At 33.9% G+C, this 72,089-nt stretch overlaps 3 protein-coding genes across 5 annotated transcripts; 2 read left to right on the top strand and 1 right to left on the bottom strand.

The window, feature by feature from the left end:
• The first annotated feature begins 27,755 nt into the window (after nucleotides 1–27,755).
• LOC145001223 (uncharacterized) lies at nucleotides 27,756–29,172 on the top strand. Its single transcript, XM_078960583.1, has 2 exons — nucleotides 27,756–28,192; nucleotides 28,992–29,172. Exon 1 carries the CDS (start codon nucleotides 27,825–27,827, stop codon nucleotides 28,176–28,178), a length of 354 nt encoding a protein of 117 aa, XP_078816709.1. The 5' UTR covers nucleotides 27,756–27,824; the 3' UTR covers nucleotides 28,179–28,192; nucleotides 28,992–29,172.
• A 6,277-nt stretch (nucleotides 29,173–35,449) lies between these two features.
• On the top strand, nucleotides 35,450–41,687 carry LOC145045818 (SGNH hydrolase-type esterase superfamily protein). Of its 3 annotated transcripts, none has more exons than XM_078994130.1 (5): nucleotides 35,450–35,610; nucleotides 35,711–35,941; nucleotides 36,324–36,391; nucleotides 40,184–40,357; nucleotides 41,355–41,687. In XM_078994130.1, exons 1-5 carry the CDS (start codon nucleotides 35,512–35,514, stop codon nucleotides 41,512–41,514), a joined length of 732 nt encoding a protein of 243 aa, XP_078850256.1. In that variant the 5' UTR covers nucleotides 35,450–35,511; the 3' UTR covers nucleotides 41,515–41,687. The 3 variants fall into 3 exon arrangements, with proteins under 3 accessions (XP_078850256.1, XP_078850258.1, XP_078850264.1); XM_078994132.1 differs by having other exon boundaries at nucleotides 35,453–35,610; nucleotides 40,193–40,357; XM_078994138.1 differs by having other exon boundaries at nucleotides 35,489–35,610; nucleotides 35,694–35,941.
• A 1,425-nt stretch (nucleotides 41,688–43,112) lies between these two features.
• LOC145001214 (ABC transporter G family member 29-like) lies at nucleotides 43,113–59,149 on the bottom strand. Its single transcript, XM_078960574.1, has 21 exons — nucleotides 58,733–59,149; nucleotides 56,615–56,824; nucleotides 55,847–55,931; nucleotides 55,582–55,741; nucleotides 54,297–54,373; nucleotides 54,151–54,204; nucleotides 53,585–53,675; nucleotides 51,996–52,297; nucleotides 50,639–51,237; nucleotides 49,700–49,860; nucleotides 49,420–49,529; nucleotides 48,533–48,686; nucleotides 48,368–48,442; nucleotides 47,703–47,854; nucleotides 47,154–47,486; nucleotides 45,970–46,344; nucleotides 44,950–45,083; nucleotides 44,642–44,869; nucleotides 44,308–44,479; nucleotides 43,486–43,740; nucleotides 43,113–43,385 (listed from the first exon to the last, which is right to left on the bottom strand). Exons 1-21 carry the CDS (start codon nucleotides 59,041–59,043, stop codon nucleotides 43,113–43,115), a joined length of 4,311 nt encoding a protein of 1,436 aa, XP_078816700.1. The 5' UTR covers nucleotides 59,044–59,149.
• Between the last annotated feature and the right edge of the window lie 12,940 nt (nucleotides 59,150–72,089).

Here is a 72,089-nt window from a genome sequence, read left to right as displayed (position 1 = left end):
TCTTCTTTTTATGATATTTTAGTAAATACTTTAGCCAAAACCAATGATAAACCAACAAACAGATTTAATTTGATCATTTTCTAGGTTATTGGGCCTTAGTGGCCCATTTTTATGTGTGAGAGGTCTTGTATATGTTTATTGGGCCTCATTGACCCATTAACATGTGCGACGGACCTTGGATACTATTTGTGTGCTATTTGGACCTGTAAATACTTTACATGTGAAATGGGCCTTAGTTGTCCTTTCATATATATTTCGGGCCCATGTTATATAATCTCATTCCAATTGGGTCTTGAGATGATTTACATGTTTAACGATGCCTTAGTGGTTCACTTACATGGATCATTGGGCCTGAAAGGAGTTTATACCTTTTTCTTCGTGTAAATTCGATTAAGGATCTAGTGAGTTTTGTCGGTTGGCACCTATTAAGTGTACGATCGTAGCGTGTAGTTATAACCAGAGTCTCTTGGAGGGAGAACGGGGATTTGTGTATAGATCTATACGGGGATGACACCCCACACCTGATCTGTTCGCTACAGTTAGACTAACTCGGTCTAGGGTAACGAAAACCTTATAATCAAAGTCAAAACCGGCATCCAACGACGCCAAGACAGGTGAAATTGTCATTATTTAATATGGTTATGACGGCTCGCTTAGAGTAATTAACGCTATGAAGTTTACGGAAGACCGTTTTTTTTACAGGCAACATCGGGTTGTCTGGGAACATTCTCTTTACATGCTCTTACATTCTCTTTACCTTTTTAGTCAAATAAACAATAACATACATGTATTAATACAAGATCTAACACAAACACACTAAACAGTTTTCAGAAAATATCGGATTTTCTGGTGGTTTTCAAAGTTATACAAATCATATTCACAAACATGCTTATGAACTCACCAACATTTTTATGTTGACCGTTTTCAAAATAATTTGTATTCTCATGAACAAACTAACCAGGATGAACAAAACAAACTAATGGATATTGTGTGATATTTTGTTTCATCATACTCTTACTATTTTGGCATGTAATATTCAAACACAATAGTCGATGTAAACAATGAATGTTGTTATATTACATGTGTGATGATGTTGATGTTATGTTTCAATTATATTCACTGTAATGATATTTCAAGATGAAGTCACGCACAAGCCCCCAGACGTTTCCACCGTCTGGTTCGAGGGTGTGACAGGTATCCACTCTCACCCACCGCTTCCTTGACCGGTGGAGGGTCGTTAACCGAACTGGTAGGACAAGGACTATAATTCTACCTTCATCATAACTATAATGATAAATACTAAGTAACTAAACACTTATAAATTCCCAATCTTATTTATTTAGGAAAATGTGAATAAGGTGATAATCCATGAAATTACACTTTGCACTTTGTTTAAATTGGTTAGTGGAGCGTGTGTGGTTAACCGGCACACTAACTCGTATTTAACAAGGTAGGCAAAGGGTAACTTAATGTTTATCATAGTATCGATGGAGCGTGTGTGGTTAACTGGCACATCGATTGAGGGGTAAACACTTAAGGGTACCAAGTAATTTTCATGGTTACTTCACACCTTGTTTTGTGATCCTCGGCATCCTACTCACAAAACCTGAAAGGTACACTCGAGATTGAAACATGTCATTGAAAAGTTCAATGAATCTCAAAAGAATCTAGGAGTTTCAAAACCAATTAAAACCTAATAATACATTTCGTTTATCTTGGTGGAAATTGATGAATCCTCATTCACCTACCTTCAAATATTTTATAGTTTTGATTACGACATCCATCTTTTAAGTTATAAAACAGTTTGTTAGGTCCTAGCCTTAATATTTCATATTAGGTGTTATATTAAGGACTTTAAATCAAATATCTTGAATATCTCCCAAAAGTTGTCTAATCCAGACATCTATGATCTTCATAAATCTCTTGGAACTTCACTTCCTCCATCTCCTCCAATTATTCTCCCTAACCCACAAGTTCAAGGTCACTCAAGCCCTATTGGCAAGCAAAGTCTATGTGTGCTCACATCTTGGAGATAAAGTCACATATTGACAACCCGGGAGAGTTGGGTGTCAAGTCTTGAGAAAGTTGGATGTTCAATCACTTTCTATGTCACATAGTGAGTTCCTTTGGGACTAATATGGAATAGACTATGACATGAACCTTAATGATCTTATCTATTTGCTTGGTGCTTCTAAATCAGCAATGATTAGGAGGACTAGTAAAGAAAATTTGAATTGAAGATCAACTTTCCAAACTTCCATGGACATTGACAATGGTACATGGTAAGGGGCATTGGTTACGAAGCTGCCAAATTTACCTGAAAGATCTTCAGGTAAAGTCCACTATCAAACTCTATTAAGTTTCTATTATGAGATTCTTATTACATGATGTGACTGGGTCACATATTGATGTTTTAAGAATCAAAGAAAAAGTGAAGAAGGAAGTATATGTTGATTCTGATCGCGAAGATGGATTTCGATCGCATGGTTGGGTGATCAGAATTTTGAGTTGTTACTTAGGAGTTATGAAATATTGCTTAGGAATAGATTACAACAATTTTTTCATACGCTTTTGCATTATAAGGATAAGTTTTCCGCAAAGTTTTAAAATAAAATTTTTGGTTTTATTTATTCTAGTTATCCTTACAATGGGATTTGTGAAAAATTGTTGTTTATATAATTCCATTGATAGCAATATTGGAAAGTGGATTTGATTCTTTCATTTGTGTTAGTGTCTAAATTTACCAAACAAGGAAAGATTCTCATCACCCAAGTTTTAGTTGGATAGAAACTTGGAATCATGCAAGTTGTATGATGAATGAGAATTTTCATCTTTGGAAAATTAAGACTAATTCCTTGTTCACATGTTTAAGTGAATCAAGTGAAGGACTAAGGGATCGAGTACACATTCTTGCGCACTGGTCAGGTCCACCACCAAAAGATTGATAAGACTATTCGTGATGATTTACTAAAGCTTAGTAAATATGGTTATACTTACAAGTTTAATGTATAATTCTGAAACATTGGAAAAGTTTCGATGTATGCCAGAACGAATGAGAAGAATCAACTTAGGCAGAAAGATAAAAGTTTCACAAATCTGAAAAGATGGGAGAGTACTTTAGCATCATGTTTTGTGATCATCTTAATGATTTAGAAATCATGTCACAAATAATCCTCTAAAGTCATCTTAGTGTATTCTTATGGCTAAGAAAAGGAATCCTGAATTGTTAAAATGATGAAATCAAGAAGATGAATCATGCTTCATTCCAAAAACAATTTGTAGAGTCATACTCCATGATTGTAACTTGAGTGACATAGCTTAAAGGAAGGTTTCTTAACACTAGTCAAATGTAAGAGTAGAAGTACCCTACTCTTGTACATTTTAAATTGGTAAATTGTGATGTTTTGGATAAAACAAAGACCAAATAAGACCAATTGTGTGAAATGTTTGTCTTGATAAAGAATCCAAACTATCTCTTGAATATTTAGCAAGTGAGTCTAATGTGTCAAGAGGATGGTGGGAGTCTTAAAGGTCATGGAAGAATTTTAAGATCTAATCAAGAATAAAAAAAATCTAGTTTAACATTAGCACATAACGTGAGGTTTATAACCTATCGTGCTGACATATTTCTATTTTTGTGACCATTCCAGTTAATGTTGGCTTTGCATATGAGTTCTTAGAGTTCTCAATTGGTTGCATAACAACTTGGAAGCAATGGCAGGCCTGAGCTGCCAGGTGGCAAGAAAATAAGATTGAGTTCATTCCATGTGAGTTTGGATTTAGCATTATCCTTGGCTTGTGACTATGGTTTTGACAATTTACATGGATAAGAACACTTACAGAATAAAATCTAAGGGTCATAAGGTTTGTCTCCGATTCATGAAAATGATGGTTAGGAAACACTTCCACCAAGTAGATTTTAAGTAGATAGCAATTTTGATATTTGCAATTCTCAATGTTGTTAGTCGAGCGTGCGTAGTTAACTGGCACACTAACATGGACTTATGAGAAATGGAAAAGGTCTAAACAATTGAGACTATGATTATGGCATCCCTTTTCATAGTTCTGAATTTGTTTAGACACACTTGTGAGCTATCTACGAGATGTGTATGATTTTGATAATATCTTATCAAAGCAATATAGTATCAGAAATATGAACTTTGGTAAGAAAGTCAATAAAGTATTGATTTCTAGAAGTCCAGCTAATATTTGGATATATGTCAAAGCTAGTGGGAGCATAAGTGTTATGCTAATAATCATCATGTTATTGGGAGCATGATAATTATGATAAGTATTGCAGGTTAGCAATGTTAATTATAGAAAACAAAAGTTTCAATTCGTGAGATTGCAGGGGTTGCAAAAGTTGTTTTGCTATAATTAAGGGAGAGAAATTATACTTCATTTCAATTCTAAAAGGCTTAGATTGAGATTTTAGTTATAGAAAACAAAAGTTTCAATTCGTGAGTTTGGATTTGTCACTAACCTTGTCTTGTGATTATGGTTTTGACAAATTGATATTGATAGGAACACATACACCATAAAATCTAAATGTCATAAGGTTTCTCTCTGATTCATGAAAATGATGGTGAGGAAACACTTTCACTAAGTAGGTTTTAAGTAGATAGCAATTGTGATATGTGGATTCTTAAAGTCGTTAGTTGAGCGTGTGTGGTTAACTGGCACACTAACATGGACTTGTGAGGAATGCTAAAGGTCTAAACAATTGAGACTACGATTACGGCATCCGTTTTCATAGTTCTAAAATTGCTTAGACACACATGTGTGCTATCTAAGGAAAGGTGTATGATTTTAATAAAGTTTTATCAAAGTATCTCGTATCAGAAATCTGAACTTTGGTAAGAAAGTCAATAAAGTATTGATTTCTAGAAGTCCAGCTAATATTTGGATACATGTCAAAGATAGTGGGAGCATAAGTGTTATGCTAATAATCATCATGTTAGTGGGAGCATGATAATTATGATAAGTATTGCAGGTTAGCAATGTTAATTATAGAAAACAAAAGTTTCAATTCGTGAGATTGCAGGGGTTGCAAAAGTTGTTTTGATTATAATTAAGGGAGAGGAAATTATATTTCATTTCAATTCTAAAAGCTTAGATTGAGGGTAACATCATCTTTAGTCAATGATATATATATATATATATATATATATATATATATATATATATATGTGTGTGTGTGTGTGTGTGTGTCTGTGTGTGAATTTTTTTTTTTTGGAATGGCTCAACATAAAGAAATTCTATATATGGGTCTATTATTTGCGTTCTAAAATTCAATTATGATTACGGCATCCCTTTTCATAATCTGAATTATAAGAACTTGGCAAATAGAAATATTGTAGTGAAAGGACTAGTCTAATATCATGTCTTTATGTGAGACATCATGAATTATATCCCATATGCTTCAAATATAGGATCGATTGCATGTGCTATAATATTCTTCCTTTCTAAAACTTTCCAAATATCTGGGGCATTAAGAAGGGAAAAGATCAAGAATTGGATATGACTAAAATGATTAAGCGATTGTTGAGGAAAATCTAAGGTTTACCAAAGATTAGTTGCTCAGGGACAGTTGGAAGTATAATGTTAATTTTGGAAGGACCATATTGACATATTCTGAAAAGAGACAACTCTTGTTTAGAATTGATAGTCAAAATGGGAATATGGAAATGTTTCCATAGGTGGAAGTTATTCAATTTGTGTAAGATTAGAAAAACTTAATGCAAGAAGGATGTTTCCATGGAGTTGATCTCTATTGGAATACTCTGTAATGTTTGTTGACAAGTCTTTGTGACTTTGTGTATAATCATTACAAGAGGATCAATGCATATAAGTTTAAAATCTAACAATATTTCGGTAAATGGCATGAATTTGGAATTCTTGCATTTGTAGTAAGGATTTAGGACTGTGAAATGAGAATCATTGGAATTATGTCCAATCGATCTATTTCACAAAGTAAAGATCATAGACAAACTTAGTATGCATACTTGGTGTATGAAATAACTAATGTTTATACAAACATAGTGTGCATACTTGTTGTATGGCATGACTAGTGTTTAGAAAATATAGTGTACATGCTTGGAGCATGGGATAACTATTGTTTTGATGAAAGTATAAAGTTGATAGTTTGAAACAGTATGCAATCAATAATGTGTAATCAATATGGTGATAAAAAAAAAAGATGTTTTATTTATATTCATAAGTTCTGAGACCAAATTGGATTTGATTATTCTTGTGTTTCTCTTTGCATGTTTTGACTTCCAGAATAACTAGGTCATTCTTCCTGAATGACTAAGTTATTCAAACTGTCCACAGTTGGTCATATGTTGGAATTAGATATGTATCAAGATTGTCATGAAGCTGGATTGTAGATGTCCAAGGTGTGGGACATAGCAAGTGGTGCTACAAACTTCATGAGTACTCATAAGTTCTGAGTATTGGATTCAACCCACGCTCATTGAAATCACTTCATGGATTTTATCATGAGTGATCATGAGACGATAATATCTTATATTCTTCAAATCTAGAGATATGACTTGTTGCCTATAAGTTGTTTATACATTGATTGCACGGAAACGTATTTGGTAACTCGGTGTTATAAAATGTGCCTTTGTGTATGATTCAACAAGTAGTAGAACAAGCATATGAGTCGAAGTTTATCCATTCCTTTTACCCTTAAAGGGATAAAAGCGATATATGTGGGCCCCTCGATGATTTAGTGATGACACTCCGAAGTGCTTGGCCAAGCCAGGACTGATTTGATTTGTTCAATTAATCGGTCGTCATAAAACGGAAATCGGGAAACAAAAAATGGACAGAGAGAATATTTTAATCCATGTCTTAGTCCATATGATATCTACAATGGAGGAATATATGATCCCTTATCTGATGGATGCATCATTGATTTGTTCAGAGTTCGACGGCAACAGCTTTTAAGAGCTACGATTGCTAGTCGGGTTTTGAGTCAAACGTAATAATAGTTTTAGACTTGTATACTATTGGATTAGTGTCTAAGTCCATAACTATATTTGGTATGTACTTGACTCGATTGGCATGGTCCATTTGGGTTGAATGGAGTCACGCATTTGGATAGACTAAAATGAGAGAAATAACACTTAAGGTTTATTAATATATTATAAGTTATAATATATTAGTAAGATTATTTAATTAGTATTTATCAATAATTAATTTGGAATTAATTAAGTGGTCAAAAGGAGACTAATTAAATATATGAGTTAATTGTGTAAATCATCCATACTTGTATAGTGGGCTAATGCTCCATGGATTATCAAGTTGGGTTAAAACCCATAGGATGCTCCATGGTGTTTTTATACCCATGGATCATGGAAATGAAAGGCCATGACAATTACAGTTTACGTGGTGTAACCCTAATTGTGACACACTATATAAACATCTTATTCTTCCCAAAAATCGGCCACTATGTATGAATGGTGAGGGCTAGCTGATTTCATGAAGTGTCTCATTTCTCTTTAAGTTATTCCAAGTGTATTTGATGTTGTGTGAACCATTTGAAGTGTCATACTTGAGGCACTTGGATCTTAAGCTCCATGGAATCAATCTACAAGAAAAGGTATGTCTTCTAACTTGTATTATTCCTCATGAATCGATGCTTTGTATGCTAGTTAGGATAATACCTTGGAATATTCATATTTGCATGTATAATAGAGAAAAAATAGATCCAAGGTATTTAGGGTTGCATGTACACTTAGGAGTGTTAGAATGCTAAAAACCCTTCATGGATTACTGATCGTCGACAGGGCAAGATAGAGGCTCTAGTGGTAATGAGCCGAGCCTTCCAGCTGACTACCGAGGAGGCACGCGTCGCACCCATTGTGGTGACGGGTATGATTTCTTCTCCCTAGTTCTTCTTATATGTCACTTATTGTATTTATGTGCCCTGTTATGTGTTTTGTTTAGGATCGTTCCATGTGAACGGTATTTCAGTTCAGGTGTTATTCGATTCGGAGGTTACCCGATCATCTGTCTCTCTTGCCCTTAGCAAGAGGTTTCCTGAGTCCTCGGGCATGTTGGAATGCCCTCTAGAGGTCAAGATTTTTGACGACCAATTAGTGCGAGCATCAGAGGTTTTTAGAGATTGTGTTATGAGGTTGTATGAAGAGTGCTAGCTAGTAGACTTGGTTCCCATAATGTTGCGCGGGAACAAGGTTCTTATTGGTACGGATTGGTTGAGCCCCAATAGGGCAGTGATCGACTGCACGCAACAGTTGGTCTGGATCAGGACCCCTAGTGGAGGAGAGTTGGTGATTCTGGGTGAGAGGGTGCAGTGTGGACCATCTTTATGTTCAGCAACGAGAGTTAGGTGCTATCTCCAACAAGGATGCGCAAGGTATGTCGCCTATGTCATGGATACCCAGGAGGCGGGTAAGGTGACTGTGAGTGATGTGACAGTGGTGCGAGGGTACCTGAACGTATTTCTAGAGGATTTTCCTGGGATACCTCCGAAGAGGCAGGTGGAGTTTAGGATCGACCTAGTCCCTGGTGCAGCTCTGATAGCCAAAGCACCATATCGGTTGGCTCCTCCTGAGATGCAGGAGTTGTTTACACAGCTGCATGAGCTGTTAGACAAAGGATTCATTAGATCGAGAAATTCCCTAATCATGTTTGTGAAGAAGAAGGACAGATCGCATCAGATGCGTATAGATTACCAGGAGTTGAACAAGGTAACGGTGAAGAACCATTACCCACTCCCGAGGATTGATGATCTCTTCGACCAGCTTCAGGGGCATCTTGGTTTTCCAAGATAGATTTAAGTTTAGGCTACCATCAGATGAGGGTCAGAGACGAGGATGTATAGATGACAGCATTATGAACTCACTATGGCCACTACGAGTTCGTGGTGACGCCCTTTGGGCTAACCAATGCTCCTGCCGCGTTCATGGACCTCATGAACCATGTATGCATACCGATGTTGGATGGGTCTGTGATAGTTTTAATTAATGATATCTTGGTTTACTCCAAGACGCAGGAGCAGCGTGAGGAGTACCTACGAGAGGTTTTGGATACCCTAAGGAGGGAAAGCTTGTACATCAAGTTCTCCATGTGTGAGTTCTGGTAGCGCGAGGTGCAGTTTCTTGGGCACCTTGTCAACCAGAACGGTATTTTTTTCGACCCGACCAAAGTGGAGGTCATGATGAGATGGGAGGTTCCGAAGTCTCCATCTGAGATTCAGAGTTTCCTGGAATTAGAAGGCTACTATCGGAGATTAGTTCAGGACATCCCCAAGATAGTCGTACCTTTGACCCGGTTGATAAAGAAAGTTGTGGTCTTCCGTTGGGGGCCTGAGCAGCAAGCAACATTCGAGAAATTGAGGAAGAGGCTATGTGAGACGTTGATCGTCGCCCTACCAGAGGGCGTGGAGGATTTTGGGGTATATTGTGATGTGTCCATCTCAGGCTTGGGCATGGTACTGATGCAGAGAGGGCATCTTATCGCCTATGACTCGAGACAATTAAAGCCTCATGAGGCGAACTACTCGACGCATGATCTGGAGTTGGGGGCGGTTGTCTTCGCCCTCAAGATTTGGCGACACCACCTATATGGGGTCTAATGTACCATTTACGCAAACCACAAGAGTTTGAGGTACCTTATGGAATAGCCAAATCTATACATGAGGTAGCGTCGGTGGCTAGATGTGGTGAAGGATTACTATTGCGAGATTCTTTATCACCTGGGGAAGGCCAACATTGTGGCTGATGCACTTAGTTGCAAGGCAGCCCCGATCAGAGATATTTGTTTGAGGATGACAGTAGTGACTACGCTATTAGAGCAGATTCGAGAGGCATATGTGAAGGGTTTGAAGGAAGAGTGTCGGAAGTGCGAGCGGATTATAGGCCAGGTGGCCTAATTTGACTATGGAAGCCGCTGGTTGCTGACCCTGCACGAAAGGATCTGGGTGCTGTATTGGGGCGGAGTGTGGCAGATCTTGATGGATGAGGCCCACAAATCTAGGTTTTCTATCCATCCCGGGGCGACAAGGATGTACAGAGATCTGCATCTAATTACCGGTGGCCTTGTATGCAGCAGGATGTAGCCTGGTACGTCAAGAGGTGCTTGACCTGCAGGAAGGTCAAGGTAGAGAACCAGCAGCCTCACGGAAAGACCCATCCATTGGATATCCCTATGTGGAAATGGGAAGATATTGCTATGGATTTCATCATGAAGCTTCCCAGGAACGCACAAGGAGTGGAGTTGATATGGGTGATCGTGGTTTGGTTGACCAAGAGTTCCCATTTCATACCAATCCAGTAGAGCATTTCGGCTGAGAAGCTCACCGACATCTACATTTGGGAGGTAGTAGTCCGACATAGAGTGCCAATCTCAGTGATTTTAGATAGAGACGTACGATTTACTTCCAGATTCTAGAAGAAGTTTCACGATGAGTTGGGTACTCTAGTGTACTTTAGCACTACTTTTCACCTGCATACGAATGGTCAGAGCAAGCGGACCATCCAAAATTTGGAGGATATGCTACGAGCATGTGTTCTAGACTTTGTTGGTAGCTGGGATACCTACCTTCCCATGGCAAAGGTTTCCTACAACTATAGCTACCATGCGAGTATTGACCGTCCTCCCTTCGAGATGTTATGCAGGAGGAAGTGAAGGACCCCGATATGATGGGGTGAGGTTGGATAGGGTGTCATGGGGAGCACCGAAGTGGTGCTCAAGATGACGGAGAGGATTCAACAGGTTCGGAGCAGGCTTCAGACTGCTCAGATTCGGTAGAAAATTTATGCCGACAAGCACTGTTCGGACCTGGAGTTCTAGGTCGGGGATATGTCCTCTTGAAGGTGTCACCTTGGAAAGGTGTCTGTGACATCCCCTAATTTCTTGGCCAGAAAAGACCAATTTAATTTATGCTTTTTAAAATCAAATTAGAGAAATATTTATAAAAGATGTTGCGGAATTTGGTCCCCAAAATAAAATATGATAAAAGTTTGTCAAAACCTTTCTTTAAGAAATATATCATTTCCTTTTTATATCAAAACCTCGGGATGTCATGTTCCGATACAGATCAAAAGCATAAACAAGACATTATAATCCTTATGACAATTATTTGTAACTACTGGCCTATAATCCAAAATTCACTCATCACCATCATCCGACTATGCTCGGGGTCCTCTACCTGTAATATAAATAGCTGATTGGGTCAGGCTTGGAAGCCTGGTGAGCATATAGGGTTTTCAACCCACAATACATATATTTATTATGTTTAAACATCAATCAATCAACCAAATTACCCCAAACCCCCTTATTTTATTTATTTGTTATGAGTTTAACCTAAGGATTCATCCTAAGGAATAGACACAAAGTCATCTTGTGACCGGGGTTTATACAACTAGTACTAATTCCATAGCTGCCAAAGTTTATTCAACATGTGCTAAGTCCATAGCTCTCATTTATCGACAGTATTATTTTCAGGTGTTCTCTCCTGCAATACATGTCAATGGGTTTTTAGAGTACAGCTAATGAACATATAGTTCATTACACCTACAGGTTGTGGGCCTACTAGTGTTCCACTGGACTATCTAGAAAGTCCATGGTTGTCATCCCTACTCTGCTGAATGACGGGACCCAATAATTTGGGTAAGTGATTCTCTCAAATTTCACCACTCACCCTTAACTCATGATTAATATTATTAATCATGTCCTTTATCCAACTCACCTTTCATCATACCCACTATTTCATCTACCCATGTTTTACCCAACATTTTTCGTAGATAAAAATACATATATAGTTTAAATTATTTAAAAACATGTATAAATCATTCCTTCAGCACCCATCTCAAATAAACAAACAATATATATTCACACAACGCGTATTTTATGTAAAATACTTCATATCTATGTGTAAGGTGAAAGTAACCACACACTCACTTAATTTGATGATAATCGGGCAGCAATTCGTTTCCTAAAACGATCGTTTCTAATAAAACCGGGAGTTTTATTGAGAAACCGGACTCTGCAAAAGTCGAGCTTCGAAACCGAATAGATAAATTTTCCGGGCTTCTCGGGCCCTTCGTGGAGTATTCCGGGCTTTACAATCGATATCGGGGCTTTGCGGGATGTTAAAATGAAGAAAATATGGGTTTAGGGGTTAAAAGTGACAAAATTCCAAAGTTACCCGGGAGGCCTCGCACCCTTCTATTTATAGGGGCAAGGCTTCTGATCCAAGGGTTGAGAAGAGGCCACACGTCGCAGATCCATCGGTTCGTAGGGAAGGCTCGCACGAGAGTAGAATGTGCGAAGGGCTCGGTGTCGACCTCTAATTGGACAGCAGTCTACTGGTCCACATGCGAGGTTCGGAGGCTAGGGGGTGCGAGGTTCGGTCCGGATGCGAGCTTCGGATTGGGCCTCCCTTTGGTCGAATCAGAAGAGGACACGAGGCAGGCATTGCAAGGCTCGGATACGAGGAGCAGAACACGCGTCGGACCTCTACTGGACCGGACTTCGGATGCGAGGGCAGGCGACACGTCTCGCCTGGTGGCTTCGTGACTCAGCAGCTCGGATACGTGGCAATGCGGAGCGAGGACATGTGGCAGTATGCAGCGAGGGTGACGTGGCCGAAGCCACATATGCGAATTTTCTCGGTTTTTGTGCAAAACATCTAAAATCCATAACTTTCGCATACGAGCTCCGTTTTTGACGTTCTTTATATGCACGCGTAGCTAAAATTACGCTCTACAACTTCCGTTTTGACTTCGTCGGCTAATTTTGAATTTAAATTTTATATTATTATTTTTAACAGACGGGGATAGGAAATCTGTTAAAAATTCATAACTTCTTCATCCGACGTTCGTTTTCGTCAGACTTTTTACCGTTGTGCTCCTAATGACGAGACCTTCAATTCTCGTTTAGGTTGTGTCGGCTAAAAATTGCTCGATCTAAAATTCAAGTTTTTAGCTGTCTACTGCTAAGCTGAAACTTCGAAAAATCATAACTTCCTCATACGAAGTCAGATTTGGGCGTTCTTTTTATCGAACTTCTCGGTTTAATGAATACTACGAGTTTCGTTTAGATCACTAAGGCTAAAAAGTAGTTTATCAAAATCTCACTTTTTACGACACTCGGCACCATGCCGGTTTATCGTGAAACTTCGACAGGTCATAACTTCTTCGTTATAACTCGGATTTTGGCAATCTTTATATCGTTAAAATCCTTGTTTCGAGCACTAAAACTTTATGTAAAGATATTGGGCTTATCTCAAACTTTAATTTTGACGCTTATTTTTATTCTTAATTAAATAAACCCTAAGAATTAAGCATAAAACACATAATTCACATAAAATTCACATAATCCCTTTTTATTTCTTCTAAATGAGTTACAAAGGTTAAACTAGACCATTATATCAATATTAATGCCTAGATTAGAAACACGAGCGTTACAGTGTCATCCGATTCAAGAAGTGGGGAAAGTTGGGCCCCAGGTACATTGGACCCTTCAGGGTTGCAGCCCAGGTGGGAAAGGTGGCGTATAGGCTGGATATGTTATCCGAGCTTAGCCATATTCACAGTACCTTTCACTTCTCCCAGCTACAAAAGTGTTTGGTCGATGACTCCGCGGTGGTGTCGTTACAGGACATTCAGGTGAACGACAGCCTGAACTACATTGAGCGACCAATAGCTATCCTCGACAAGAAGTCGAAGGACTTGAGGAACAAGTGGGTGGAGTTGGTAAAGGTGCAATGGCAACGTTGCAAGGGTTCGGAATGGGCTTGGGAGCCCGAGGACTAGATGAGAGAGCACTACCATGAGCTTTTTACGGATGTAGCACCCGAATTCGAGGATGAAGTCTGAAATAAGTGGGGGAGAGTTGTAACACCCGGTTCCCAGTACGTATGTAAATTTAACTAGTTGTATGTTTTTACACTGGGACTCGGCGAGTTGGAGGCCCAACTCGTCGAGTAGACTAGACTCTTGGACGTAGATTTTAATTAACCTACTCGACGAGTCGGAGAGCTCGATCCAGCGAGTAGGACTGTCTATATGAAACCCAAATATTTAGGGTTTTGCACCCTATTTAAACACATTATCTTGTCCCATTTCAGCCTCCATCATCTTTCATAGTCCAGAAAAGCCCTAACTCAAAACCATAAAGCGTTTGGAGTGTTCGTGAGCCATTTTTGTGTGGTTAAAGTTGTTTGAAACTTAAAGAAAGAAGTGGAAGCTTGGGGTTCTTGAAGAAGCAAGTAGATCCAGAGTCTTGGTTGCATTTCCAGCTTCATTGAGGTAAAAAGATTCAACCTTGACTTCTCATTTGTTAGATCTTCTTTAAGGCTCGAATCTTGCCATTTTTGGGGCATTTCTAAGCCACCTTCGAGTTGAGAGCATAATGTAGAGTGTTAACCTCAGATATGGAACCATTGGGTGTTCCCATGGCATAAAGGTGCCAACTTTATGGACATGGGAGTCCCATGCATCATATAACCCTCATATTTTATCCTTTTGAGCCAAAACCCCCATGCATGAACGTCAAGTTCGTAGCTTTACGTGTAATATGGACCCTAGGAGGTCAAATCTATGTTTTGGGTGATTTTAGACCATCTGAAATCGACTGTACAGTTTTGGACAGAGAGGGACTTCGCGGGTCGCTTATGGGACTCGGCGATCTGAGTCGTATTTTTCCCCAAACCCTTTTGATATCGAGTTGTGTGTTGAGTCAGAAGAAGACTCAACCATCTGGGTTCGTAATGAACCTAAAGATCAACATTCTTGATGAGTTCTAGGATGAACTTGGTGAGTTCAAGGCAATATCCCAACCATATGAAGATGAACTCGGCGAGTCAGATCGTAGAAGGTCCCGAATTTGTTTAAAGGACAACTCGACGAGTTCTCGTAAGGCTCGGTGAGTAGGGTCGAAGTCTTGGCGTTTTCATGATTTTGGATCTCGACGAGTTGTGGGGCCAACTCGGCGAGTTGAGTCAACTGGATGTTGACTTTGACCTAGAGTTGACTTTGACCAAGTTATTGACCTTGACTTTGAGTTTGACCTAAGTGACCAGGAAATGGTAATTAAGGAAGATTGTTATGTGTAGGACCTAAAAGGGGTTGATTTCGGCAGCAAGGACAGTTCAAACACTTTATGACATCGAGGCGCATTACCTCCCAGTAGAAGTGGTTCTAAGGCACCAAGGTTGGCCCATTAGTAAGAGATTGTAGTAAAGATGATTGTCTTTGTGATAATTGTCTGGTATGTTGATATCTGTTATGTTTATGTGCTAGGATGCTATAACATATGAGTTAGTAGTGGTAGGGGTGAAATAGTCTCTGGTTATCGGTTGAAAGATACCGAATGGGTAGATAGTACCCATGCATGCCTAGCAGTATGATCATGATATATTATTATGTAGTAGTGGTAGGGTGTGAAATAGTCCCCGATTACCGGTTGAAAGATACTGAACGGAGGTTAGCTCTCTGTTACTAGTTGAAAGATACTGAAGGAGAGGTTAGTTCGCGGTTACTGGTTGAAAGATATCGATGAATATGCATTATGTTGTATGTGGTATGGTGGGGAAACTCACTAAGCTTTATGTTTACGGTTTTCAGTTTTGATTTCGGGTACCTCTTCGTCGAAGGGGAAGGGGCCGGCACGGTAGCAGCGCATCGCACACACATGATTCCACATTTTGAGATCCATGGGATTGTACTTTAACATTATTACTATTTTGATGATATGATTTTTGGGACAAGTGATTATGGTTTTACGAATTGGAATGATGATGATGATGATGATCTTTTTCATTAACTATTTTATAAGTAATATGATTAAAAACAAAAATTTTGGTCTTGAAAATTAGGATGTTATAAAATCAAAGAGTTTGTAACATTTATTTGGATTTATTCTCAAATTAATAAAATGATAACCTTATATGAATAGAAAGACAACTTTCTATACATAACCGTAAATTTTGAAATTATAATGTAAAAATGAAAAATGGAAAATAAAAAAATGTGACAAAATTAAAGTGAAATTTATTAAAGAAATTTAACAAACTAAAGAATAGAAATTGGATATAAACTAACATTTTTTATAAAGAACTAATTTTTTTAAATGCTTAGATATCAACAAACTAAAAAGTAGAAAAACCGAACATTTTTTTTATCAATTTGGATAACAGCAAAACTAAAATAAAATATAAGTTGTAAGACAATTCGGAGTGGGAAACGACACATGTAACGACCCAAAATACGACCAAAAAATTTTTGTTTTAATATTACTAAAAATCACATCATCGAATGTCATATATAATAAAAAACATGGAATGAATAATTCAAAAGTCATAGTAACTGTGTCAAAACAAAACTGTATCAATCATATCCAAATATCTGAATAAAACTTCTAGGATAAAACTGAAGTTGTGGTGTGTGCGATGTCATGAACCTGAGCTCTTCCCCTTGATAGCGGAAGTACCTGAAACCAAAACTGAAATTGTAAGCACAAAGCTTAGTGAGATCCACCAAACTACCACATATCATACAATAACAAATAAACAACTATTGGGCCATGCCCACTGCATCGGACCAAAGTCCGGAAACTGCATCGGACTGAAGTTTGTAACTAACCAGAGCCTTGTACTCTGCGTCGGACCGAAGTCCGGAAATTGCATCGGGCCAAAGTCCGGAAACTGACTAGGACCTTGTCCCCTGCATCGGACTAAAGTCCGGAACTAGCCGCATCGGACCGAAGTCTGGAACTGACTGAACATGGCATAACATAATCATAACTACTAGCATAAACACATATACTGCATACTGTGTCGGACCGAAGTCCAGAACACATAACACAAAGACATGCTTGAATCACAAATACATCAAGTACACTGAACTACTGCATTGGACCGAAGTCCGGAACTACTGCTAATTAAACGGGTCGGTATTGTGGCCGTAGACCCGTTCCTACTGGAAGGAAAACTCACCTCATAACGTTGGATGCTGAGATGATAACCCTAAAACTGGCTGGCAGCTGCTCCGGAACTGTCCGGCTACAAATCCCAAAAACACTAAATCAGGTACTGATAAATGCCCTTAGGGTAAAATAACTATTTCCCTGGTCAAAGTCAACTTTCAATTGACCGGACTCGCCGAGTCCCTCCATCACTAGATCTGACTCTAACTCACCGAGTCCCTTCCCTATTCACTGATTCACCCTAAACTCTCAAAAATTAGGGAAAAATGGGGACTCGCGACTTGACTCGTCAAGTCTGAAGAACAACTCGTCGAGTCCCAAGCATGTCACTACTACACAGTCGATTTTGCTTGATTCCAGTGCATCAAATACATAGATTTGGGTTCCTAGGACTGATTTCACACGTAATGTTTCTAACTTTACGTTCATGCAAGCACATAAGAAGCTAAAATGCCAGATAAGAAGCTAAAAGAGGAGATCTAGGTTTGTGTCACAACCAGGAACTTTGATGTTTTGTAACAACAACAATTATACCAACCTTTGTGAACCAAAAATGTGAAAGCATGTATGATGCTTATTCAATAACAACAAAACTTCAATCAAACACCTTATGCAAGCATTGCAAATCGTCAACAAAGAATTGGAAACCCTAGAAATCTCAGTATACGTCCATTTTGGACTAGGATTTCCTTACTGGGCCCAATGGGCCAATAAGCTTCCAATTTGACTATCTAGGGCTTAGAACTCTTAAATGGGCTCTAATTGGACCCACTTTCATTCATTTTAACATTTTGGGCCATATTGGGCCTAGAATGAAATAAAATACCCTAATGGACCTTAATGGGCCATAACAAAACAAATTAGCCCTAATGGATCATAAAAATCATTTCTTGATTTATTTTGGACCGTGAACCCTCTCCTAAGACCAATTGGGCCAAAAACCATTTAATTAGGCCATAAAATGGACTTAAGCACAAAAAGCCCAAATTTCTTTCTTCATTCTCCTTCTCTCGGCCCAACCACACAAATGAAGGAGCGAGAGTTGACTTTTCACTTGCCACCTCACCATTATACATGGGACATCCATGCAAATATCCCATACTTCCAAGCACTTATCCCTTCATCCCTCTCTCTTCTCATCTCTCTTTTCTACTTCGGCCGAGAACCCCAAGGGGGAAAACACACACACACAATTCACTCAAACACTCTCAAAGAAACACTCTTGCATGTTCATCCAAAAATTTCGAGATTTAAGGGCTCTTCAAGGAAGTTATTCTACAAACATCATCATCTTAGGTAAGTTCATGCTTGGATCCATGGTCTAGATTCTTTGTTTTATCAAAAATCTCTTCTTAACTCATTTAAACTCATGATTCCCATCTTAGAAAATCTCTAAGTTCGAGATCTTCCAAGAAGGCTTGCTAGGACCAAGTTTTCTTCATTTCTTCCTTCTAAATCAAAAACAACAAGAAAATATGAGTTCATACCCCTCTATTTTCGGTTTTTACAAGTTTTATAGGGGAGAATACAAGCAAAATGTGTAGATCTCTGTGTATATGTGTGCTATGTATGATTTTATGCATGTATGTGTGATTTTATGTGTTTTTGTGATGAATATGTAATCAAAAGGGAAGAAATTTAGAGATCTATGCCATAAGAAGGAAAACAAACATGATCTAAGTTATATTATACTAAACAAGTAAAGAATATTAACTTATAAGATTGTGATAAACATACTTCAACATAAAACCCATTTTTGGGCTTAAATTGTCAAATAACAAAAGTTGGCTCAAAAATTGTCATTTACGGTTTTCTTAAGGGTCAAAGGATTCAATACAATTACAATAAATGTTTTTTATGAATATTATGCACTTCAAAGGACTTAAAATGTAAATATTAGCTTAATGGGCTAATTTTTGGGCTTTTCGGCCCAACAAGCCAAAAGTTGAGAAAAATCCAAATTTGAAGGGGACAAAATGAAAGTTTTCTCTAAACAGGGGATAAAAAGGGTAAACAAAATCATTTCATGGGTTAAAATGCTTTTCTTTACCAAAAAGGATCAAAAATGTAAAGTTTTTGGATTTTGGGTCAAAACTGTAAAAGTTGCATAAAGTTTGGACTTTAGCCGTAAAATACTTTTCTGGAAGGGCTGAAACAGCCAAATAATAAGTTTTGGAGCTAAAAATATCATTTGAACAAGTTCATGACTCAAAAGTGTCAAGAAAAGAGTTTAAGGACAAAAATGACTTTTTTTTGTATAAGGGACTAAAGTTGTTTTTATTAAAGAATGATGGAAAAGGTCAAATCAATATTCTTAAGTCAATTATTTTATTTCTAGAATATTTATGTCAAAAATTCTAAACTACGACGTACAAAAACTGAGAGATGAATACACGCATAACTCCAAGTATCGTTATAAACAAATCGATCGGTCTCAAGTCGATACAAAAATAACAATCGTTCAATCAAACCCACTAACAATCGTACAATATCTAAGGCAAGTAAACATTCCAAAACCTTGGGCTTAAAGGCTTCAATCATGCTTGTTGGACCTTTGAAATCCATTAGCATGATCTTTGGGCCCAAGGGATAACGATAATATGTTATTGGGCCTTCTATGACCCAGTTCCATATTGGAAGGACCCTCAATGGCTTTTGAGTGCTATCGGGCCTTAGTGGCCCATTGGTATAGCTAGTAAGGTCAAAGTAATCAAATGCGAGATGGGCTAATGTGTCCTTCGCACACCTAATAGCCTAAAGTAAACTCACGGAAGTAGCAGGACTTTGTACTCCTCTTCTCCTCGTTTGCTAGGCTTATGAGTAATCAAAGTAAACATATTCAGCTTGTTAATCAAAAGTAATCAAGGTTGTTTGGATTTAAGTGAGTGATTACGGGCGACACCTCTAAGGATCGTTCGTAGTCTGGAGTTATAACTAGTCATTGTCATGCGTGATTATAACGACTCATAACCATTAATTAATCCAAAACCATTCGAGTAATCAAGGAAGAGTAATCAAAATCATTCATTGTGGTGGTATATCAATTTGAGAAATCACTGTATTTTATGTATTTGGAAAACATCGGGTTTTCTGGAGAAGTTCAACATTTTCACTTGTACGTTTAATACTAAGTTCTTCAATTATACATGTTTTGAAATCATCATGCATATATGTACAAATCTTCACACCTTTTTACAAACAATGGTCTTTTCAGAAAATATCGGATTTTCTGGGTTGTTCTCGTTCAAACTACACAAAACATTTTTCATATCAAACATACTTATGAACTCACCAACATTCCATATATAAACCATTTTTCAAAATAACTTGTATTCTCAGGTAGCAGGTAAGCTGAGGAAATACGTACCAAGTATGTTAGTGTGTTTTGCTTTTTTTTTTTGAAAACTATCAAACAATTTATGTATGGATTTGTAATGTTAAAACAATGTACTTGATGTGAACAATGTCGGTTGTAATATATTGATGCATAATGATGTTTATGTTATGATTCATGTATATTCATTGTGATGATAATCAATTAAGCCATCGGATGTTTTCGTCGTCTGGTTCGGGGTGTGACAGTTTGGAATGGGTGTTTAGCTCAATAAAGGTGGCAACCTTGAGCTTAAGGAGTCCAGAAATTCTTAGATCTGAAACCCATTCATCTTAACTTCCCATAAAACAACCTCAATGTCTAGAAAATGGCAAAAGAAGCAACACTAGCAAGCTTTTAAGAAGATCTATATGATGACAAGCAAAAATTCGAGCTTTATACCTTAATGGAGGCTGGAATGACACAAGAAACTCAAATCTCCTTTGCTCCTCTTGATAACCTCTCTTCTCTCTTCTTCTTCTAACTTCAAGATGCACCAAAAATCCTTCACAATATGAGAAATACTTCAAAAAGCTTAAAGAGAGGCTAGGGTTTGGTAAAGGATGCTCTAAGGGTGATGGAGGCTGGTTTGGGGTGCATAAATGTGTTTAAATAGGGTGCAAACCCTTGAAATTAGGGTTTCATCCAGACAAGCAGACTTGCCGAGTCCCAGCATATGGACTCTTCGAGTAGCCAACTTAAATTGCGTGATCATCCCGTCTCTACTCAATGAGTCGGGCTACAGACTTGTCGAGTACCCCTTAAGAAATAAAAATACTTTATTTAAATTACATACCAGAAATGGGGCGTTACAGCACAACGCGTTATTCCGACGTGGCGTACCAAAAACGACGTTATAACGCCTAAAACACCACGCCCCCTTGCGTTTTTACGTGTTATGTTACAACGCGTTACTGTGGTAACGCTTGACAATGGCCATTTTTCGACGCAAATCCACTTCCAACGTATACATTTTGATTTTTGAACCGTTGTAAAATGGTCAAAAATGTAAAAAAAGAAATTAATTTTTTCAATCTTTTTACCTCTTACACCTATATATATATATATATATATATATATATATATATATATATATATATATATATATATATATATATATATATATATATACACACACACACACACACACATCAACCTTTATTTTTTATTTACAATCCTATTTCAAACCTTTTTAATTTCAAATCTTCAAAAAAAATCTCTTTTCCTTACAATGGATCAAAACCCCAACACTCTCCCTCCAAACAAAAATACACATCCGCCTCTTTGGTTTTGCACAATACGAAATGTACGCGAACATTCTCAACACTCAAGACAATTTTTTCAATTCCGCCTCACCCCTACCACAATTCACTACAACTCATCCACAAAACCTTGTCAACCCATTTGCTACAATGCAACAAAATACCACACCACCACAACCCTCCGAACAAACTGTACCCGAGACGCAAACACGAGGGATGGGGGAGCTGAAAAAAAAACGACCCAAAAGGGGAGAGCATGAAGGAAAGGGAAAGCGGTTGCCGTGGAGCAATCGGAAGACGAACCTCCAACATGTTGGACCGTGGAGGAGGAATACACGTTGTGGTGGCTTGGTACGGGACATCAAAAAATCCAACGCAACGAAACGATATGCGAAGAGTTGATTTTTGGGAAGCCGTGCTCGGGAAATTTTGTACCATTTTGAATAAAGATGAAAAGTACCGCAATCACGACATGTTAAGTAGCAAATGGAATCAAATAAGCAAGAAGTGCACCAAGTTCGATTCTATCTACAACAAACTTTCCTCGCACAAGCAAAGTAATGCGACCGATTTTGACAATTATAGAGCGGCGATAGGGCAATATCATGTCGAGCATGGTCACATTTTTTAGCACGAAAAAATTTGGGAGGTTGTCAAGGAAGACCCAAAGTAGAATAAAACGGGCACATTTACGGAACAACAATCGAAGAGGTCGCGCGGCTCGGGTTCGGTCGATGTTTCAGACGCACGCATAAACATCGACCTCAATGCGATACCGGACGACTTGAACGACTTTGAAGAGATCTCCCACCTTGATGACTAATAGGTCAGACAAAGCGAGACGTGCTCAACGACACGCAGATGAAACCGAAAGTAGACATCGAGAGCAAACCGAAATGAAACAAAATTTTGACGAGTCTTACGAAATTGCGCGTAAAGGATATGAGTTGCAACTGTTAGGGTGCAAAGTCATGCTTGGATATATTGTTTTAGGCTTTCCTCTTTGTATGTGTAAATGGGTTGAGTCTTTTCCTATAAATAGGAAGTGAGTGACTCCCATTATGTAAGAGTCCATTTTGGAGTGTTAGACTAGAGAGAGAAATTGTATACAAACCCATTTGTATAATCTTTCTAGATCTAATAAGAGATTACAAAGATTTATTTACTCCTTGTGTTCTTAAATTTGTATGATGATTCACTAGATCTTTCTAATTCCGCATATGCCATCAGAATCAACTCAACTACAATTGGTATCAGAGCGGGTGTTCTTGATTTCATCAAGAATTTATCCTTGATGGCGATTTTTGATTTGGTGATTCTTCATGTTCTTATGGATCTTCGTGATTAGAGTATTTTTGTGTTCTTGAAGTCGAATTTTTCCTTGATTTGATCCATAATTCGACTTTCTCTCTCTAGAATACTTGTTTGTACCACTTTTTCTCACTAGAATTTGGTTCATATTCACTTTCTCTCTCTAGAGATCTACATGATTTATACTTTCTCTCTCTAGAAAACTCAAGTTCATATCGATTGATCAAAGATGGAAGAAACAATTTATGAAGTTTTTATGGAGGATTTTCCATGGCCATTTAGTTTTGAAGGAGTTCTCAATTGTTTTGTAACTGGATATTTCAAACAAAATACACTCATTTCTAGTATGAAATGTGAATGTGGAAAATTCATTGGTTATCCTATTGATCATGATCATCATAAGATGTTGCTTAATCGTTTGGTAACAACTTATCATGAAAGAAGAAAGAAGAAGAAAGATGATGAAGTAATTGAAGGAATTCGTCTTGATGAATGCATACATGGTGATAATGTTCTTGCTTCTTACCCGGATGTTCTTGATGTTCAAGAAAAAGGAGTTCAAGTTGATTTTCAAGATGAAAAAGTTTTTTGCTCAATTGGAGTTCAAACCGATGATATTTTGTGTTCTTGTGATTCGTTTGAAGGAATGATTCCTTATCGGAAGCCGGTGATCCAAGAAATTCACAAGTATCAAACTCCAAAAGATTTGATTCAAATTCATGAAGTTGATGTTGTAAAAAGTGGGTTTGTTCATGAAGTTAAATCTTCAAGATGCAAAAAGATGAGAAAGAAAAAGAAGAAGAAGATGAATCGGAAGAATAAGCGGGTTTACTCACAAAAATCGTCATATGTTGTGAAGCCGAAGTCCGTGAAGCAAATTTGGGTTCCAAAGCAACAATCTTCAAAGGTTGCATTGAATTTGAAGTCAAAACCCAAAAGTGTTGGTGGTTCTTTTGAAGATGTTCTTGGATCGTTGAAGAACATGAAGAACGAGTTGTACATCTCGCATGGTGGGTGGTACAATGTTCGATTTGGAGATTTTCTCATTCCGACAAAAGAACCAAGATGTTCAAAATTCGATTCGTTCGTTGCAAACGGAACTCGATTCGTCAAAAAGGTATCTCAAATTCTCAAATGGATTCCAAAACATCCTTGATTTCGATTCGTATTATGCGTTTTTCATTTTTGATCGATTTGCCTCATTGGATCTAATCCGTTTCAATCCCATTGTTGATCCAATTATTTTTGATTAGATTAAAACATAAATCAAACTCATTTTGTTTCTATTCCGAAATTACTGTTTATTTGTTTTCCAAGCCCAACTTATATGATCAATTACTGTTCATTCAATTAGAAGCCCAGTTAATTGAACGGTTACTGTTCATATCGGATCATTGAGTCAAAATTCAAATTGCTTGTACACATTAAGCTAGATCCGATGAAATGCTACTTCATAATATCTTGATTCCTGAGTCGTTTGATCAAAATCGTTGTTGGTTCTTGAAGTCGTCGTACGTTCCATTGAGGTCAAAATTACATTGACTGGAGTCGATTTCATGACGATTTCGTTGCATATGAAAGAGGATAATGCTGAGATTTCAAATCGATGAAGCATCAATTGTATACAAATCGAGTTTGTTGATTGAATCTATTCTTGAATCCATTATTCACATCTCTCAATTGTTTTTTCTTTAAATCGCATCTGCTCAAAGGCGTATCTTATCAAATCGATATTGAGAATTGGATTTTGATTGAAGCCTGTGATTTTGATTCTAATTTCGAAGGCATGATTGTTGAGTAACAAAAGTTTGATTTTGAGAAATTGATTGGGGAGTTGATTTTCAAAGCCTGAGTTGATTGAAGTTCTAAGGTTCGATGGTCAGCAGTTTGATTGGAAACGAAATTGAATCGATGGTTGAAGGCTTTGAAATCGAACATATGTTCATTAACAGGGAAGATGGTTTTGAAATCAAATGTTTGATATTGATACTTTGGAATGAAACTCAAAAAGAATGAAGATTTTGAATGTCAATGATTGAGTTTGGTTCGCAATTGTTGATTGTGGTTGTTGGTTTGATTTCGCATCTTTACAGATTTTGAAATCGATGGAACGAAAGAATCGAATTGGGTCAATATGCGAAGACTGTGAATTGATTTGAAGTTCATATTTGAAGAATCGAAATGGGGGTGGTGATCAAAGTCTTTGAGTTAATTGTGATTCAATTTGGATTTAACGCTAAAAGCGAAGACAGTGAAGATTTCGTTTTATGATGATTTCGATTGTATGATGCGAATTTGTGTTCGATCAATTACAATTCGCATAAGGAGTTGATGTGTGCTGTTGATTTTAAGTTTGCATATGAGATCAAAGTCAAGTTCGCATTTGGATATAGAAATCTCAATTGAGTTGGCATATAACGTTAAAATTAATTTCGCATTTACGTTTTGGGGTTTTGGGGATAGAGATGTGAATTCTTCACCCCTATGGAGTTCGCATCTGTGAATGTTTGTTATCATTCGCAATTTGGTAACAAATGTAGAAGAAAGTAAAAGTGTCGATTCGCATCCCTGAACTTTTTCACGAAGTGACAATATTCACCCAACTTCACATGATTGGAGAACAAAAGGGAAGAAGATTCGAAAACAGTCCCTGGAGTTTCGCATTTTTGGAAATAAATACCCAACTTCGCAAATAGCAATAAAAGCTGAGAAATTTCAACATTTTCAATTTTGGTCCTTGCAGTTTGTGCGAATTTACGCTTTATGCCCGGTTTCGCAAATGGGCTAGAGTTTTGCATATTTGACTGTTTTTTGGCGCAACGGGTCCCTGCAAGTTTCAGAAAGTGACAATTTCTACCCGGATTTTGAAAAATCTTGCAACTTTCACCCAAAAAGTCAAAATTTTTCATTAATTGAAAATTTTTGTGGCTTTTTCGTGATTGTTTTTCCGTGCAAGATTTTTGGTGATTCATTTTTGGTACACATCAAGGGGGAGTATTGTGAAGATTATTCATCGGGCGCTTCTCATCCTTAGTGGGTTTTATAATCATTTTTTGATTATAAAAAGGGGGAGAATATGATGGGTATTCGAAGCTTCTCGGGTTTTTCAAATATTCATTTGCGGATTTGAAGACTGGTGTTAGTTCGAGGGGGAGTTTGGTCTTGATCGTGCTAGCTCGTTGGAGATTAAAGCCGGACATCCAATCTTAACTTTGAGAGGGAGAATGTTAGGGTGCAAAGTCATGCTTGGATGTATTGTTTTAGGTTTTCCTCTTTGTATGTGTAAATGGGTTGAGTCTTTTCCTATAAATAGGAAGTGAGTGACTCCCATTATGTAAGAGTCCATTTTGGAGTGTTAGACTAGAGAGAGAAATTGTATACAAACCCATTTGTATAATCTTTCTAGATCTAATAAGAGCTTACAAAGATTTATTTACTCCTTGTGTTCTTAAATTTGTATGATGATTCACTAGATTTTTCTAATTTCGCATATGCCATCAGAATCAACTCAACTACAGCAACAAGATCATTTTGAGTTCCTGCGTCGTGAAGCCGAGGACGATCGTATTGCGAAAGATTTGGCAATTCTTCAAACTAGCAAGAAGAATTTGCCACCGAGACAGTTGGAGACACTCCGAAAAATGAAGGCGAAGATTAAGCAAAAATATATAGACGAATATTAGCGTTTTTTTTTTTTTCGTTGTAATGGTTTTTTTTTGTCAATGTTTTTTTTTCGGTCTATGTTTTGTTTTCATTGTAATGCCGTTTTATGTTTTTTTCGTTGTAATGTATTTTTTAATTAGTATTTATTTAATTATGTGTTATTTAATTTATATGTTTTTAAAAGTTATTATGACATAAATTAAAAAAATAAAACAAAATAGAAAAATGAAAATTAAAACATAAAAAAAAAAAAAAATAGAAAATGATAAATGTTATTATATGTTATTTGGTGTTGTTCATTTTTATATTTTATAAAAACATATGTTAATCCTTGTTGTCTACACACAACACCCTAACATTGGATAGAATTTAGTATACGTTGTAATGTATTGGATAGAAATAGGGATGTCAAAAGCCCCCGTGGAACCCCGCTCCCGTGGGATCCCGATCCCGTATGGGACTAAATTTTTAAAAAAACCGGGAGCGGGGGCAAAATTAAACCCCGCTTATTTTCGGGACCGGGAGCAGGAGTTGGTATTCCCGTCCCGTACTCTCGCGGGGCCCCGGTTGTACATTTATGTAAAAAATATATATTTAATATAAAATACATATACAAAATAGATTTTCTAATTTAAATGTAGGTTAGGTTTCACTTTCCCGTTTTCAATTAATAGATATTGAAGAGGTAGTGAATTGATCATATATTTTTGGATATGTAAGTATTTTATATTTGTAATATTGGATTTGTTATATTTTATATTTTTAAAATTGATGGAATTGTCGTTTTGTAATATTGAATTCGTAATGTTGAATTTTTAATTGTTTAGTTTCTAAAAGATTATGTTTTAAACTTTTAAAGTTATTAAAAACAAGCTTTTTAGCCTAACACAAAGTAGTCGTTTAGCAAAAAAAAACGAATTTTAAGCGGGGAACCGGGGGAACGGGGGCGGGACCGAGGGTGATGGAGGTAACCGGGAGCGGGACCGGGGGCTATGTAAACGGGGGAGCCGGGGACGGGACCGGGAGCGGGGGCAACAATTGATTTCGGGGGCTACCCCCGCTCCCGTTTGGTCCCGTCGACATCCCTAGATAGAATTTAACGGTTGTTGTATGTTTTTATGTTTTATGCTATAAAATATAAATTATAAGCTTAACAGAATATATAGTATTAAAGGTTGGAGATCAAGATATATTTTCATTTGATACCATCAATTTCCAATAAATCACTCGAGGCTGTTCTCTTCTCTCCAACGATGGCCGACGATCACCATCATCAAAAATCACCGTCAAACCCTCAAAACCCTAAAGTTTCTGGTGAAATTGGACGTAGTAGCAGTCACATTAAACCAAATTACCCGAACCCGCCCGATATAAAAAACCCGGACGCAGCAGCGCTAAGGGAACAATGGAAGTACGCCATCAGACAGTACAGCAAATGGTACTCGCACGCTTGGGGCACCGCTATACTCGCCGGAGTTTCTTTCTTCGCCCTCGGTTGGGTAATTAAAGGAGGTAATCCACTTCCTTCCTTCCATCAAAACGACGACACTTCCCGAGATCCACCCAATTCTCCGACCGATTCTCCTGATGTCAACCGAACTCATTGAATTCCATTTCTAAAGTGAGTCTTAACTCTCAATTCCTTCTTACCTTAGTTGATTGAATTTAATTGCTTTTAAGATTTTGTATAATCATTTAATCAACACCACTTGTATTAAAAAAAAATCTCTTAAAAGCCCTAGCTTGATTATCATCAAGGCATCTCTTAGTTGATTTTAACAGAAATCAGATTTTGGGTACTTTTGAGTACTCCTTTATTTGCTTATAGCAAATTCATGTTCGTATGAACTATCAATTCATATACATTTTGGGGAAACTCTTGTGAAAGATTCAAATAGATTTCATTAGCTGCAACTTGTGTTTGATCAACAATACTTTCTTTGAATCTTAAACCTTTATCTTCTTCCCTGTTTTGGGTTATCTGAATCTTAAACCAGTTTGTACTCTACTTCTAGAATTGATTTTATTCTCAATAAGGTATAATCTTTTAGCTGTAGATACCTTACTAAAAATTTAGGGCAAATTTTATTCAGTTATATTAGTGAAAATTGCTACAATTGGATACGTTTTTCAAGCTACAAATTTTCCCTAATTTAATTTTTGAAGGTGAATTTACCTATCTACCCATTGCCGTTATCAGAATTAATTTGTTATTGTTATTGCTAGCTTCATTGTTGGGTTTTACAAATTGCTTTGTGGAGTTCTTTTTATATATTTGCTCTTTTCCTTGAGGAAATAGTAAATCAGGAATATGTAAAAAAAATAAAGTATATTACTATTATTTGTAAAGAAGCATAAGTTGCTATTAGTGTTAAAAAAATATAAAAGGATTAATACTTATTACAATTTTATCATTGCAGATGTGAGTCATGCTACAACAACGAAAGATAACATAAAAAATTTGAAGAAGTTTACCACCTTGTATAATGTATAGTTATAGTGTAACAAGAACAATGGTAAAGAAGGTTTTGTATGGCTTCTTTAAGTTAACTTGTAAACTCACTTTTTCCTAAAGTATTACCCTTTGTAGATTTTTTTTCATATGGTTTTATGAGACAACTACCCCTACTAGTGCATATGTTTTTGATGAGGAGGATGAAAAGGTCATTTAGGTCTTTTTGTGTAGATGAAAAATCAAGAGTGAGTAATGTCCATCTTATATTTTTGCGTGAGACAAAAATATTATAATTTTTGTAATACAAATGTCGTCTTTTTTTTCTTTCTCTTACGTGACAAACGCTTTCTAGTGTTATATTTGTCCTTTTTTTCCAAGAGCAAGAGAGCAAGTGGTATTATGTCTTGTTTCACCTTTTTAGGGTTTAAATAGAAAGTTACAAAACTAGTATAATAAAAGGTTAATGTCATAAACATGTGACATTATTTTTTCTTTTTATTTATAAAAACCGTTTTTTTAAATAAAAGAATTATATTGAAAGATAAGTTATACTTTTTATTCACAGAATACCATTGTTTTAGTAAAGAATCGCTATTAGAAGATAAGTAAGGGGCTTTTAGCCTGACCATGTAAGATCTAATTGAGTCGATATAAGATCTAATTGAGTTCTCTTTGGGCCTGAATGAATTTAAGTTTGACTAAACCATATTGTTTGATTATGTTTCTAAATGAATGTGATGACTCTTGTTGAAAATAACAATTTTACCCCTTCTGTTTTATTTTTTATTTCGATAAAAGATATCTATTTTTTTAAGTAAAATATTGTGATATTCAAATTGCGATAATTATGACCAAACAATATGCTAAACCATAACATTAATAGTGAAGTCAATATATGTTTGATGGAATATAGGTGAAGAAAGTATAATCCTTTCCAAGATCTTAAAACATGCTATGGAGTTGTGATTTTATTTCTCATGAAATATAAAATAATGGAGATAATATACCCTATGAACACATAAACAACATTATAGATTTGTTTAAAAAAAAAAAACTAAAGTACGTTGCTATGTAGTGCATGTATGAAAAAAGAAAAAAGAAAATGCATTACATCTTTAATAGCAATTTTCACCAATTTCTTTACAATAACCTACATAATCCATCAAACCATTTGCTCCATCTTTAATAGCCTTTTCAACCCTTCTCTTGCACCATCTGGACCTATTGGCATTAAAAAATTCTCAAAATAAGTACATATATGCAAGTATAAACAACACTGATCAACCAAAAACAAATTCATGTATACATTATATTTTCAAAAGTTTAACAAATCATACAAATGTCATCCAAAAACAAAGAAATTTTTGCTGCTATGTATATAGGGTTCATTACATGTAATCAAACGACAAAAGACTGAAATACAAATTTGAACATGTCAAAAGCTTCTACACAATCAAAAGTCACATCATTCTGTTTGGTCCAATATATGAGACATCTCGTTTAGACATTTCATCGAACAGTTTCACTGCATTGCTTTGAAACCCACATCTACCATACATACAAGTTATTTGCCAAGACACCAATCACCCACACAAGCATCCTCTCTTAAGACAATATCAATGAATCTGGTCATCTTCATTGATATCACAAATTACCAATTCGATGGTTGATTAAAATCGAAGGTCTGACTTTTATAAATAAAAAAAACAAACGGAGTTGTATTCATACCTGGAACCGAGGGTCGAAGAAGAAAACCCTCATCTACAAAAATTAAAATAAACAATAATTAACATCAAAGGGAGGTTAGGTGTTCATGGCTCTGTGATTGAAATCAAGGGTTGAAGAAGAAATCCCTCATATGAGGAAGACGACGGCATTAAGGAGGAACACGTTGGCGGAGGCGGAGGAAGGAGACGACAAAGGAAGGAGGCTGCAGGGCCCTTTATCAAACAAGCTGACTGATTGGACAAAGTCAACCAAAAGTGCTGATCGGATCTAATCAGGCAGCCAGCTATATATCAAACACGCCCTAATTAAAACTTTGTTCATAAAATACTAAAAAGTTTGTAATCTGACGGTATCAAATATTCTTCTTTTTTCTTCTTAAAATCGAGAGTTAAAGTCTTGATTTTGCACAAACTACCATAACTAAGTTTTTTACTCATTTATGATATTCTTATTATACTCCTTTACACCAGATAAATTCATATAAACCCTAAATAAATGGTTAAATATTATATTTGTCATGTCTAAAATTTAAATATCCTGTACTAAATAAATATCCAAATTATCATATTTGTGTAAAGAAAAAAAAATAGACATTTTTTAATCATTTGTAATCATTATTTTTATCAAGTTAACTATTATACTTTTATTGTAAATTTAATAAATCTAAGTTTAAAATATTATATATATATATATATATATATATATATATATATATATATATATATATATATATATATATATATATATATATATATATATATATCTTTTAATTAAAGCCAGTAGTTTTTATCTAAACTAAACCTTAATACAACCTTTTTAACTAAATTCCATCCTAAACTATGTTCTCCATATATAAAAAAAATCCTTTACCAACTTATAAAAACATAAAAACATTTTTCTTTAGATCGTGAACTATGAGTAAAAGAAACAAAGGTGTTTCTTATGTTTGCAACCACATATTTTGACGAACTTATATTATATTTTGCATGTTGGAGAGTGGACCCTGTTTTTTTAATAAAGAGTTCAAAATATAGTGGGATAAACAAGATGTGTACATGAGCTAAACAAGATGTGTACATAAGCTTTGCACCTGTGTTGTGTGTTGTATACTTGGTCAAACAACTATTATCTTTTGCTTTAGTAGTTATCTTTTGCTTTGGTAGTTTCATATTTTCTTGTTGATTTGTTATTTCCCTTTCATCGCATCTGTATTTATAGTCGTTTTGGCATCTAGAATGAAGCATCGTTTTTGTGTGAGAAATACATCAGTGATAATATTTATCATTTGGTATCAGAGCAAATTTTGATCACTAAAGAGAGAGTAGCGATGATGAATGACGATAAGATGAAGGTACCGATATTTGATAGCCATTATGAGCATTGGAGTGAAATGATGGAGAACTTGATGCGTGCAAAACAGGTGTTGAACCTAATTGATCTACAAATTAGAAAACCGATAATTAGGATTGCTTAAAGTGAAGCAGAAAAGAAAAAGTTGGAAGATCTGCAAGTGAAAGATTTGCAAGTCAAACATTACTTGTATCAAGCAATCAATCTGGTTACGTTCGCGCAAAAACTAGATAGAAAAATCTCAAAAGCTGTGTGGGACTCCATGAAGCAGAGATTTGCAGGAAATGAACGAGTGAAAAGACCCATGTCGCAGAAGCTTCGAAGTCCATGACAGGGGCGGAGCCAAAATTTTAACATAAAGGGGGCTTATATCTATGTTTACTTTCGTAAAGCTCTATTGATTTTTAGCCAAATTAGACAATAATATTAGCAAGTTAATAATTAAATCATACATAAGAATAAATACGTATAATCAACAACTTAAAAAAAACTAACAAAATTAATCATCAGAGTAATTGATAACAGTTTTAAATGCCTAATGTGTCCTGCCTCTTTAATTTACTAAAAATAAATCACTTACATTTTAATATTATACAAATCCAAAACGTGACTTTTTTGTTCTTTAAATTTACAAATATAAAATATGACTTCTTTTCATATTGCTTGACAATATATATGGTAAATAAAAAGGAAATTATATTGATTATGATTTTAGAAATAGAATTTCAAATTTAGATTATCATTAGTGAGATTTTTTTGAATCAAAGACATTTATAAACGGTATTATAGATCTTTATTTGTTACGTTATAATCTATTTTCTAACAAAATAGTTTTTCATTTTGAAAAGAGAGAATCCACACAAATGGAACCATACAAGTATTATTAGAGAATCTGTAACTATTTAATATTTAAAGAAAATAAACTAATACTTCTGGGTCGGTGGTGGGTTATATAGACCATCAATTAACAAATTAAATATATTGTGTTATTAATCTTTACATTATATGAATTAAAACAGTTGGGGCATTTTTCTTATGAATGTCCTTACTCTAAGGAGGCTAATTATGCGGGTTTTTATGAGAATGAGGAAGTCACGCTTATGGATGATATACATATGGAGGACAGTGTGTTTATGGCTAACACAACTGTCAAGAACAACGGTATGCTATGGTTTTTGGACTTTGACTGCTCAAACCACAAGTGTGGTAACAAAGACAGATTCATTGATCTTGATTCAAGGTTTTTGAATTATGTTAAGCTGGGAAACAACACACATATGATGGTTGGTGGAAAAGGATGTGTTAGGGTACAAAGTCACGCTTGGATGTGGCTTACCCTCTTGTATGTGTAAATGAGTTGAGTCTTTCCTATAATAAGGAAGTGAGTGACTCTCATTATGTAATGATCATTTTGTGAGAGCATTAGTTTTAGAGAGAGAAATAGCAAACGTATTTGTACTCTTTCTATCAAAAACTAATGAGAGCTTGAATCAGATTTATTTACTCTATGTATTCATGATTTGTATGATGATTCACTAGATCTTTCATATTCCACATTTTTCATCATATATCAACATCACTACAATTGGTATCAGAGTGGGTGTTCTTGATTTGATCAAGAATTGATTAATGATGATATTTTAGATTTGGTGATTCTTTATGTTCTTATTGATATTCGTGTTTAGAGAGTGTTTTGTGTTCTAGAAATCAAAATTTTCCTTGATTTGATCCATAATTTGATTTTCTCTCTCTAGAATACTTGTTTGTACCACTTTCTCTCTCTGGAATTTGGTTCATATTTACTTTCTCTCTCTAGAAAATTTTCAAGTTTTTGTGATCACGGTGTATTTGGCTTATGATTCTTTAGTTGTGATCATTGATTTTCTTGGAGCTCCAATTTCTTGGAAAACCAAGAAACAAACTGTGGTTTCACGTTCGTTAGCTGAAGCATAATATCAAGCCATGTCCATTATCATGAGTGAAGTGCTTTGGGTGCATTGGTTGTTAGAAAATTTACAAGTTTCTCATCCGAGTCCGACTCCTCTCTTGTACGACAACCAATTTGCAATACATATTGCTAAGAATCCGATTTTCCATGAACGAACTAAACATGTGGAAATGAATTGTTATTTTGTCAAGGAATGTGTTGAAACCAAAGAAGTTAAGCATGCTCACAAGTGGCTGACATCTTCACCAAAGCTTTAGGAGTTGAGTGATTGTGTATTTTGCTTAGCAAGCTAGGCATTTGAGACTTACATTCTCCAGCTTGAGGGGGAATGAAGGAATTCACATTGTTATCTTTTATCTTCACCTTATTAATCTATTAAGTTATTATCCTTATTTTGAATTGTGCGTTTATCTCTTTAGAACTCTTTGTATTTAAGCTCCTGAGAGATAATAATAAATAAAGTTTTTTTTATTTACAAATTCTATCTAATAGAAATTGTAAATCGAAGAAAAAAAAAAAAAAAACTTTATTCATTATCATATCTCAGGAGCTTAAATACACAAAGTTCTAAAGACATAAGCATACAATTCAAAATAAGGATAATATATGAATAGACTAATAAGATGATATACAACCCCACCACACACATATTAAGCTAGAAAATAACTTTAATGATTAAATAGACCAATTTTAAATATATTTTGAGATGATTTGTGTCATTATATATATATATATATATATATATATATATATATATATATATATATATATATATATATATTAAAGCGCATGGAAAGTGTAGCAAGTTTGACTGAAACTTTCCATCTTTATAATTTTAGTATCATATTTTTATTTTTATTTTTTAATTTTGCCACTAAAGTTTCAATAAACTTTTCCTTTTTATAATTTTACCAATTTGTTTTTACCTTCTCATAAATTACAACTAAACTTTCACTTTTACTTCTTTAAACCCTTTTTCTTTATTCTTTTATAATTTTAGCACTTTTTTTTACTTTTTTTTTTAATTTTGCCACTAAAATTTCAATAAACTTTTCTTCTTTATAGTTTTGATACTTTATTTTTACTAATTTTACCACTAAAGTTTCAATAAACTTTCTTCTTTATAATTTTGACACTTTATTTTTACTTCTTTATATTTTTACCATTGAACTTTCATCCGTACGAAGCTCATCCGTACGAGGCACAAGCCTTTTCCTAGTTTCCCTTTAAAAAAAAATACATTGGGCTTACATTGGGCTAGAAATAAATGGTACACAACTATGTACAACACAATACCAATACACAAGCATGTATTAATTAATTATCATTTCATCAATAACTTGATATAAAAAACCCAAGATATTTTAAGGAATAACTCATTTGTTTTTTCAGTCATATTAGTTTAAAATTTTGACGTTTGTATTCATATACAGAGGTTTTAGCTTTTGAGCACACAGACATGAGACCAAAGATTTATCTATTCGGTGACTCCATCACAGAGGAATCGTTTTCCGCCGGTGGGTGGGGCGCCGCCCTCGCCCACCACTTCTCTCGAACGGTATACATACTCCACCGAATAATATCCAAATTTTATCTATCGATTCAACGAATTTGATTCGGGTTTCTATAATCTGATTCGAGGTATGAAAATTTGGTAGGCTGATGTGGTTTTAAGGGGGTTTAGTGGGTACAACACGAGATGGGCGATGAAGGTGTTGGACAAGGTGTTTCCGGCGGAGATGAACGTCGGTAACGGCCGCGCACCGCTGGCTGTGACGGTGTTCTTTGGAGCTAACGATGCTTGCCTTCCCGATAGATGCTCTGCTTTTCAACACGTGCCTATTGATGAATACAAACAAAATCTTCACGCCATTGTCGCCTATCTCAAGGTCCTCTGTATACTAAATCTTTCAGATTTTATTTTGTTGATGTTTAAATACAAATCAGAAATGATTAGTGTGGTATATCTAATATCTATATATTGTTATTAAGGATCGAAGATTAAATTTGAAAAGAATTAACTTTTTATTATAGATTTATGTGTTTATGATTGCAATATATAGCTTCTTTATTGATAAAGTAACATAGAAAGTTTATGTTTTATGTGAATTTTCATTCTGATATTTGTTGAATAATCAATTAAATTGTTAATATTGATCGATTACTTAAGCATCTAAGAATATAATTTCACTTTTGATGTCTAAATCTTTTTTTTTTTTTTTTTTTTTTTTTTTTTTTTTTTAATCTTATTATCTTTTGGTTTGATTGTAGAATCGATGGCCTTCAACTCACGTGATCCTCATCACTCCTCCTCCAATTGATGAAGTTGGACGTCTTCTGTAAAGCTCTATTTTTAATAATCTTGTTATAGAGGGGTTTTAGGTAGAAAAGTCTTATTATTTTGGGAAAACTTTTGATAAAGTCATAAAAGTTTTTTTTGAACAAAAAACTCCCGATTATTTAACATTTTGCCAAAATTAACGAAAAAATCTTTTTTTTTTCTTAAATTTTAACAAGAAATAATAGATTATGTGATTTTTTCAAAAATAATGGGAATTTTCTTTAAAAAAAACATTTAGGACTTTATCAATTTTTTCCCAAAATAATGAGACTTTTCTCATCAAACCCTTTATTCCAGAGTGTACTTTCACTAATTTAGTGATTTAGCCACTTAAATATTTTATGTAGTGATAAAACTATTATACATTGTTTGACCATTAAAAACGTTTTTAGAAAAACAAAACTTACGTTTACCATTTTATTAATTTAGCCACGAAACTATAATTTTTTTTATCGATTTATCCAGGAAACTATTTTTTTTAATACAATAATCATAAAAAAGAATAGTACAATGGCTAAATCAATAAAATGGTGAAAGTACGTTTTGCTTTTTTTGTATGGGATAATGACTTGAAGGGGTAACGAACTTTCGATATTTGTCACATTTAGTCACTAAACTTTTTTTCGTTATCTATTTGCCATTGAACTATTGAAACTGTTCACATTTTACCCTTATGACCGGCTGTTTCAATAGTTCAATGACAAATAGATAACGAAAAAAAGTTTAGTGACTAAATATGAACAAAATCGAAAGTTCGTTTCCCTGTAAAAAGGTAAAAAGTTCAATGACTAAATGTGAACAAACCTCCTCTTGTATTATGTTTTAGCAATTTATTTATTTTTGTTAAATTGTAGCAACATTTGTTGATGAAGAAATCTATGAAATATAAAAACAAAAAAACAAAAAACAAAAAAAAAACAAAAAAAACAAAACCCTGAAAATATATTTAAAAAAAAAAAAAAAAAAAAAAAAAAAACCGAAACCGAAATAAAAAACCAATGGTTTGACATTTTCCAAAATAAAAAATCAAAATTTCCAATCTGATTTTGGTTTTACAAAAAAAATGAACCATTCTCACTGATGTGAATTATGACCATTGGTTTGGCATGCGAAATTTGTGACATCCCATGAATATGTAGTTACAACATCGTCTGAACTCGTAATTCATAGTAAGGGGTTAGAGTATCATCACATGAATACATAGTTATAACATCGCCTGAACTCGTAATTCATCACCTACAGATTATGGACCTGCTGGTGTTTCCACTCGGTTGTCTAGAATAGTCCGTGGTCGCCATCTATACTCTGGTAGATGACTACATCGCCACATTGCTGGTTAAGGTTATGGTATCTCCTTTCATCCTACATCACATATTCATCATCATCTATTTACCTAATTATCACCACCTTTCTATCATCACCTATCTCTCATCATTTTATTTCATCACACACCAACTATTTCATCTACACATGTTTCATCCGCAACATATTTGTAGATATAAAATAAATATACCGTTTAAATCTTTTAAAACATGTATAAAATGTTCATCCAGTATAGACAACAAGTATTCAAATAATATGCACACATAGTACGTAATCTATATAAAATACTTCATATCTATGTGTAAGATGAAATTAACTATATATACCATAAATGCTTCCTAACTTTGAACCCCAAGGTTTACTCTACTAAAGCTTCATATTCTCGGCTCTCTGAACCTAGAAGGGTCCAGATCTATCACACCAAAAAGCTCAAGATAACTCTTCCTCTCACTCTACACACTCAAGCTCGCTAGGGTTCTCACTTATGGGAAAGGTAGTCGCAATTGAAGGCCATAATTGCCTTTAAATATGGCTCGAGCCCAAAGATTTAGGGTTTCTGCCAACAGTGCAGACTCGTCGAGTCGCCTCACCGACTCGTCGAGTCCATTCATTAATCCAAGTCATCAGTCGCGACCTTACTCGACGAGTTGAGGCGTCAACTCGTCGAGTCTCTCTTCTTAATTCAAAAGAAAAATACTTAAATGATGATACCTGGAAATCCGGATGTTACATTTTGTTTTTTTATTTCATAGATTTCTTCATCAACAAATGTTGCTACAATTAAACAAAAATAAATAATTTTGCTAAAACATAATACAATAGGAAGTTTGTTCACATTTAGTCATTGAACTTTTTAGAGGGAAACGAACTTTCGATTTTGTTCACATTTAGTCACTAAACTTTTTTTCATTATCTATTTGCCACTAAACTATTGAAACTGTTCACGTTTTACCCTTATGACCGGTAACAGCCGGTCATAAGGGTAAAATGTGAACAGTTTCAATAGTTCAATGACAAATAGATAACGAAAAAAAGTTTAGTGACTAAATGTGACAAAAGTCGAAAGTTCATTACCCTTTCAAGTCATTATCCCTTTTGTATTTTGCACTTTCTTTTAAAAATAGGTAATTTTTGAAATTGTTTTATTAGAAAAAAAAAGTATAACACTTTAATCATTACAGAATAACCTAAGTGCTAAATCGATAAAATGGTTAAGGTACAAGACTGCAAGTGTTTTTTTTTTAATATAAAATTTCCTTTTGGTCAAACCTAATATATTTCAAATTTGAAATCAGTATTGTTTTTTCTACATTTCTAAAACCAACATTTCTTGTTTATTATGTTTGTTCTTAAGTTTAGGGGTGTAAACGAGCCGAGCCGAGCCCGAGCCTAACCAAGCTCGAGCTCAGCTCGTTTAATTTTGAAGAAGCTCGAGCTCGATTCGAGCCTTAAAATGAAGCTCGAGCTCGGCTCGTGAACAATTTAGTGAGCTCGCGAGCCTAAACGAGCTTATATGAGCCTATATATATATATATATATATATATATATATATATACACACACACACACTCTCACACACACACACACACACACACACACACACATATATATATATATATATATATATATATATATATATATATATAGGCTCGTTTAGGCTCGCGAGCCCACTAGCTGAAGCTCGGTTCGAGCTCGTTTAATAAATGAGCCTCATATTTGGGCTCGAGCTTGGCTCGGGATCGTTTAATTCGATCTCGAGTCGAGCTTTTAGCGAGTCGATCCCGAGTAGCTCGCGAGTAGCTCGGCTCACTAACACCCCTACTTAAGTTCATATTCACTTGAAAACTTTGTCCCTAATCATAAAACACATTAACCCTTTTAATACCATAAAAATTGCATATTTCGAACATGCTTAAATGATCAAAATATTAATTACAACAAAGTAAGAGAATCTTTTGTGAACTTCAATTATTGTTATCAACTTTTTCAACGACCAAATATGTAAAATATTAATTTAAAAAGTCATTGCAATTTTATTGCTTATATATTAATGGGGACAACACTTAATAAAGTACCATAACTGTTTTTTATTGTTTTTTTGACTTAGGCTATATTTGACATACTAGCTGAAAAGCTAGTTGGTAGCTGAAAAACTAGCTGTTAGCTTATAAAGTAGCTGACAAAAGATGACATTTGGTAAAAACTAGTTGATAGCTGGAATATATAAAATAACATAAAAGGATATTTAGAAGAATATGTTTTTTTATAATTAATTAAGTGTATATTAACAAAAAATTTAAAAAGTTAGCTTATCAGCTACTTTTTGACTTGTCAAACATGACTATCAAAAAGCTCGAAAAAAAAAGCCAATGAAATGAAGGTTTTCCTTTTATTTATTTTGTGAGATATTATTATAAATATGTATGGATTGATTTATGCTTATGATGAATAAAAGTAATTTGGAAAGAATATGCAGACACAGATATGGTGAGATTCACTCAGATCTACCAGAACGGACAAATGAAGCTGCCCGAAATTATGCGAAAGCTTGTGTGACCGTTGCCCAAGAATGTGGGGCCCCGGTTGTGGATCTTTGGTCCCGAATGCACCAATTTCCTGATTGGGGCAAAGCTTATTTGAGGTACTAAAAACACACACACAAACACACACTTGTGTGTTTATAAAGACTAAAGGGAAATTGGAAGGGGTACATATGAAAGAAATAGCAATTGATTTCCATTTATTTGTTTATTATAGTATCTTACTTCCATTTTTTTTTCTTGAGGAATTTATGTTTTTGGTCCCTGACTATAGCTGTTTTTTGCAATTTCAGTCCAAAAGTAGTTTTCTCATGCAATTTTGGTCCTTATTTGAGGTTCTTGTAACATTTTTTTGTCATTGTTTCAAGTAAAATAACTAATTTTGGTCCTTAAGAATAGCTGATTTTTCAATTCTAGTCCAAAAAAAGGGTTTTTTCTCACAATTTTGGTCCTTATTTGAGGTTCGTGTTGAGTTTTCAATCCCATTTCAAGTAAAATAACTGTTTTTGGTCCTTGAGAGTAGCTTATTTTTCAATTCTAGCCCCAAAAAAAAATTCTCACAATTTTGGTCCTTATTTGAGGTTCTTGTTAAGTTTTCGGTCTCATTTCAAGTAAAAAAGAACTATTTTTGGTATTTAACTATAGCTGATTTTTAAAAAATTAGTACCAAAAGTAGTGATTTTGCTTGGAACGATGACCAAAAATGTAACAAAAATCTCAAATATGGATCAAAATTGTAAGAAAAAAACTTTTAGGAACCAAAATTGAAAAAATCAGCTATACTCAGGGACTAATTACAACATTCTACTTTCTGTTTTTTCTTATTAAGACACTCTAATTTGAAAAATATCATTGCTATAATTTGGTAGATCTTTTAAATTACATTGGAAGTAGAATACTATAATTGAGTAGATTTGTCTTAATATGATATATTTGTAAGAACAAAATCGAATGTACAATGTTGCTAATACCTAATAGAAAGAAATGAAAGTAAAAATGCTAGAAATGTAAGTAAGTGTCTTTTTTATTATTTTTGGTCCTGTTTTTAAAATAAAATAAAACTTTAATGAAAGAATGTTTGTTATTTGTTATATGTAGGGATGGTTTGCATCTTACTTTGGGTGGAAACAAGATTGTTTTTGAGGAAGTGATTGGAAAGCTGAAGGAGGTTGGGTTGAGTCTTGAAACTCTTCCAGGTGATCTACCTTTCACTGATGCCATGGATCCTAATGATCCATTGAAGGTTTTTGAAGATTAATTTATCAATTTCTTCTTTCGTTTGTAACTCATATGTGATTCACTCATGTTGTATTTACATTCTAATGTTCACATTATTGGTGTTGTTGTTCTTGGATATGTTTGCTCATATGTGATTCACTCATGTTGTATTTACATTCTAATGTTCACATTATTGGTGTTGTTGTTCTTGGATATGTTTGCATACCAGGTATTCGATGAAATGCCTAGAAGAGATTTTAAAATGTTAGGTTCATTTTCAGATAACTAAAAAATAAGATTAGGTTCATTTTCATTTTAAAGTGATTAACAAAAACCCGGATTCACAACCTACCTCATATCATTTTTGTTATTTATAACTTTTGTCCGAATTTTAATTTCTGTTACGATTTAGTACATTTTTTTTCTATTACTCAATTTTTTATTTTGTAATTTTGTATCCATATGTTTTTAAAGTTTAGTTTTTTTTTTTCTTTACAACTATGTTTTATATGTAGTCAAAATTTTAAACCTTTTTAATATCTATGTTTTTTATAAAATCGTTTTACAACTTTGTGTTGATATGTTTTTTTTATTTATTTATTTTATATCTTCTTTTACAACCTTTTTTTTGTGAATATTTTTTACAAAGTTTTGGCATATTTGTTTTTCTGCTGACTTTCTATAAGATTTTTTTTTTCAATTTTTATTTTTATAAAATTGTTTTTTAACTTCTATTAAATATTCGTTTTATCCATTTTTTTAAAGTTTGTATTATTTTTTGTAACTTTGTATTCATTCATTTTGTTTTCTAATTTCACCCAAATTTTGTTATAACTTTGTATTCATGTGGTTTCAAATTTTTTTCTTTACAACTCTTTCTCTATATGATTGTTTTGATAGTTTTGCAACTTTTATATCTTTTTCACAACCTTTGTTTTTAATGAAATTGTTTTCGTAACTTTTTATTCATATGCTTTTTATTACAACTTTGTTTTTATATATTTTGATATTTTAATAACTTTTATATCAATTTTTACAACCTTTGTTTTTACGAAATGGTTCTTATAAATTTTTTGGCAAAGTTTTTACATATTTGTTTTCATGTCGGTTTCTATAATTTTTTTAGATTCTTTTTATAAATCCATTAACTAATTTCTTTTAGATACTGATTTCCATTCTTATATAATTATAAAAAGAACCAAATTTTGTTTTTTTACATATTTATTTCCATAAACCAAAAATACATTTTTACTATCATGTATAGCTAAACCAAATGGACCTTAAATTATGTTTTTATCTATTATTAAAAAATAAACATAAATTATGTTTTAGTAACACATTTCTCAATAACTATTTCAAATATTTCCTAATACATATAATTAAAAGTCCATCATAAACATGATCACTTAATTAGTTAATCTATCTTTTAACCTTCCAAACGATGATGCACCTAATTTATGTTTTATAAATCTTGCTATCCAATTACTCTAGCATCAGAATAGTTATGCATTCGCAATTAACACTGCTATTTTGCTAGATTTTATGACGAATTTGACATATATTTGCTTTTGCGACAATGAATGACGATTAATAGTGATAAACTGATAATTCGAAATTCAGTTTAGTTTAGTTTACTCCCTATCTTGTTTGGAAGTTCAATTTGTTCAAGCAGTATGCATACATGAATGCAAAGAACACTGCATAACTAACTAAAACCAAAGCCATGGGTCCTAGATATTCATCTTCATATCCAAAATGGCTTTGCACATACTCTTTGATTGTGGGATCTTGTGACATTCCCGCCACTTTAATGGTGTCCTCCACATCACCATATTGTGAAGCAATCAATCCTTGAAAAGTCCATGCTAGTGGGCAAATCCAATAACACCATACCCACCACTTGGGAATTTTCTGAAAATTTCAACAAGTGCAAATTAAATCATATTGAAGCTCTCATATATAGTTAAGGGAGAAAATTATAAATTGGCGAAATAAAATTAAATAAAATTACCGGTCTAGGGATGAAGAAGCCCGAGAAGAGATTAAAGAGCGAATAGAAAGCAGATGTGAGGATGGATGCGAGTTGATCATTAGGGGTGAGTGAAACAGTCATCAGCCCGAGGTATGTGAAGTAGAGAAAAGTAAAAAAGTGTATGAAGAAGAACCATAAGTATTTAGTTGTTGTCCATTCGAAGCTCACCATAGCATACACAATAACAGTATAATATGACGTTTGAAAGAACACGTAAGGTATTTCCACAATTACCTATATACAAAACAAACAATACTTTCTCATTAGGCTTTTGGAACTAAACTACATATACAAAAGGGTTGTTCTTCCAGCAACCCATGAGTTGGCCCACACTGTCCGACCCCAAGAACATCACGTGAGATGTAAATTAGGTACACAGTAGCCTGTTACGTGGCTGGCATAGAAGTGACCTTGTGGGAATTGGGTCGTTGTGTACTTGGTTTACATCTTACATGATGTTTTTGGGGTAGGACGGTGTAGACCAACTCAGGGCATTAAAGAGTTATTCTTCCAACAACCCCTGAGTTGGGGTGGGACAGTGTAGACCAACTCAGGGGTTGTTGGAAAAATACCTATTCTGCAAAAGAGTTATTCTTCCAACAACCCTTAAGTTGGGGCGAGAGAGTGTAGATCAACTTAGGGGTTGTTAGAAGAATAACTATTCTACAAAAGAGTTATTCTTGCAATAACCCTTGAGTTAGGGCGGGACGGTGTAGACCAATGGTTGTTGGAAGAATAACTCTTTTACAAACACAAAAACATGTGTTTGTTCTGTTTTGCATGAATCTGTTTTGTACTAACTTGTGCCATGGCATACGGTAAGGATGAATACATCCCAGCAGCTCTTTCTCGATAAAATATTGTTCGTTCAAAGGCTACTATCGGGAGTACCGTGTTTCCATTGTTAATTCCAGCAAACAAAACAGCACCATACAGACCCCCAAAAATCATCGTCAGGTCAATGCTGCTATCCCTGAAATGAAAAATGACATTGATTTTATTGTTAGTTCTATTTCCTAAGCTAGAGTCTGAATCAAGATTTTAGGGCTATTTTCGATAATAAAGATGAGAAGGACATTTACGTCTTTCAACATCGGTCTTGAGATGTGGTATAGATCAAGTACTAGATACTAACCTTTTGGTACCAACTTTCCAAAAAATGGACCCGATCAAGAGTGCGGTGATAAGGGTGAAGCAAAATCTAACAAGATTATAATCAGGGGTTCTCCAATAGCTCCGCCATTGTTTTTCTATACAAGTCTTGAATTGTCCCCACATGGACTCGGAATATTTTGTGGAGAAAAAAAGTTCTTTTGCTCCTGAAGGAGGCATGCTTAGTTCTTCCACGAGAGCATTATTTCTTCTGCTTGAGGTGATTTAAATTAGATTCAAATTTGAATAAATATAATATTACGATTATATAAATGTTATAATTTAACTTACTGATAAAGGCTTGATGACTTGTAGTGTTGAACGAAATCAATCCCGAGTCGTGATTCTGTTGCAGATGAGGTGACTTCCAACATCCATGTTGCTGGATTTTGATCGTCTACTATTTTTGGTATCCCGGGAATTCCCTAGAAAGTATATTAATGAAAGTACTCGAGTTAGTTTTAGTATAGTATATTTTCACATGGATGTACATAACTACATATACGTGTATGCATATGTTTATACACACGTTTACATCATGTAAATGTGGAATAGGTTAAAAGACGCAGAGAGTGACTTGTGAGTGTAGAATCACTAATAAATAGAAGAGTAAAATAGTCATTTACATTCATTCAGAAGGTTCCTTCGGTCAACAAAAGAAACAAACAATCTTGTTCATTTAGACACAAATCATTTATCCATTCAACACTTTATCCAAACGACAATAAATGGGGAAAAAAGAAACATACCCTATAGAATAATACTCTCCCTAGTTCTTTAATAGTACGTTCAAAATATATTCGAGTATAACGACTTTTTTTTATATTATTATGACATCCTAGTTCCATTTCTTTCTATTACAATATTGTAGTTGTAAGTTTTATTAGAGCATTGTGTTTTGAAAAATCTACCCATTTATAGTATTATGCATACAATTTTTATTTTATTTTATTTTTTATTTTTAGGACATTAATCTCTCAAAAATCTACCTAGTTACATCGGTGAAAATTGTTTCACATTTGATGACATTGCTATAATTAGGTATATATTTTTCAAAGTAAATGGTGTAATAGAAAACAAAAATACGATGACGTATGAAACACATAAATAGAAAGGATGTTCTTAATTCTTCCATCTAATCCAAAACTAAGTGAGGGTAATTTGTAAAAAGTTAGGAATAACACGAAAAGCTTGACTAACTTTCTTCACCAAGTCATTCTTTCTGTATTCGGTAAAAAGAAACATTCATATATAGCTTAACAGATTAAGTCATGTCCCCATTAAATCCATTAAGTAAAAGAGAAACTATACCTCAAGATACTCAACAAGTTTCTCAGATTTTAGACCCAACTCTCCCGCATAAATTACTTCTCCTCCAGTTTTCATCAGTAATAACTCATCAAAAGCTTCAAAAATATCAACACCAGGCTGATGAATAGTGCAAACAACGGTTCTTCCCGTGTTCACTGTATTTCTCACTGTTCTCATAACAATTGCTGCTGCTCTTGCATCAAGTCCAGTTGTTGGTTCATCCATAAATATGATTGAAGGATTAGCAACAAGCTCTACTGCAATTGTCAATCGTTTTCTTTGTTGGGTTGATAATCCTGTAACTCCAGGAATCCCTACAATCATGTTCTTAAGATTGTCTAATTCAACGAGTTCCATCACTTCATCCACAAAAAGCTGATCATAAAATTATATATAAAAAAAGAGTATTAGTACTTTAAAGCTACATCTTTCCATATATGGGTAATATCACTAAATAGCAACCACGTTTTTTAATGTTTCACCTATCTACCTCAAATTTTTTCTTCAAAATGTGTAACTACTCAACTTTTAGTTTTGTTATATTATGAGATTTTCAATTTTTTTCGTGCATTCATTACAATATTTACCATTTGTTAATGTAGATATATGACATGACTAGTTTATTCACACATTTTATGTTAAATTAATGATAACCAAGTTTCAATTTGTTCCAATGTTTTCATATTTTGAAATTTTAGTTGAATTATATTATTTTCCAAAAGGAAATATATATATATATATTGGGGGGGGGGGGGGGGGGGGGGGGGGATGATATACTATTTATTTACATAGGATGATCACATTAATTCAAATTCATAATATTTACTTTGATTCTGTCTTGAAAAATATTGTGATTTTTTAAATCGATTCTTTTGTTAAAAAACATTAGTGTAGACAACTCTCATATGTCTATGCCAGTGTCACATCAACAGAAAGTACAAAATTTTATAACAATGGAGCAAAAAAAAATATAATTTCAACGTCATGCAACCTATACGGTCTACTGCATAATAAAAAGGACATTGTATTATTTTGTGTTATAAAAAGAATAAAGAAAATAAAAAACGTTCTTGTAGTTGATCTCCTGAAAAAAAAAACGTTAGTGTATACTTTGGTCAAACACCCTTTCAAGTTGCAACCTCTATTAATATTATTAGACATAATAAAAAGTGCTTGTTCTTTACCATTTTTTCTTCTTTATTGATATCTTTGGGAAGTCGAAGGAAAGCCGAAAAAATCAAAGATTCATAGACAGTGACTTGTGGTGAATGGATGTCATTTTGTTCACAGTATCCCGAAATCCTAGTGAAAGTTTCTTGAACTTTAGGGAATCCCGAGATTCTAATATCACCTTCTACATATCCACCTGTCTTTCTTCCTGCTAAGACATCCATTAATGTTGTCTTTCCTGCTCCACTAACTCCCATCAATGCTGTTAGGATTCCAGGTCGAAAGGCCCCACATACTTCCTTAAGTAATTGGAGCTTGTTGTCTGTAACACCTTGTTCTTTCATTGCCTAATAAAAAAATTAATTGTATATATTACAATATATAAAATTATATATTAAAAATATGTAATGAAATAAAGAAACATACAAAAATTAATATGTACGTAATTTTATTCGTAGAGTAACAAAGCAAATGAATGAAACTAAATTTCACTACATTTTTAGTCAATGAAATTACATGTGAATTTCATTAAATGACTCAACATATGAAAAATATGTACTTACGAGGGGCATATCCACATAATAACTTATGTTATCAAAAGACATGGAGAGTGGAGCGAATGGAAGAACCATTCCTCTTTTGGGAGCCATAACATCCGTAGCTTCATGACTTGAATCTTCATTTATATTTTGGTTTTTATGAATGACCGATTCTCCTGAGAAAATAACCAATTTAAAGGAAATCTATTGTGAACAAAACTTTTTGTTTCATATAGAGCAAAAAGTGGGAACTAGCAACATTCTTTATTCTTGCTATCAATATGGGAATATACTTAATTTGTACTTTTAGTCTTATATTCTTTACAAATATTAGCAACATACTTACATTTTTAACAATAAAAGCAATGTACTATATGTTTACCCTTATTATTAATGTATTTACAAAATTTAACCATAATTGCAACGTATCTACATTTTAAACCATAACAACTATGTAATTTATTATTTCCTATTATCAACTTACTTATATTTCACGACCAATATGGACAATGTACTTTATTAATTTGTTACATATTGCTAATATCGGAAGAAAATATGTAAGTATGTTGTTATAAAGGAAAATGCAATGTAAGTATGTTACTATTATGTAGTAATGAATGTAAGTATATTGTTATCAAGGGTAAAAATAAATATCTAATTTTCCCATTTGTATATGAATTATTCCTTACTTGAGGTCTTTGCAACCGAAACAGATATAGATATCTTCTCTTCTTGAACTATATTTGCTTGTGGCTTTCCGGGAGCTGATATTGCAAAATAAAAACGATAAAAATATGTTAAATGCAACATGTGGCTCGATGTTATCTTGGTCTAAAAGATCATGTAGAACTTACGAGGTAAATATGCGAGAGCTAAAGTGTAGAGAATGTTGAAAAGGATAGCTAAACCAAGAAGGGCAGCTGATCCTATCCAAAACCAGTTTTGATTAGGGTTTACTCCAAAGTTTTGTAAAACCACTACCCCCAATTTTGTAGAATTGTCAGATCCCTGAATTCAAGTAAATAGTTACTTTAATTTTGATTGATAAAACTAAGGTTGCGTTTGTTACATGGGATATGACTGGATTGGACTGGATAAGCTTTCTAGGGATAATTTTAGTAACAATGATGAGAATGACATTTATGTCTTTTACATAGACCAGAGATGGAGAACGAGTTCGTTTCCCATGCTTTTAGAGGGACAAAAAGTAGCAATTTGTCCATGGGAGGGAATATACGTCTTTTGCACAGAAGAGATTCTTGCTCTACCTTTTTAGTGGAAGCAAAAAATTTGTAATTATTGTTCATGAGGAGGGCATTCATGTCTTTTGCATTGATAAGAACGCTTTCCGACCTTCTTTAGTGGGACAAATATCTATATCCATTAGGAATGCATTCACGTCTTTTGCACGCAAGAGATATTAAGGGAAGTGTCTGTCCCATCTTGTGAAACATTTTTAATGGAAGCATAGAAATTGTAATTATTTTTCCATCAGAAGGAAATTCACATCGTTTGCACAGACGAGAGATCAAAAGTGAGTGTCCCACCTTTTTTATTTGAAACAAAAGTTATTATTATTTTCTATGAGGAGGGCTTTCACTTCTTTCTGTGTGATAAAAAAAATTATACTTTGTGTTATTGACATGAGTCTAAACCTAGTGCAATGCAGATCAAACACAATACAACTAGTATTTGGTACGTAACAAATGGGCCCACAGAATGAAATGTAAAAGTGACATACCAATTTATTCATCCACCTTGGAGAAAACATTTCATTTGTAGTTAAAGCATTAAAACCATAGCTTAATGGTGAAACCCAATACGCCCATTGCCACCAGTCAGGAATTCGACCTATTTACAAAAGGAATCATGTTGTGCAAACTCCATTATTTTTAAGTTGTACTAGATACTCATATATCAAAAAATAATTTTATTGAAGTACCAAAACTATTGTTTATATTTCTGTAAAAAGGGTTATTAAAGTATCATATCATGTGAGATGTTAATAAGGTACTACTAACCTTTAGGAAGGACAATACCACCCAAAAGGAAAGTTGCTTCTAGAATGAGAGTTCCAGCAGTGTTCGCTATAGTCATTGTTCTAGAAACTGCAGCAATAAGTCTGAATATTCCTGAAGCCATTTGCTGAATCAAAAAGGTCAACAAGAAGTGCTTGAAAAACCTGAAAATGAGACAAGTTTTCTGTTAAGTCTTCCTTTTTTGTTTCTTTAAAAACATATTTATTGATAACTAATAACGAAAATATAACCCTATTCTTTTTTCTTTTTATGTTTATCCCATTAAGTGAGTTTTGGATAGATAATGTTTAACAAAATATATGAGTAAATGTTACACTTAGAAAACGGAAAGAAAAAAATAAACGAGGGAATTGTTTTTATAAAACTTAGTCCTCCTCTCTATGACTCTATTTACTATTTAGTCGATCTTTTTTTTTTGGCTTAAGTCAAAAGAAACACTCACATACAACTTAATACAATAAGTCACTTATGTAAAAAAAAAAAAAAAAAAAAGAGTAAATTACACGAAAGGTCCCTATGGTTTGGGGTAATTTGGACGTTTGGTCCCTAATTTATTTTTTTAACTCGGAAGGTTCCTACTGTTTGTTTTTGCTACGCACTTGGTCCCTACTGTTTGTTTTTGTTACGTGTTTGGTCCCTATCTTACCTAAAAATACTATTATTAAAATATAAAAAAATTATGGGGTAGGTAAGATAAGGTGAGGGGGATAAGGTTGAGGGTGTGTTTATTTAAATAAATTAAAAAAATAATGCGAAAAATAGTATTTTTAGGTAAGATAGGGACCAAACGCGTAACAAAAACCAATAGTAGGGACTTTCCGAGTTAAAAAAATAAGTTAGGAACCAAGCGCGCAAATTATGCTAAACCATAGGGACCATTCGTGTAATTTACTAAAAAAAAAAAAAACAACACCCACATACCTACTAGCTTCAGGGGCAAATCCAATGGTATAATACGTCAATATTGTCCAAACTGTAGACTCCACCAATGAGATTGGCACACGTAGTAAAATAGTAGGAACAGTAAACGCCCAAGTTGGATGAAAAAAGAGCTCTCTATGCTTATACAACACTGGAAGCCTCTCTATAGTGAGTGGAAGCTCAGGAAAACCATTAAACATATTCGTGATCAATGCAAACAAAAGAGCTCCTACATAAATTGCTCCATCTTCTTCATTTCTAGAATGCATTCGCGTCCTTAAGAACATTGTTGCTCCAATAATTGCCACGAAGCTAATTTGGAGAGTTTTGGCTATATACACGACTGCAGTCCTTTTAATCAATAACTTTTCTTTGTCGAAAGAGGCCTTAAAGAGGTCTTTTTTAGGGACTAAGTACTTTTTGAAGACTAGAGCTCCTTTTTGATTCCGGGATTTTTCATATGGCATGAGTAGATCGTTTTGTAGCGTTTTCCCAACATGAAATTGCTTGAAATGCTCGGAGAATTGAGAGACTGAAATGTAGGTGTATGGTTTTCCTTTATTGGCCCAATATTGTTCTTGATCCTTCTTAGATATTACCTGTTAAAATCACAAGTTTTATATCTATATTGCATATTTTACACCTCTTGATTTTACATAAAAAAAAGTTCTATGTAGAGCCCTTGCTTTTTTTATTTAACTTTTATTTTATACCCTAATCACTTTAATATGTTACGTAATTGTTGTGAATATATAAGAAATGTGATATTATTTTTAAGACACCATTCAGAAGACCTTGTTTATACGTTTATGAGGAAACCAATATTGATTATTAATGATATTAATTATAGTTTACTTTTATATATAAAAAAAAGTTTAAGTTAGTTTTGATTTAATATAAGAAGTAATTAGTATTGACAGGCTCACCGCATATTATCATTTTATTCTCAGTTTACTTCAATCTGTATTGAAATGTTTTGGGTTTGGAAGCATAGTAATTAATAAAAATAACCAAAAAATATCCTTTTTAGTTATATTTAATATTAAAAATAAATATCAGTACTTTCAAAACTATACCACTGAGTATTATTAATATTTGTTTTTTTAACTTGTTCAAGATGCTAAACAATAATTCTTTTTGTTTTTGTTCTATGTTCAACAAAAAAAACATATGATAAATAAATAAAAGTGGTCGTATTTATAAACTTTTCAAAGTTTATCATAGTGGAGCTAGGTTTACAAAGGGTAGAGCTTTATGTATTGTTTAAGTGGTACATTTTGATGGTGTCTAGACTTGCAATTCCAATGTCGATCCTAGAAATTGTAATGTACTTTCATTTAATAGAATAGATGGTTACCTCTTGTAAGAAATCGGCAATTCCCTTTCTTTCTGGACATGTGAATCCTAAGCTTTGAAAAAACTCGACAATATGCTCTCTTGGGCCTTGATATACAATTTGGCCTTGTGATAAGAGAATTATATCATCAAATAGATTAAAAGTCTCAGGAGAAGGCTGTAGGAGAGACATCAAAATGGTGGTTTCTGTAAAGTGTGTTATCTGTTGCAAGCACTTGACTATCTGAAATGTCGTTGATGTGTCTAGGCCCGATGAAATTTCATCCATAAATAGTACTTTTGTTGGCCCAACAATCATCTCTCCTGTTTTTAATCAAATGTTAGGCCAATCGACTGTTGTTTCTGTATTTGTTTTGTGTGCTTAAATTCATAGTACAATTCAATAGCATAACTTAAACATACTAAAATTAGTTTATATGTATTTTAAATTTGTTTATTAGATGAAGCTAAGTTAGTTCTACACCAACATGAATGACTTGCTATCAACAACCTTGCCTTGGGTGTTTATGATAACTTGTTGGAGTTTAGAATCATAGTCTACTTCAATACCACAAGATATTAAAATTAGTTTTGCACCATTTTAAGTATATTTCTTTTTGTGTGTAAAAACAATGTTTTTTGTGTGTTATAGTGCTACGATGACATTGTTATACTGCTACATTGACATAAATGGCTTATTGTCAACAACAATGTGCTTATTAGTCCTTTTTAGCTCTTAAAGTTAATAATATACTTCAAAAAAAAATTTAATGATACTAAAAGTTGGTTTTCACTACTTTAAGTCTCTTTATTGTGTGAAAACAATATTGAATTGTGTGATAACAATGCTACAACATGAATTACTTGTTGTTAGCACTCTATGTAACTATCGTTTTAATGTATATTTTTATTTTTTTCTACCTAAATTCATAGTACACTTCCAACTAGTATAACTGTAAGGATATTAAAACTAGTGTTGCATTATTTTAAGTTTGTTTGAAGTTTGTTTGGTGTGTAAAAACGTTGTTTAATTACATGAGAACAGTCTTATAATAACATGAAAAATACATTCTTATACAATCTTATGTTCAAATCAATGAAACATATTCTTTTTATACATTTGTAATTGGTTATTTTTGTTTAATTATTTATAGGTCCAACAAGTTATTCATGTGTTATATTTATGTTAGTGGGTTAAAGGAGATTATTCGGCTATAGACTTTCATGGGTTTTCATTGAATTAAGAATTGGCGACTAAAGTTGACGGGTGAAAAGTGTCAAGATGGTTACATTTGTTTAAATGTTCTGCATCTGTTTCTTTTAGTGATGTGTTAGTTGTTGATTTATCTATAAACGTTTTATTAACCTTAAATCTATTTGGTTTTACTCTAAAACCTTTTCTTATTTATATTTTGAAATAAAAGTATTTTCAATTCGTTAACCATCGTTTTAATATCTGTTCAGAATCAATTCTTTCTGCTCCTTCAATTCATGGTAAAGATCACTAATTTAATGTTAAAATACATTAAAATTAATTTTTCACTTTAAAAAAAAAAAAAAGATTTCTTGGCTCTCAAATTAAAGAGTGCAACCATTTGCTTATGATATTACCGGTTGTTAGTCGTTTTTTCTGTCCTCCAGATATTCCTCGTATCATTTGGTTTCCAACAACAGTGTCCCGACATATCTCAAGTCCGAGTATCTATTTTTTTAAAACCAAAATAAAACACATAAGCTAGGTTCAATAAAAAGATATATCTTGTGGCATAATGTTTTTAGAAGCAAATAATATATTAGGTCCTTTTTTTTTTTTTTTTTTTTTTTTTTACCTTCTAGGTAAATGATGCTCCCTTGATATATATATATATATATATATATATATATATATATATATATATATATATATATATATATATATATTCAATAAAATGATGGTCCAGGTTGTGCAAATCTAATGAAGAAATAAATGAGAAATTTTGTAAAAATGTAGGTTTTTATTATGAAATTCTTACTTCCTTGATTTTCTCTATTAATTTCTACATTTAGTGAAAAATAAATATTAATTTATAATTACTTGATTAAGTTTTGTTATAATCAATCCGATTAAGTATAAACAAAACAACACCTAAGTTTTTTTTGTTATCTAATTTTTATGCTAAAAGTTCTCCCGAACATACCTTGATAATGTATTCAGTAATTAGATTATGCTCAACGCCTTCCATTGCGGTAGCCTGAATTACGAACGATCATTAGGTCATATATTATAAAATATCATTATACTATGAAATTTATAAATGTTGATTTTATGATCTCTAGCTACTACCTTCATGAAGAGGTCAACCTCTGGTTTTGGAGACACGTTAGCATGTTTTTCTCCCTTGTCAAGCTCGTTCAGTAATTCTGCAATAAATATCTTATTATCAATGAGTTCTCCCTACGTTCTAGGATTAAATGCTAGAAATAACAATACATTTTCTTTATTTATGCATTATAGCATCTTATTTTTGTTTCTTTCTATTTCACCATTGTACTTTAGATTAATTTTTAACATTGTTTTATTTATTTATATTAATATAAATTATAATTTACAAGTAACCATTTCCTACTATTTATTTAGTGCTCTATATTGAAAAATCATAAGTTTACTTTAGATTCAAACTTTAAAATATAACTTGTTAATATTATAATATACATTATTTTGTAAATGTCATTGAAAAACAAATTGTGAAAAAGGTATCCAACCGAATTATAATTTGGTTGGTTTGGATCATATTTTATTTAATTCAAACTATTTCAGATCATTATTTAGAAAATTGAAATGAATTTGAATTGATTTAATCCTATCAGATTGAACTGATCCATCCAAACAAGAACCCTAAACAAATCAATATATGAACAATGCTATATATTGTACAAAAGCCAAAGTTGGGTAAATGAAATAAATAACAACATACTTTTATTTATTTGTGGTATATAGCGTCCTACTTTCATTTCTTTCTATATCTTATTAAGGCGATGTACTTAGAACATTTTGTCTAATTTTAACATTTTACACATCCAAAAATTTTCTTATTAAGACGTTATCTTTTTATAAATTCACCCAACTATAGCGGTGAAAATTGCTTTGTGTATACATGTTATTGCAATAATTAGGTAGAATTTTCAATGCACTAGGAAATGAAACTAGATGCAATAATTTACAAATTGATAGAAGTAGGATTCTATTATTCTCACATTTACCCAAAAGTTAGCATAAATACAAAAAATAAAAACCTAATTCCAAGTTTTGTATATTATAGCATTCTACTTTCATTTTTTTAGAACATTGTAGTATTGTTTTTTTTATTAAAACATTTACTATGAAAATTTTATCCAATTTTAGCATTTTAATTTAATTTAATTTTTTATTATTAGAAATTTATATTTTGAAAATTCTATCCGTTTATGATAGTGAACATTACCTTCTTTAGATGATATTACTATAATTTGGTAGAATTTTTAAAATACAATGCTTTAATATAAGAAATGAAAGTTGAGTGCTATAATAAACAAATCAATAAAAGTACATTATTATTTCTTGTATTAACTCTTTTGAAACCGTTAAATACCATATCGAGATCCAACTCCTTGGCACCGAGCTGAAAAATCTAGTGTTTCTTTTACTGTCATTTCTCCTACATGAACATCAGTTTGACTGATATATGAAGACGTCCTTTGTGGGACGAATTCCTTAAGGGTATGCCCATTGTATGTCACGTTTCCTTCAACCTGCTCAACATGTATATTTACCAAAATATATCATTGAAGTAAAAGATCGTATTTGTTCCAAATAATCTATGAAGATTTCCATGAAGTTATTTCTCAAAAGCTAACCGTTAAACCTGGGTTGGCCCGACCTGCCAAAGCCAACAATAGAGTCGTTTTTCCAGAGGAGGGCGGACCTAGTAGAAGAGTCATCCTTTTATAAAACAAAATTAAGTTTTTGTTAACTTCTATTATATTTTAATGTGGAACAACAAAATAGATAAAGCATAAAAGTATTAGAGATCTTTGTAGGTATGTCACCGTATGTGTTCGATGAAGAGTAAATGTATGTGTTCGATGAAGAGTATATAGGTAAGGAAGGCATTTATGTCTTTTCACAAAAAAAAAAAGCAATTGATGCAAGTATCACTCCTACCTTTTTTACATGGGATAGAAATATAATTTTTATTCCATTAACAACAACCTAGTTTAGTGCAAGTGCACAACTTGTTACGTATTGTCTTGTGCCCAAATGGGCTTTGTGTAATTATGTCAAAAATGAAAAACCACATAATAAAAGATCCAACAATGTCGGATGCATAGGAAAAAGGGTTTTGCCATTTTCGCATGTCCATTGGGCTAAATTCCATCATTTGGGGGTCGTTGACTTTCTATATTTCTACAAAATTTGTAAATTCAATGATTTATGTTTATCCTTTTAAAAGTACATAACGTAATATTGACTATACTTGTATCAAGCTTTATCTTAGGTACGAAATTTGAGTGTCTTGGGAATAATTTAAAATGTTTGCTCGAATCTTCCAAAAGAGTGTTTGTATGCATACAAGTTTTGAGCAAGATTAAAGGTGGCTTTTATAGCATGAATGAAGAACATACCTTGAAGGCTTGATCATCCCAGAAACATCATCAAGAATTGTAATCTTTCCCCTCTTTGATAATCCAATACCAAGAAAACCAAAAACCGTGTCTGTAAGGTTCCGTAGAGTGTTTGTCAAAGTCGGTATAGATCGGTTACCAACAAAGCAATTAGCTTTCATTGTTAAATTCTTGAAACGGACTTCTACTGTTGGAAGAGTAATGCCAACCCTGTATCAACATAATATAGAATAAAAAGATTAATATATTCAAAAACATTGCAACGACTATCAAAGCCACATTTGTTATGTATGTGATAACTATACTAATGCAAAATAACATCACAAAACCAATGCAAGGTTTGGTGTGTATTGGATCAAGGCTAACTAGGGATGAATCATGTAACTTTAATGACATGAGGGATGGTCCGAGATAATGTTTGAAAATAAAGGCCGAACTTATAAATCCGATTCTTGTTTCGAGTTTTTCAGGTAAGGTCAGATTCATGAGTGGTGTGCGACAGCATGGATTGGAATTAGATGGTGGAGTGTTTCATGATCTCGCCAGATCCACCTATGACCTACTAAAGCAACAACAACGGTGATCGAAGAGGTCTAGGCCGTCGAAAAATGCTTGAAAGAGAAATAGAGGAGAAAGAGGTTGTCGAATCGAAAGAGAGGAAGAGGGTGGTGAGATTGAGGGAGAAAAAGCTGGTGGGAAAAGGGGAGGGGAGGGGTAGGGGTTAGGCGTTTATTTTATTTTATTTTTTAATAGTAAAATAAAAATGAAAAAGTAATTATTATGGAAAAAATAATCATTTTATGTCCACAGGAAAGATCTGAGTGAAGAAGTAGTCCAAGTTAATTTTTGAAAAAAGAAACTATGGTTTTTTATACCAAATAATGATTCATATAATTTACTTTAAATAAAAATATTTAATATTTTCTATCACGTTAGCCTTTAAAAGAAATATTACTATCATAATCACACAATTTGTTAGAGATATACAACAAATAAATTGGTACATAATATATGTTTATGGCATATAATAAAATTTTAAAATGGGAATAATGAAAATGAAATAAATATTACATATGTAAGTGGTTAGAAATTAAAAGTTGAATGGTTGTATTTGATAATTACAAAATAAGTTTGTGTACGGTGGATCCAATTTCTTTATTGTTACAAACTAATTAAAAACTAATTCTTTTTTTTTTTCTTTTGCAAAAAGGTGTAATTTTACAAATAATAATAATAATAATAATAAACTGTTTTAATGTGGTGTTTGTTATTTAGGACCAAGGTTCTAAAAAGATATTAAATGTTGTTATGACTAATTTTTGTATTTGTTCTTTTCAACAAAATGAGGCCTTAAGTGATATACACACACAAAATTATGGTGTTAAATCAGATTTTACAATCGACTTGAGTTATCACGACTTGTAAAAGTTTAGAACTTAATATTGCTGCCAAATCATGCTTAACTTATTAGAGCTACAATACTCATCAGAATCCTTCTCTACATGTTGTGTATACGTGTCAGAATTTTTTTACATGACATGAATTTGACAATCACAAATTTGTTAAATACGTACACGACACAAATTATAAATTGAGTATTGGGTATCAAATACGAACAAGACACCTAATTAATTTGTTTGACATGTGATACTACACGAATGGATAAGTTTTTAATTGTTTTACACGAAAATGCATAGAAACATGAATCTAAACAAATTTAATTTTTGTCTACACTTGTCCTGTGGCACGTCTTTATACGTGTTGCCTGTCAACACGAATTTTATTTTTGTCTATACATGTTTAGACATGTAAAGTAATGTTTGATACCCATAAACCCCGAAACACATATTTCTAAGACATCTATTTAGAAAACTCGTGTTGTGTTATTTGTGTCGTGTATCAAATTGCCGGGTTTAAGTTGATTGGAAACATGACAAGCTTTGAAACGATATTTTCAATAAAAAAGATAAGGACTACATGCATTCATGTCTTTTGCACGACAAATTAAAGAGCTACAAAAGAAATTGTATGTTTGTTCTCATTAATATTACTCCATGCATTCGTAGAAAACATGGCCTAAAAGTTGTTTGAAATTAGAGATGAAAACAAAAAAGGAACCTGTGGAATCTTTCTCGTAGCTCCCTCAAGAACCTGTCATTATCTACTTCCACAACCTTAAACAACTTATCGATAATCTTTTGGTGGTCATCCACACCGAGGTCTCTTACATCAACTTGTTTGAGGATTGTATCACCTTGTTGGTTTTCAATGTCTTGTGTAGCATAAGACTCCATGAAAGCAGTCCTTAAACGATCAAAAGTGGGCAGGCTATCTAAAGCTGCCCGTTTTGATCCATGTTCATCTTCCTCAGCATGATTGCTCCTTTTGCTATGATCATCTGGACTCACATACAACTCTTTCATCTCCATCTCTTCTCTTATGGTTTATGACAATGAAACTGATAATTAAAGAGATCAAGTCAAATACATAGTTTTTGATTTTTGATGGAAGTCTAGTGATAACTTGTGTGATATATAGAGTATGCCGGTTTATGTACATGACGAATGAAACTAGGCAATACATACAATAGCATAAGCCAACCTGGGTCATTTATTTAATAATATTCTTGGGTGGGGTCGCTGATAGGGAAACTTTTTATTTTTATTTTGTATATTTAACCGGGAAAATTGCGAAAAAGAATAGTAGTGTACATCAGTATATCATTGCCTATTCGATCTAGAGGTTTTTATCGGTTTAATCCGGTTTAGGTCCAATCTTATTTAGGATCCGGAGTCTAATCCGCTTTTGAATTTGAAATACCGAACAATTTTCAATCCATTTTATCGGATTATTAGATTTGCTTTGGTAAAAACCGATTTTAACCGGATCCGATTTACTGATCGAATCGGATCCATATTTGGGTCCAACTTTCTTATGCATCTCAATATATATCACTCTCCTATTGATTCTGCAAATATATTAATGTTTTTCCATAATTGAAAGATAGTTATATTTCTAGATTGATGATGAGAATGTACTTCAACCCATAAGGAAAATCTACTTATATTCTTTTACCTATAATAATATCATACTAATATTTTGTTACCATTATGGACGGGACTTTATTTTACTTGTTACATGTGTTATTATTATAGATGAAATGTAAGTATATGTTGCTATTATATGGGTGGGTAAGAATTTGCTAGCCAATTGCTATAATTGTCAAAAAAAAAAAAATGTATTTATGTTGTTATGAACTATATATTGTTATAATTGCCAAAGAAATGTAAGAAGTTGCTATTATGGGAAAAAGAAATTAAATATATTGTTGTTATATGAAAAATGTATATTATATTGGCAAAAAAGTAAAGCATGATGTTCATTTTTTTTTTTTTAAATTTACCTTTATATATAAATTGTAATATATATGTTTATAAGAATTTGACACATATTACAAAGGCATGCTATTTTAGATGATGAGTTGAATAAACCACACGAGACTTCGTACATTGTTTTGTTGGTTTATTTGGAGTTTGTCATTGTAACGGTCGAATAGAGTCCAAATTGCTATGCTGTAGATGATGGAGTCGTCCGGAGTAAAAGTCGCCGTTAACGTTGTTTTTAATTATTTGAGGCATGTCATTGTTTATGACGGTCGTTAGTCGGCGAACGAATCTTGTTATACCGTTGGAGTTTACTATTCTCGGTGGATACAAAATAAGTATATAGGATTCTAAGAATTTGTTTTGTCACTTGAAATGCACCACAATCTAATAGAATGAACATGATTATGTAATGAGTTCGTTATATTGATGATGATTTAGTTCATTTCGTAGGAATAAGTTAATTTTATATAAAGGTTTTGTATTATATGTAAATACATACCATATATACTCTTAACTCTATTTAATATTTTAATAAATTATAAGCAATGATCTTACTATTTATATTTATAGAAATAAAGAAGTGAACGTTAAAAAAATTATTAGAATTAAAAAATCTTTTATTAAAAAATATATTTTTTTGTCTATTTTTATAAAAACAATCAAAACTATTTTATTAGAAAACTAGTTGTGAGATTCATATATTATATGAGTTAACTTAAGAAAAAAATTTAAATATAAAAGTTAAAATATATGAGAATTTTGAATTTATAAGAAAATAAGAAAAAATTTGAATTATCATAATATAAATGTTTTTTATCTTTTAAATTTAAACAAAAATACTAATTTAAATAAATAAAAAAACTAATAAATTTTAATTTTGAAATTAAAAGGTAAGTTCATTAATGAAATTGATATATATCAATTTATTACTATATTTATTGCAATTGTTATATTAAACTATTATATAAAATTTAATAAAATAAAAAAAATGATATGTGGAAAAAAAATAATCCAAAATAATTACAAAATAACATTTAATAAATTGAATGAGAGTTTAACAAATGATAAAAAAACCCTTCGTTTATTAGAAATAAATAGTTAGCGAGAAGGCGAAATACATCAAATACGAGAGACCCAATTCAAATTATTACACCAATCATAAACCGCTATGAGTAGGATACTTGATCTAAACAAATGCATATAATGGCAACTCGTTGGCTAATTCTCGACTATTTCTAACTTTGTTGTTAAATGTGCAGTCATTGTTGTACTTCCATAAACCAACATCTCTATAATCACATTCTTCATGTTTGCTTGACTGCTTTTATTTTTAGAGTAAATTATAATAATGGTCTCTATGCTTAAGGTAATTTGCGCGTTTGCTCTTTAGTTATTTTTTTAACTAGGAAAGTCCCTAATATTTGTTTTTGTTATGCGCTTAGTTTCTACTGTTTGGTTTTGTTACGCGTTTGGTCCATATCTTACCTAAATAGACTATTATTTAAATAATAAAAAAATTGTGAGATAGGTAATGTAAGGTGATTTGGGGGGATGTGTTTATTTAAATAAATTTAAAAATCAAGGGCAAAACTGTTTTTTAAGTAAGACATTGACAAACGCGTAACAAAAAACAAACATTAAAAATCTTCCGAATTAAAAAATAAGTTATGGACCAAACACGCAAATTACCCTAAATCATAGGGACCATTCATGTAATTTACTTTTATTTTTATTTTTCACATGGTATCAAGGTGATCTCGAATAGCTGATCGTTGGATTGAGGGGAGTTGGGGATGTACCACCACTTGTTCATTAAGTCCATAGCTTCCTTCACCATGGACTCATGGAGCAATGTTCATTTGGTTGCAGAAGGACAAAGGATAGATTTCATTTGGTTTCACTATGGACTCATGGAGAAATGTGTTTTTTACCTTTTGATAAGCATTGCACACTCTACAAAGGATAGATTTCATTTGGTTGCACAAGCAAATGAAAAAAGAAAAAAAAAAAAAAAAAACAGACGGAATAAAGCATTTAATTTCATTCTTACGGAATGAACGATTAGTATTTCCCAACTTCCATCAAACCAAGCTCTACAACATTTACCATATTACATATCATTATAAATTTCATTAAGATGTCAATAATTCATAAATTATTGCTATAATAGTCTCTTTCCATGCTTAACACCTTATATTTGTCTTATGAAGAAGACATGCACTAATAGACGAATATCATGTTCGCTCTTATCGATATCGTAAAGACGTTAATATCACTTCTCGGAGATTTGGATTCCAGTTCATGTCATGTTATGAAAACTTGACTTGAGACGATATCTATGTTTCGTTTTCAAAGTCGATGTCGGAGGGTCATTTTTATCGCACAATATCAACTTATGATATATTCGATCATTTTTAAATTAAATTTATCAACTTATGATACATTCGATCATTTTTAAATTAAATTTTTGTATTTAGCTCTTATCATGAATTGATAACTAATATTTTATTTGGTTGGCATAAAATATAATGAAATTACTCACATTCATGATATATATATATATATATATATATATATATATATATATATATATATATATATATATATATATATATATATATATATATATATATATATATATATATATATATTGTTTGTAGATGTATATTTAAAATTAGAATGTAAATAATGCTAATTGTCTCAATTACCCTTAATTCGATATTTTTAGCACTTAGTATTATTTTGTATCCTATATTTTATGCATTTATATACGCATTAGTGTAAATAATGATTGGTTCATATTTTTTATTAGAATTCTCGTATCATTCATATTTTTATGTATTCGAAATGAAACAGTATTTTGGAAGCATGGATGGATGTATATTTAGTGTTTAATGGAGCTAAAATACCTGTGAAAACCGAAACCATGGACGGATGTAAAGTATATCAAGAGTATGCAATTGCATACCCTTCAATTTTTACCACAGGTATTTTTTTCCTTCTTTTAAATAAGTTATTATATAACAAATACTAATATTGCATTCCATTGATATAATTATTGCATACTCTTTTGTTGTTGAATGGTTATGACGTGGCTTCAAGATCAAAATATAATAACAATTATTTAACAGATTATAAGACACAACATGTACATATATCGATTTTTTGAAGCCTCTTTGATTCAAAATATTTCCACAGAAAATAATCAGATACTGAAAATTCAGACTCTCAAAAATCCTAATCACATGTCCGATTTATCAGTAAGAACAAACGACTATTCCGAAGACTCTTATCAAAACCTTTATAAAGTCCACAAACTGTTAGAGAAAGTAGATTTAAAAATCAAATCTAAAAACCTAACTATTGGACGTTGTCTCTTATCAAAAATATTTACTTTTTCCTTTTCAATTATAATATATGCCGTTAATAAATATGGAAAAACCATTTTATACTTTTTTTTTTTATTAAAAGTGATATTATAAAGCAATGTTTTAAAAACCGATTTGAACCTACCGACTGAACCGGTTGGACCGGAAGCTGTGGAGGAAACGGTTCAACAATCACCGATTTTATGTCGATTTCCGAACCGGATAGAACCTGCTAGTTTTTAGAAAAATCCGGTTGAACCGGTCAAAATAAACCGGTTGAACCAGTTAAACCGAATAAAAATAGCTGGAAAAAAGCTATTTATGTAATAAACTTCGATTTTTTTTTTTTTAATTTCAAATCTATTTAGTTTTCTCTAAATAAAATATATGATAAATATTATAAAGTTTTTTGATTGTATTTATTTAAAACTATATTTTGTTTCAGTATTATGCTTTATTTTATTTTTTTGATATATATATATATATATATATATATATATATATATATATATATATATATATATATATATATATATATATATATATATATATATATATATATATATATAGATTGATGTAAAATACTAAAACTTCTAGTTATGTGTTATTTTAATGTATTTAGATTGATATACAACTTATTTTTATTTATAATTTTTAATGTTTGAATTATAAATGTCAAATTCATAATTTATATATGTATGTGTATGTAAAAAAAAAAAAAAAAAAAAAAAGATGAAAATTATAGACATCAGTTGACCCAGTGGTCGAACTGGTTAAACTGATTGAATCGGGTACCTATCATCATACCAGTTCAATTAAAAAACCGATTTTTAAAACATTGTTATAAAGTATTTAGATTTTTTAATTTTATTTTAAAAGCTTTCAAAATGGTTACCTTTTATTAGTTTTTTATAGGTTGTTGATATATATATATATATCGTCAAACAGTTCATTTTGTATTATAATGTAATTGATGGGAATCATGTAAACATGTGCTTTGATGTAACGTTTTCAATTATATTTGTGTTGGTTGTATTTACTTTGAGCACTATTATACTCTTTGTTGTGATACTCTACATGAAGTCCTCCACCCCCGGACGTTTCCGCCATCCCAGGTTTGGGGGTGTGACAGATTGGTATCAGAGCATTGTTTATAGTGAACTCAGTATATCAAACCACATAAGATATACAAACTATAAATGCATTGGGACTAAGTCTCTGATTTAAAGTTTCAAAACAACTATACTTTTAGAAATAAATAGTTTCTTATTAAAGGTATACATGCATACATACATATTAAGGTCAGCACCACTCTAGAATAAAAGAAAAGTAATGATTGTTGAATATCACAGGTAAGCTCGGGGATGTATGGTCAGTCTTGGGAGTGGCATAGCCTGATCAACTATGCTGGTCCGAGGAGTGATTAGCACATGCCCAAGAATAGTTGTGATATGGCAACAAGTCTAAAACTTACCAACACTACCACAATGAGAACATTAGAATAGAACATGAGTTTAAAATACTATAGGAGTATTTTGTAATATCATAACTTATATGAAAACTAAATAGATCCTTATTAATAGGTCTACAGTCCCTAAGTGGGTACTTAAGGTTATATATAACTTAGAAATTATAGACTTAGAATTGTGGTCATTACTTTACTTCCTTTTCCTTGTTTGGATGTGGACTTAGAGTGGGATCACTTATTCAAAGGTCTATCGTATCTTGTTATATGTAATTAGTATGAACTACGTCATTATAGAAGTAACTAATAAGGATCACCCCTATAAGTAATTGATAATAGAGTTAGACGCATAGTACTTATCTCCTCCCCTTCTATTCTCACAAATACGACATAGCAAAATCCTACTTACCGGACGACCCTTACTTTCCTAATCCGAACTCGAGGAATGGTGAACGATTATGAGAAGAATCATAAGCGGGACCGGAGGTAATCAATCCTCCATGCATAGCAAGGGTTCCGTGAACCGTTTCGACTATAACGAACCCATGAACCGTTGGGCAATCATGATCGAGGGTTGAATGTCGACAACAATGAAAACAACCACCATGTGGAGACCAACGAGGGTGCTATGACCTCAACCACGGGGGACCGACGGATAGAGCCCTCCCGGCAAAGACCCGGCGGATCGCGATCATTGGGGATTAAAACAAGAAGACTACAATCTGAGTTCAGAAAACTACGCACTACTATAGATCCCACCATCTCATGTACCGGTGACTCAGAATTATACTACTATTCCCGAGACCAACTCTCTTTTAGGACCTTATCACCACTCGTGAAGTGGAAAGAGAGTAACAGGGTAGGACACACATCATTCAAAGAAAGGATGATTGTAGCCAAGCGTTGATTGGCAAAGCTACAAAATTGCATCGACCTTGCCTCAGGCATCACAAGGGATGGATCATCGTAAGTAGAGTTCATGCCGCTCACCAGGCCTGGTAAATTAGCTTCATAAGTATGCGTTGGTGCTACTCTATTGTAAGTAAAAATCACGACACTACGAACTAAATGGTCATACTAATCGAGAAAGCTATCTACTATCAAAACCCGCCCATGCACAAATGTGAAGTAGACCTGCATCGAGATCAAAATTTTCACTAAAATCATGATTACTAAAGTCATATTAACAAGATGGGCTTAGGATGTACCTAACAGACTCGAAGGACTATCTAGCCTTAATTATATAACTAAACATACATCAACAGGTCGTGATGAGGACTTAGCTTGGGTCAAGTATAAGGTTTCACTTGAATACAGAGCTACTAAAATATATGAGTTTATTATACAAAGAATCTCGTTATAAATTGTTTTCAGAACACCCTAAACAACCGAACTTTGATACAAATCGATATGAGATAAACTTAGTTAGAAAACTCGCGACATATAGCCATCCTAGAAACTCATTATCGTCTCACCTTTAAGCATTTGTTGAGAAGTTTCTTCTTCATAGACCCATGGGTGCGATCATACCAGCTCTAATGCACCGGATCCCCTCAAGATTCCTCAGCCAAGATTGTTCGGACAAACATGATTCTAAGAGGAGTAAAACTTAACGTCTGTATGAAACCCACTCCTACCTACTGCCATAACTCCATCTCGGGAGCGTTAGTAGAAACACTAAGGATAGTACAGTAATGTGCAAAAATTTATATGCGTAAAATATAAATTGTAAGGATGCACTTAAGACAATCATTTCCACTAACGAAGTCGTTTTTCGTCATGAAACAGAGCTATGTCTTCACCAAGAGGCAACAAACCAACTAGCAAGGCGCCAACACTTCGGATAGACGCTGCTACTTTTCAAGCTGCAGTCACGGCAGCCGTGGCAGCCGTCATGGTGCATTTCAATACTAACAACATCAACAAGGGTGGAAGCGATACTAACAATACAAATTGTGGTAACAATCAGGGACACCAATGGGTACCTACCAACAAAAATACCTCAGGCCACGAACCTACGAACAAGAAGAGAAAGTTTTGGGACATGAAAGAGCGCCACCAATCTGATACACTAAAAGACAACAACCTAGGGCCGCCCCTACCATTACAACAGCAGTCATGACAAATGCCTCGACACTAGCCTCGGGGTCTGCCACCCCAAATGTCTGCCAGACCATATGAGGGATCACTCCCAAAGTGCAACAAATGTGGCTTTCATCACCATGGGGCTTGCTGGGAGATGCACTGTAAAAACTGCAACAGGAAAGGGCATACCGTTCGTTTCTGTAGGGCCTCGGCCCATCACCTCCCTTCAATCACCTGCACCAAGGTAGGCCCAGTATGCTACCTATGCGGTGAAACGGGACACTTCAAGAGAGAATGTCCAACTGAGAAGAACAACGAAGGAACAGGAGGAATGTGACGAACACACCAACAGGAGCAGCAAGGGAACCATGTTAGGACTTTTGTAATGTTCCCAACGACAATACGTTTAAGTACTATATGTTTGTAATGAATTTGGTACGCTTACTAAAGTAACCTTCCTTGTAAAAAGTAGCTAAAATATTTTCTCTCTCATACAAATCAAACCAAAGACATTCATATGTGACCTTAGGAGCATTACCTGTAAGTTGTAATGACTTTGTCCATACATCGGGGATAATTTAAAATCAAAATACTTAAGTCTTGAAATAGATAATTCCATCCTGACTCCGATTCCATGTCTAGTATTAGGGGTTGAGTGGGGTCACCCACTCGACAAATTTCATGATGTCAATTTACATACGACAATCATATACCGCTCGATCGTAAGGAGACCTGTCAGGAGTCATGATATCAAGTATCATTACTGGCTATCGAAAACACACCCACTACCAGTGCTAGACACTGTGGTAGGAATCATCTACAATAATCATAACATCAAACAAAACGGAACACACAGAAAAGAAATACAGGACACTCTATCACTCTATTGATCTCTTCCTTTGTATACAACTTATCTCATGTTATCTAAAAAGATAGTGTTGTCGTATTCCAATTTTGATTGATATTTCCCTCGTCTTCCTGATTAAGCGACTACAAAAGGGCTTTTCGCCTAACCCCTGAATATCGAAACTATCGTCTCTCATAAACACCCAGCACGGACCTTTGGGTCATCTCTTGTTGTGGAACTCCAAAACACGAACCAGAGGAGTGTCATACTTCCCGAAGCCTTATCACATGTATATACGGGAGACCTTCGGGATTGCCGCGCATGTAGCAGACAAGATTCAAGCATAGAAGCTTGGGACAGATAGAGTACGAGTCCTGCCATGAGCTTCGGGCTAAGGTTGCCCAGAAGGACGAGTGAATGTCCTACCATTCAAAAAGGCCTAGTTGCGTAAACCAAACCCACATACTTCCTACCGAGCTACAAGAGCTGTCAGGTCAAACCTATCGAACTACTCAACAATGAAATTGAAGAAACAAGTTTCTCACCCTGAAAAGCTCTCGTCTTATTCTTCAAATTAGAAAGACAAATTGCTCACAATTCCATCGATTTCAGAGGCCCCGACAACATCTCTAATAGGAACCTTTACTATCTGCCTCGCATTGACGAATAGGCCGACCAACCTCAAGAAACGAGGTACCCTTCAGGAATTGGGCCTGAGATCTGAATATCACCAGTCACGAGTATGGAAGAAGGATATCCGAGAACAATCCTCCAATTTCGATGAAGATGTTGAAAGTTCGTTGTGATAACCCTCGGATAGGACCAGACCCACTCGTTGGATTCATGAACGTAATAAATAGGATATACCCTTCTTGCTAGGATCAGTTCATCATCGTCATTACAAATGACTTACTTATCTACCCTCGTAGTAAGAAGGAAACCAAGGAGAGCAGCTACAACAAACCATGGAAGAAATACGATCAGAGAAGTATTACCCGAAGTTCTCTAGATACGAGTTTTGGAATTAAGGAGTTCAATTCTCAAGACACATCGTTACCAAGGTGGAAATTCATAAGGACCCTTTCAATTGATCAAAACCGTTGAGAAACAGTCAGCACCGAAGGCGTTAGCAGAAATACGCCAAGATTCTGGGTCTCGCTGACCTACCGTCTTAACTCCTTCGGAACCTCTCGAAAAATACGAACCCCCTCCCAACTTTGACCCTAAAGGGAGAAACCCTTGACAGGAAGAGAAACAATAAGAAGAAACCTCTAGAACTCTGGTATGACCGACCGAATTCCTCTAGAAACACTCACTCTGGGAAGGCTTAGTACGCTTCGGAAAGCATGGAAAGCCAATACCCCAAATAATTGTGTCTTTCGAGATTCTTGTCAGAATCAGCCCTGTAACTCGCTACTTCAATCTACTCCCGCGAGCTTGGTAAAGTACACCCTACCCAACACGTCCCAAATTTACAAGAAGAATCTATCCGATGAGACTCTTGCAATTCCCCTCGACGAGATCGAGTTCCACAAGAGCCTCACCTTCTTAGAAGAACCATGGTGACCATTGATCGAAGTCAAACGGATGAAACAACGCCACTTCCCATTAGTGAAAGTTCGTTGGAATACTAACCAAGGACCTAGAGTCACATGGGAGCGTGTGAGTCAGTCGATTAGGAAGTATCCTCACTTCTCGGCTTGATTATTCATGCCTACTCCTCGCCTAAATTCAAATTTCGGTACGAAATTCCCTCTAACGGGGGGATGATGTGACAACCGTCAAATTTCGATCAAGTCAAAGTCAACTAAAGTCAGCAAGTCAAACCGTTTGACTCAATTTGCCCATGAGTACTAAAATTCACACTAGGAAACTTCTACATAACTTCTATTCTAATGAGAAATCATAAACCAAAAAGAGCGAACATCTAGATCTCCTTAACCAAAAACTGTAGTACGTGGCGAGCCAAACCGATAAAACAATGATGCATACTCATCGGGAGTGTGTGAGATCCTTAAACAAGGCCTAACAGGGTTTACGAACCATGCATTGCGATGCCGGACACTCACAATTGTCACACATGGATCCTCTCTCAATCGTTTTCACTCTATCTCTCTCTCTCTCTCTATGTCAAATCTCTCCCAAATCTCTCCAAGTATGTGAAATCTCTCTCAAATATCTCTCTGTATTAGAAATCTCTCCAAGAATGTCGAATCTCTCCCAAATCCCTCTAAGTATGTGAAATCTCTCTCAAATATCTCTCTGTATGGGAAATCTCTCCAAGAATGTCAAATCTCTCCTAAATCTCTCCAAGTATGTGAAATCTCTCTCAAATATCTCTCTGTATGAGAAATCTCTCCAAGAATGTCAAATCTCTCCCAAATCTCTCCAAGTATGTGAAAACTCTCGCAAATATCTCTATGTATGAGAAATCTCTCCAAGAATGTCAAATCTCTCCCACATCTCTCCAAGTGTGAGAAATCTCTCCTAAATCTCTCTCAAAAGTTTCCCGTAACTTTTTGGAATCATTCGGGTCATTCCGACCCTTAACCGGGTCAAAAACGGCTTAAAACGGGGTAAAAACGAGAAAACGGGACCTTAAAAACCGAAACCCTTCTTAAGGAGCCGAAGCTCCTTAAGGCCGAGACTAAACACCGAAGACCGAGCCTCTGTTGGCTAAGAAACCGGAGATCGAGCCTCTGTTGGCTAAGACACCGAACACCGAGCCTCTGTTGGCTAAGACGCGAGGACCGAGCCTCTGTTGGCTAAGACGCGCGAGGACCGAGCCTCTGTTGGCTAAGACGTGCGAGGACCAAGCCTCTGTTGGCTGTGGCACGCGAGGACCGAGCCTCTGCCTCTGTCGCTTCTCGTTCTGCTTCTTTTCTCGCTCTGTCTCTACCCGCCTCTCTGTCTCTTCCCTACTCTCGGTCTCTGCCCGCCTCTCTGTCTCTTCTCTCCTCTCTGTCTCTACTTCGCGCCCCTCTGTTCTCCTCCCTCCTCTCGGTTCCTTCCCTTCTCTCTTCTTCCCTCTCGGTTCTGCCTCCCTCTCTCTCTCTCGGTTCAGCACCAGAAGGCCGAACCTCGGCCAGACTTCGGGAAATTGTCACTTTTAGCCCATTTTTGATATTTTTAACATTTTAAGCTCGTTTTTCATGATTTTAAAGCGGGATTTTCTCCAGAAATTATATTTTAACATAATAAACTCTAAATATTCATAATTTAAACATATTTTGATGAAAATCATTATTTAAATAATAAAAATCAAGTGGGTGAATTATTAAAGGTGGAGTGTTGACTTTGCCTTATCCAATGTCACAAGCAACCACCCCACACCCACTCTTTGACTAACCACACCTCCCCACCTTACCTAGGTCACTTCAATGTCCCTCACACCTAATTTACACTCATTCCCACGTTTTTGAGCTGGAACAAACATCCTCTCTCCTCATTTCTCTCATTTTCTCCCATTTCACTAAGTATCAAACACCACTTTTCTCTCAAACTTTTTCTCCACCAAACTCGAGATTCAAGGCTGATTATCAAGTGTTCTTCCAATCTTAGTAAGTATAATTCATCCTCCTTATGATTATCTCACTTATTTCCACTCAAATCATGGATATCTTACACAAACTCCATCATATTAGCGTTAGAGCTTCGAATCTTCAAGTGATTCTTCAAGTGTTCTTGGGTTGAACACTTCTCTTCTTCAACACTTATCTACTGAAATCACTCAAGGTGAGTTCATACCCCTACATTTTTATGTTTTCTCAAGTTTTCAGGGGGGGAATACAAGTTAAAACACTAAGAACATAACTAAATTTTTCTAACAGCCTTCATCAGAAAAGTTCAACTCCATTCACGGACTGTTTTGGGCATCTTAAACATTTTTGTTTTCAAAACTGTACAGGGTGCAAATAGTTCAACTTTGTGTTTACACTTTTCAAAACTACTTGTATTCTCAGGAATTCAGTGAAAACAGGAAATCAAAAACGTTTTGAGGATGGGACGATAAATCGTCAAACAGTTCATTTTGTATTATAATGTAATTGATGGGAATCATGTAAACATGTGCTTTGATGTAACGTTTTCAATTATATTTGTGTTGGTTGTATTTACTTTGAGCACTATTATACTCTTTGTTGTGATACTCTACATGAAGTCCTCCACCCCCGGACGTTTTCAAGTTTTAGCTTTAAAATGACTACTTGCACATCTCCATACGATTTTTCTACAATTTATAGTGATTTTTACAAAACTGCCTATCATTTCAAACAACAATCCGGACCAGTCTGTGATTATGGACTTTTTCACCCAAGTTGGAGGT

This window comes from Lactuca saligna, chromosome 1 (genome assembly GCF_052625555.1).
Source record: "Lactuca saligna cultivar CGN05327 chromosome 1, ASM5262555v1, whole genome shotgun sequence".
In the NCBI taxonomy this organism is placed as follows: Eukaryota; Viridiplantae; Streptophyta; class Magnoliopsida; order Asterales; family Asteraceae; genus Lactuca; species Lactuca saligna.
This window is presented reverse-complemented; position numbering and strand designations above follow the sequence as displayed.

Excerpts from the sequence above, each read along its gene's own strand:
- LOC145001223 (XM_078960583.1), top strand. The coding sequence starts at position 27,825 with ATGGCCGACGATCACCATCATCAAAAATCACCGTCAAACCCTCAAAAC.
- LOC145045818 (XM_078994130.1), top strand. The coding sequence starts at position 35,512 with ATGAGACCAAAGATTTATCTATTCGGTGACTCCATCACAGAGGAATCG. Across the intron at positions 36,392-40,183 it reads GATGAAGTTGGACGTCTTCT|AATATGCAGACACAGATATG; the intron begins GTAAAGCTCTAT and ends TAATTTGGAAAG. Across the intron at positions 40,358-41,354 it reads TGGGGCAAAGCTTATTTGAG|GGATGGTTTGCATCTTACTT; the intron begins GTACTAAAAACA and ends TGTTATATGTAG.
- LOC145001214 (XM_078960574.1), bottom strand. The coding sequence starts at position 59,043 with ATGGAGATGAAAGAGTTGTATGTGAGTCCAGATGATCATAGCAAAAGG. Across the intron at positions 46,345-47,153 it reads TCAATAAAGAAGAAAAAATG|CTTTTTGTGGATGAAGTGAT; the intron begins GTAAAGAACAAG and ends TTTTATGATCAG. Across the intron at positions 43,741-44,307 it reads TACCGTATGCCATGGCACAA|GTAATTGTGGAAATACCTTA; the intron begins GTTAGTACAAAA and ends TTTTGTATATAG.